Source organism: Pleurodeles waltl, chromosome 9, assembly GCF_031143425.1.
Source record: "Pleurodeles waltl isolate 20211129_DDA chromosome 9, aPleWal1.hap1.20221129, whole genome shotgun sequence".
In the NCBI taxonomy this organism is placed as follows: domain Eukaryota; kingdom Metazoa; phylum Chordata; class Amphibia; order Caudata; family Salamandridae; genus Pleurodeles; species Pleurodeles waltl.
Window position 1 is genome coordinate 618,028,870 of NC_090448.1, and position 72,089 is coordinate 618,100,958.

Consider the following 72,089-nt stretch of genomic DNA (forward strand, 5'->3'; position numbering starts at 1 on the left):
ATGTAAGCCCGAGGTAACCCATAGGGCAGGGTGCTAAGTAGGCAAATATAGGACATGTACTTATGTGTTTTACATGTGATGGTAGTGAAAAACTCATAAATTGTCCACTACTGTGAGGCCTGCTCCTCTCATAGTCTAGCATTAGAACTGCCCTCATATACTTTTGAGTGGCAGTTTCTGATCTGGAAGAAGTGGCCCTGTCATGTTTGGTATTGCCAGAATGGTAATAGAAAATCCTACTTATTGGTGAAGTTGGAATTAATATTGCTATTTTGGAAATGCCGCTTTTAGAAAGTGGGCATTTCTCTGCACTTACTACCATCTGTGCCTTACAGTCTGTCTCCAATCCACGTCTGGTCTGGGCTGGTTGACTGCCCCCCTTGTGCATTCCACCCAGACAACCATAGACACAGGACACTCAGTCACATCTGCATACTGAATGGGTTTTCCTGTGCAGGAAGGGTAGAGTGTCTCCCTCATACATTTTACAGGCCAGTGACTTGCCCTCACACAAAGGACTGATAACCCCCAACAGGGATCCTGGCAGGCAGGACTGGGCTGAAAGGGGAACTTATGCACTTCAAAACCACTCTTTGAAGTTTCCTGCACTTCAAATGCATTATTGGGTATGTAAACTGTGTTTCTGACCCCACCAAATCAGACACTTCTGGACCTACACCTGCAATCTGTCAGATGAACTGCCTTGCTGCCCAAAGGACTCTTCTGGACTGCTTTGCTGAGAAGGACTTTTACCTTTCTTGTTGTCCTGTTGCCTTGCTGTTCCTTTGACTTTGCTGGAAGGACTCTGCCTTCCTCCTGAAGTGCTCTCCAAGGGCTTGGATTGAGCTTCCCTCCTGTTTCGTAATTCTAAAGGGCCAACAATGACTTCACCTCTTCAAGAAAATCCTTGTGTGTCGAAAACCGGTGCAATGCCTGCAGAAATCAATGCAAAGCCTGAATCGTGGCTGGAAAATCGCTGCATCGCCGACCGGAACAACGCAGCACTGAATCCCCGATGGAAAAGTCAACACAGCTCCTACCTTGGAATGGAAAATTCTACACATCACCTACTGTAGCAATGCAGCACCTGCTCCTTTTACTAGCACGTGAAGGATTTTCAAGGCATTGTCCCTGGGCGTCAAAATATCCCTTCATCGCAGTGAGGAACCAAGCCTGCGTGCCTGAAAAATGACACAACCCCTTGCAGCGTAGAAAGAAATTACGTATCGTCTATGCCATGCCGGAAAAACCAACACAAAACCTTATTTTTCCACGCATCGCCTCCTCTGTGGTCTCCATGGGTTGTTATTATTGATGCCTCGCAGGTACTGTGTGTTACAAAGAAACAACTATAGATTTCTAAGGATTGAGACTCTTTTAAAACTTTTAAATGTGATATTTCAATTTGTGCTTATAGGATTTATGTCGTTTTCACCTTATTTTATTCAAATAAATATGATCTATTGCTCCAAATCTGTGGACTGTATTTTTGTGGTGTTTTCACTGTGTTATTCTATGGTTTATTGCACAAATACTTTACACATTGCCTTCTAAGTTAAGCCTGACTTCTCAGTGCCAAGTTATTAGAGGGTGGGCACAGGATAATTTGGATTGTGTTGTGACTGGCACTGACTAGGATTGTGGTCCCTACTTGGATAAGGGGGTACACTTCTGCCAACTAGAGACCCCATTTCTAACACCAACTAACACCTTAGAGGTCCCTGTCCCTGACAGCAAGTGAAGCGGAAGAGCAGCCGGTGGTTGCCAGCCCTGTCAGCCCTGTCAGGGCGGCGAATGCCCCAGGGCCCCTGCTCGGCTGATTGCGGCCTGTGGGGGGGCAATGAGATATTTTGAGCCTGCACGCAAGGCTGTGCTGTTCTGCAGGAGGAGCTGCCCAGATACACAGATGTGAACTGTTCCCTGATGGACAACTGGGGCCCTGAGGTGAGTGACTGGACCTGTCCTGCATTGCAGAGGAGTGGCCGACTGGTGCTGGTTGAACCTCTTGAGGGGGTGCTTGACTGTATTGAGGACTTTATTCCTTGGCGCACAAGGGGAAGAATAAGCAGCAGGGGACTCCTGAGTGCAATACAATGGAGCATTATGCGATTCTAGCCTCTGTATCGCAGAACACTAAGCGCCTTAGCTCTGGCCGGGGTGGCTCTCAGGAGGCACTTCGCGTTTCGTTGATATACCTGAGGATGTGTGGCAGTGGCTGGAGGCATGGGATAAAGTACCTAATGAGTGCAATTCTACATGGAAAACTGGGTCACGCAAACCATCTGCACAGGAAGGTACTGACCTGAGGACAGGAGAAGCATCGGAGACGGCCCTCCGTCAGTACACTGGGAGGCCTGAACCTGGCAGAGTGGGTATACAGGTGGATGGTGTCATGGCCCTTCCCTGCCACTTCATCGGAGGAGACTGCACTCCAGACAGAGTCCATGGCCAGAATACTTACAGACCCATAATACTTACAGTCGACTGGGCCTTTTCCTGGTGGGAGGATTTGATTGTCCCCGGATAGGTGCAGTGCTACACATGACAAGGTTTCTCTCAGATCATGCCCCTGCTTTATTGACTTTGAATTGGAGTGGGAGGGTTGCCAGAACGTGGACATGGAGCATGCCATCGGACTTACTCTTTGACGTGGCCTGTAAGGTGGACCTTGAAACTGCTATAGATAATTATATGGCCACAGATTGGGGAACCAGGGACACTAGAGCAGTGGAGTGGGAGGCATTAAAGTAATCAGGGGAGAGTGCATAGGTACAGTCTGTGGAATGCGCAGACGACTCATAGGAGACCTGAAAAAACAAGAAGACCAGTTGGCTGATCTCCCCAAGACAGGAGCTCCATACGGCTGAGGTGTATGGGGAGATGTAAGGAAATGGCTCCCTGTTGCAGTTACCCCCCACTTTTTGCCTGATACTGATGCTGACTTGACTGAGAAGTGTGCTGGGACCCTGCTAACCAGGCCCCAGCATCAGCGTTCTTTCACCTAAAATGTACTATTGTCTCCACAATTGGCACAACCCTGGCACCCAGGTAAGTCCCTTGTAACTGGTACCCCTGGTACCAAGGGCCCTGATGCCAGGGAAGGTCTCTAAGGGCTGCAGCATGTCTTAGGCCACCCTAGGGACCCCTCACTCAGCACAGACACACTGCTTGCCAGCTTGTGTGTGCTGGTGGGGAGAAAATGACTAAGTCGACATGGCACTCCCCTCAGGGTGCCATGACAACCTCACACTGCCTATGGCATAGGTAAGTCACCCCTCTAGCAGGCCTTACAGCCCTAAGGCAGGGTGCACTATACCACATGTGAGGGCATAGGTGCATGAGCACTATGCCCCTACAGTGTCTAAGCAAAACCTTAGACATTGTAAGTGCAGGGTAGCCATAAGAGTAAATGGCCTGGGAGTCTGTCAAAAACGAACTCCACAGCTCCATAATGGCTACACTGAATACTGGGAAGTTTGGTATCAAACATCTCAGAATAATAAACCCACACTGATGCCAGTGTTGGATTTATTAAAAAATGCTCACAGAGTGCATCTTAAAGATGCCCCCTGTATTTTACCCAATTGTTCAGTGCAGGACTGACTGGTCTGTTCCAGCCTGCTGTTGAGAGATGAGTTTCTGACCCCATGTGGTGAGGGCCTTTTTGCTCTCTGAGGACAGAAACAAAAGCCTGCTCTAGGTGGAGGTGCTTCACACCTCCCCCCTGCAGGAACTGTAACACCTAGCAGTGAGCTTCAAAGGCTCAGGCTTCGTGTTACAATGCCCCAGGGCACTCCAGATAGTGGAGATGCCCGCCCCCTGGACACAGCCCCCACTTTTGGCAGCAAGTCCAGGGGAGATAATGAGAAAAACAAGGAGGAGTCACCCACCAGTCAGGACAGCCCCTAAGGTGTCCTGAGCTGAGGTGACCCCTGCCTTTAGAAATCCTCCATCTTGATTTTGGAGGATTCCCCCAATAGGAATAGGGATGTGCCCCCCTCCCCTCAGGGAGGAGGCACAAAGAGGGTGTAGCCACCCTCAAGGACAGTAGCCATTGGCTACTTCCCTCCCAGACCTAAACACACCCCTAAATTCAGTATTTAGGGGTTCCGCATAACCTAGGAAACTAGATTCCTGCAACCTAAGACGAAGAAGGACTGCTGAGCTGAAAAACCTGTAGAGAAGATGGAGACACCAACTGCTTTGGCCCCAGCTCTACCGGCCTGTCTCCCCACTTCCAAAGAACTGCTACAGCGACGCGTTCCACAGGGTCCAGCGACCTCTGAAGCCTCAGAGGACTACCCTGCATCTAAAAGGACCAAGAACTCCCGAGGACAGCGGCTCTGCTCCAAAGAAGAAACATCTTTGCAACAAAGAAGCAACTTTGAAAGAACACACGTTTCCCGCCCGAAGCGTGAGACTTTGCACTCTGCATCCGACGCCCCCGGCTCGACTTGTGGAGAACCAACGCTACAGGAAGGACTCCCCGGTGACTGCGAGCCCGTGAGTAGCCAGAGTTGAACCCCCTGAGCCCCCACAGCGACACCTGCAGAGGGAATCCAGAGGCTCCCCCTGACTGCGACTGCCTACTTCTAAGAACCCGACGCCTGGTAAGGACACTGCACCCGCAGCCCCCAGGACCTGAAGGATCCGACCTCCAGTGCAGGAGCGACCCCCAGGTGGCCCTCTCCCTTGCCCAGGTGGTGGCTGCCCCGAGGAGCCCCCCCTTGCCTGCCTGCATCGCTGAAGAGACTCCCATTGGACTACATTGCAAACCTGATGCCTGTTTGCACACTGCACCCGGCCGCCCCCGTGCCGCTGAGGGTGTACTTGTTGTGCTGACTTGTGTCCCCCCCCGGTGCCCTACAAAACCCCCCTGGTCTGCCCTCCGAAGACACGGGTACTTACCTGCTGGCAGACTGGGACCGGGGCACCCCCTTCTCCATTGAAGCCTATGCGTTTTGGGCACCACTTTGACCTCTGCACCTGACCGGCCCTGAGCTGCTGGTGTGGTAACTTTGGGGTTGCTCAGAACCTCCAATGGTGGGCTACCTTGGACCCAACTTTGAACCCTGTAGGTGGTTTACATACCTGCAAAACTAACAAACACTTACCTCCCCCAGGAACTGTTGAAAATTGTACTACGTGTCTAGTTTTAAAAAAGCTTATTGCCATTTGTGTGTAAACTGTATATGCTATTTTGCTAATTCAAAGTTCCTAAAGTTCCTAAGTGAAATGCCTTTCATTTAAAGGATTGTTTGTAAATCTTGAACCTGTGGTTCTTAAAATAAACTACGAAAATATTTTTTTCTATATAAAAACCTATTGGCCTGGAATTGTCTTTGAGTGTGTGTTCCCCATTTATTGCCTGTGTGTGTACAACAAATGCTTAACACTCCCCTCTGATAAGCTTACAGCTCGACCACACTACCACAAAATAGAGCATTAGAATTATCTCTTTTTGCCACTATCTTACCTCTAAGGGCAACCCTTGGACTCTGTGCATGCTATTTCTTACATACAGAGACAACTTCCTACAGGAGACCTTAGTATCTTCTAGAGATATCTATTCCCTTTGGGATACCCTAGACAAGACTGGCCTAAAATCGTATTGCCAAATGTTGCACAGGGATGGAGATAAATCAAGCAGGCTGCTAGTGTGGCTACTTTGACGGGAGATGGAGATAACCCCCATCTTGACCATATGTAATGCGCATATTGCTCTAGGCCCAGTTACTGGGTAGGTTTCCATGGGACAATGACATGACCTGTGGGGAGGGATCAGAGGGGGAGGGTTGATACCCCTGAGATTATTGACCTGGTGAGAAAAAACTATGGTTAAAAGGAGGCCAGGGGACCCTCAGGGCAGTTATTTGAGTGGGCCAAGGTCACTCTGGAGAAAAGAAGCTAAAAGTGAGACAGGACAGCAGCTTGAGCAGTGCCAAAGGTGAGATTGGACAGACGTGTGTGAGGGGGCCAGAGGTGAGATGGGGCAGCGGGTGGAGTGGACTTGACGGGAGATGGGACAATGATGGTCCTAATATGAGATGAGTCAGTGGGGTTGGGGCCTAGAGGTAAGACAAACTAATTGGTGGCTGGGGGCAGAGGAGAAACAGGTTTGGGGGAATCGGGCCGACTATACAATGGGACTACTGGTGGAGGAGAGTGTCAGACCTCCGTTCATGGGCCACATGGCAGTCAGGGAATACTAGGCCTCAGCCACACTGGCTGGTGTCATTTGCGTCTTACATCCCAGAGCCTGTCCTACTGTGGCTCTGCAAACGGGGACAACTACATCCCTTTCCACACTTGACTCTCAGGGTGTTAAAGGTGAGGAGTCACAGGCTTCTCAGGGAGGCAGTGTGGGTGTGCTCAAGGTGAGAACTCAACAATCATTCAGCAACACCAGACTAACTTAGGACCATATGTACGAACACATTTTCCCATAGACACAGAATGGGCAAAACTGCTTGCTACATCTGGCCCTTAGTTCACATCTTTTCTAGAAAGAATGTACTTCATTTGCTCAATGGTACTCAATATTGCACTCTACTAGTAACAAAACCAAGTCAGAGTTTCACTACTCTGGAAGGTGCTGCACACTCCCTGCTCCCCTGCAGTCCCTCCACTGTCCACAGGCTCTTCTATCTCTATGGGAAAACAGGAGCAGCATGAATTTAGCGCAGTTGCAGTTTAGTCACTAACAGTTTGTGCGCTCAGTCATAGTCTCTTACCCTGTTACAGGTGAATTAGAGTCTTACTCAGGCTGCCCAGTAGCACACCCACATGCTCTGAGGAGTGGCAGTGTGCTGCCAGGCAGCTCCGGAGTACCTTTTGCCAAGGGCATTGGGCTGCTTTGGGCTATGTGCCCATTCTTATTCTTTATCACTGGTGCCTGAGTTAGCAGTCCTGAGATGGTGAAGACCTGTCTGGAAGGGCAGTGAGTGCCATCATTCAGGCCGCTTTAGTTGACAGTTGAAGCCCATGCCAGGCCAGTTGGGACACAGAGTTTTGCAACATTTGGCAGGCGCACCCACCACAGTTTGCCCTGAATAAGGCCAATGCAGTCACCAATTGGGCTAGTCACAAATTCTGTAATTACAGCACTGCATGGGCTGAACGTAACCCGTAACCCGATCCCTGGGCTATAGAAATGATATCATTATGAAGTCATGGTACCTCCCTGGAACCATCAGGAAAGTCTGGGCAGACTTTCTGAAGCATGGATTAGCAAGATCACTCTCTTGCAACTGAACCTCCTACTGTCACTGGGGATGTTCTGAACCTTACTCTTTCCTGGACTGTCTCTCCTGCAGGATGGACAGGCTCCTTTCTTCTCTCAGCAGACTGCAGGCTTCTAGACACTGTAAGGTTTTCCTTTCACATGTCATTTCCAGACTCTTCTCCCTACACAGCCCCTGTGCAGAGTGATGCTCCTCACAGCAGAACTGTCTCCATCCTGGTACACCAACAAGAGAGGCACAAATGAGATGTGAGGTTTCTTTACCTGGCTGTCATTAGCCCCATAGAATGGGTACTCTGGGAAGGAAAAAAGGGGCAGGCCACACCTAAAGGTTTAATCACCTTTGACAACATACTCTACTGTACCACCCTTGACCCTACCATTCAGAAACTGGCACTGTTCAGAGGACTATTCAACAGCTACTTGTTAACCAAAAGGTCTGATAGAATATCTAAAGGAGTCTTGTTGTCTCTATCCATGTGCCAATGTCGAGGTCATGTTAGTACAATTCATATGCAGGATGTTAGTGCAAAACTTTGGGCAAGCACATAGAAGTAGAATGTCAAAGGATTGGTTCAGTAGGCCTTCCCTCCAATGATTTAGATCTGGTCACACTATTAATTCTCAAAACAAGAATGCTGCCACCACCACTCTCTATGCAAAACCCACAACAAGGAGAGTAGCAATCTATCAGCTAATTAGGGGGTGCTTACTGAGCTCCTCCAGGTCACAAGAGACTTCCAGGGCCTACTTGTAGTCATAGAACAGGCCTGGGCATCTGCACCTATGGTAGATTAGCATGACTCCAAGGCCAAAAATCAATAGTCGGGATACCAGATACATGCAGTCAGGTACTGAGAGCTCAGGAATATACCCGTTTATCATGCAGGGATATTCCTTTCCCAAAAGAGGACCAGGATTGACATGGGGATACAAAGATGAGACCGTATAACTAGTGGAGGTCTCAGGGTATATGAGAAAGAAAGGGGAGGGTGGTCAGAATGGCTGGGTAGAGCAGGGTGCTAGAGGTGAAACAATGCTGCTGATGGGAGTGGGGCCAGCAGTGGCATGGGCAAGGAAGCCAGATGTGTGATTGGACAGCTGGGCGAGAGACCATAGATGAGATGTGAGACAGCTGGCAAGTGGTCCAAATGTTAGACAGGACAGCAGGGGAGGAACTAGAAGTTGGATGTGGCAGTGGGGCCCAAGGGAGGGTACATATGAGATAGGGCTGCAGATAAAGGGGAGATTGAGGTGGTATGCAACAGCTGGAGGAAGGTGTTAAGGGGAAACAGAGGCTTATGGAAGGAGGGGTACAGAGGTGAGAACATGCTATGGGGAGATGGCAGCAAGAGGTGACACAGGGCAGGAGGAGTAGGGGGCCTCAGGTAAGACAAGACAGAAGGGGAGAATGCTGCCAGAGGTGAGATGGGATAACACAAAGAGGAGGCAAGATGACAGATGGGACCGCAAGGGGAAGGGGGGGTAGAGGAGGAGGCAAAGGTAACATTGGACTGCAGAGTAGGGGTTCAGTAATGAGAAACGTTTATAGGGGATAGTAGGAGACTGGGTGGGCACAGAGGTGAGATGGGCTAGCAGGGGCCAGGAGGGGTCAGAGAGGAGACAGTGTGAGAGAGGACCTGCATACGTGAGATTGGACTGAAGTTTCTTAGAGATGGGCAGGAGTGGAAGGAGGCCAGAAGTGAGATGGGCCATCAGGGGGAAGAGGTGGGACAGTGCACCTGTGGGTCAAGCTGCATAGAGGTGAGTTGGGGATTGTTTTAGAAATGAAATGGGACAATACAGCAAAGTGTGCCAGAGGTGACATTGACCAACGGGCACAGGAGGACTGTGGTGATAAGAGTTTACAGAGGAAGGGAGTTCAGAGTAGTTACAGTTCTAAAGAGGGTAAAGGGTGCAGAGATGAGAGTTGTCAGAGGTGTTCCTTGGTGTACAACGAATAGCTCAGGATGGTGGCCTGAGATGAGACATGGCAGCAAGGAAAAGACCAGACAATACAATGGACTTGGAGAGGATTGTGTCCTGTGGTGATCCAAGACAGTGGGGGCAGTGGTGAGATATGACAGCAGAGGCTCTGTAGGTAATACTGTACTGTTAGAGAGGGTGGCCAGATATTACTCAGGGGAGGGGATGCAGATGTGAGATGAAAATCCTGGGGAGGGGTGCAACAGGGGAGATGTGATAGTATGGGGATGAGGACCAAAATAGGTCAGGAAAGCAGTAGTAGTAGTTTGTTCCTGAAAGCCCAGGGGTGATAGCCACCTTCCTGGAACTCACGCCTTGTTAGCTGAGGTGGTATACATACCTTGCCTTACACTTTTTGGGCCAAGCAAGGGAGCAAGTTTCGTTAACTATCAAGCCCCCACAACGTGGATCCATGGATCCAGGGGGACCAACAAGTGGCATTTAGCTGTGACTTCTGGCCCTCCAGTCACCTGGCCCTCTACCCACTGACCAGATGGTTCGGGCCTGCCACCGACCATATAGACAAGTCCAACCAATGACCAGTTGGCCCATTCCAACAACTAATTTGGGGGCCCATGCAGCCTCTGATCAGAGTGCCCAGGGACATGGGCTTTACCAACCAGAGTTGAAATACACATTCCAGACAGTAATAGGAATCCCCCACCCGTTCAGGACCTTCTTCAAGCCAACAACTTGCTTCATGACCGTCATAACCCCTGCCAGAGGGCCATGGGGGCTTGCAGGGGTTTCTGGGCCCAACTGTGGTGGTTGAGGTCTTTTAGTCCTCATGTCCCAATGCCAAGCCTGCTATAGATCCTAAGCTGCGAGGCCAAGTATCTTTCTGCACTTGACTCTCAGTGATAGCTGTGGACAAGCAGTCAAAGGCTCCGTTGGGAAGGGGAGGAAGTGTAGATACAGATTAGTGAATAGGGCTCATAACTCAAAAAGAGCATAGGAGTATCAATAAAGCAATGTCCATTCAAATACTTATTTTTGTAATAAAAAATAAGTATTTTGTTTCTAACTCTGTGCGTTCAAAGAAAAATATGACATTCATAAGCAATAACACAAGTCCCCTTGAGGTTGGGGGTTATAGTGTTCCACTACAAATCCCTGTCCCATTGCTACTCTTTGTAATGTGGTTTGGGTTATTCCCGACTCACAGATGTCTGCATGGAGCGAGTGCTCACTAGCAGGCCTTTACTCAAGAGTCCACTCCAAAAGTGTCTTTGGCGCAGCAGCAATCTTAGCAGCAAGTTGCACCCCCTTCCACCCAGCCATCAGGGTCTGAAAGCCGGTAACTAGTCTGACGCACTCCAGAAGCAAGTATGTTTGCAGTGTCCCAGAGGGTGCCCTTTCCACAAGCACTCGCAAAGCTCCAGGCCAGCTTGGCCTGTATTAAGAAGAAACAGCAACACCTGGCAAATGCAGGCACTCCTTGAGCTTACGCAGCTGGCTCCAGCTGTGAATGGAGGTGCTCTGGTGCTTCTCCTACATGGTATGTTTTGTGTTCCCCATTGGGAGAGGATAGTAGATTCCAATACTCCCAGTGATATGAGGATGCACCTACACATTCCTCCTCAGTTCAAAGGGGCAGGCCGGGTGCAATCGGTGATGCCTCCTTTTACACATGGAAACAAACACAAATGATGGACGGAATGCGGAACTAATCAAACATTCACCCCCAGTCACAGATCTGGGTTTAATCCGTCAATTCTTTTGCTCACCATGCCACCCTAGTTTGGACCCAGCCATATGCAAATCAGTCTTGACCCTGTTCCCCATGGGAATAGTCCAGTGTGAACTGCCAAGCCAGGTCATCCCTGAACCAGAAACAAGCATTCTGGGACCAGTTTCAGGGTATCACCCTTCATCAGCCAGGCTAGCTTGAATCCAGTGTTACAGTGAGCCCGGGACCCACGTCTGGGCGTACCCGGCGCACTTATGGCAACAAAAACAAACAAACATAAATGAAGGGTCACAGCTTTACAGTTCTCTGGAGACAGTCTGATTCCCACAGCACATTAAATAGTGGCAACTCCTCCTGCCATTTGGGGTTGCTGCAGTATTTCCAAATGAGGCACGCGCCTTTACCGCATGGGAGGCAGGGTCGCTGAAATGGTGCTTCACAGGCTTCACTCTCCCTGCATGGCAATTAGTTCATGGCTATCTTTAGGATGCCCTCTCCTGGCATATGGGGCTTGCTGACTTGGATTTGCCCTTGTCCATTTACCAAATTGATTCAGCAGGCATCTACTCACACCTCACACCAGGAGAACTCTTAATAGGGCTCCCCACTGGACCTTGCTCCCTCCCACACTCTCCTCTTCCTCGCAGGGCACACTAGTGTTGGAAAATAGACACTGGTGCTCCAGAGCAGGTGGTCTTGGTTTCCCAGAGTGGTGTCCACTCACCTACCAGGAATACTAGCAGGCCTTGGCCCCTTAGTCCTGGTATCAGGCAGAAGTCTTGCAGAGCTATCCCTCCTGACACAGCCCCTTTGGCTGCTTGGCAGATGGCCAATTCTTGGGGTCTCAACCTCCTGTTCTTATAGCCATTTCCAGACAATGTATTTTAGAGTCTGGGTCTATATAGGTTTATGTTGGGGTTCTGCTTCCTTTGAAGTGTACACGTCTCCTCTCCCTCTTAAAATGCCTTCTGCCACAGCAGGAGAGATTCTGAAGCTGATGGTCTCACAACACAGTCCATGGAAGTGACTAGAATTCACATCTGGATGTCAGCCACAGTGATATGTGCATCAAAAGGTTAATCCCGGGCTCCCAGCCCTACTCTTTACGATTCCCATATTACGCCAATCTTCTTCCTGAGATGTGTGCATGCAGCTTTCCTCAGTGAAGCAAAGAGCACCCTTTGAAGTGAAGGGACGTCTCTCTCTCCCTTCTCCAGTGTGCCCCACCGAGCTCACAAGAATCCAGCTATACACACACCTGTCTGGGGGATTCCTCTGCCTCCTCATGTTTTCATCAGGCAGGCTTGGGCTTCTCAAAATTTATCCCAGGGTCCTCCCTGTAATATACTATTACACGCACAATTGCAGTCTGTGTATGCACAAGGCATTCACAAAGTCCAGCACTGTTACCTTAATGTATTGTGCCACCTCATGCACATATAAATTTTACATACACACTCACTCTGCACACACTGCTCAGTACTGTAACCTTTCTGCATTGTGTCACTTGCAGGCACACATACAGTCAGCATGCACATTCCCCTTGAAGGCGCTGCACAACACTACACTCATCATGTATTTACTCCTCGCAAGTATACGTACACCTTTTACTAGCGCTCACCATGCATGCACCGCCTAGCTTTACATCTCATATGTCATGCACTTCTTGCAGGTTCACATACACCCAGTGCATGTCCTCACCATGCATGCACTGCACAGCAATATATCTCTCATGTATTGTACTTACCGCTGGTACACATACACCCAGAATGAGCACTCACTGCAAGGGACTGCTATAACTCTCTACTGTACAATACCTGGGCACACATACAACCACTGCAGAGCCACCTCTCCTGCACTGCAAAGCACTTCACATCTAACCAATGTAGACCTAGGGTGAGTTAAATACACAGCAGCAAAACTTTAAAAAGTTGAGTGAGCCCTTAGGCGGCACTTTAGTGACACAGGTTAAAAAGGACCTATTCACTTTACACTGTATGCTGCGTATGCTGCCACCGTTGCTCTTGTGCTGCTTAACTCCTGGTGAAGGTAGTGTCCTTCCACCACTTTTAGGGTAGAGCTTTGGGTGCCACTTGTGGTCCATTAAGACCACAATCCGTGAGACGAGCATATGTTATGGCTCACACGCACAATCCGTGTTAGCCAATGAAAACAAAAATCAGCATAAGGGATGCAGACAATAGTACACTGGGGCACTCAGGAAGGGTGAACAGGTCCAAAACCATGCAGAGGACTTTTCCATCCCAACACCTGGACCTCTGCTGTCCCTTGCTCAGGCTATGTGGTCAACCCACTGACCTGAAAAGAGGGGTGCCCCAACACTGTACCGGGCAATGCAGGGTGGGAGGAGAGGTGACACACCATAGATCACATGAAGGAATCCCTATCTTTGGGGCCATGTGTCCTCACCAGCAGCAACAAAGGGACTCCTGAACACAGATGCCCACTGATAGAGACAAAAGCTTGGCTCAGTTTGGTCGCCATGCCTGAACTGAGATCTTAATCAGATGCAAAAGCATGGGGAGCCAGGCTGATCCTCTGGACACAGGTGCTCCTGCGTGGCAGGCGGCAAAACCTTTTGCAGGTTAGAGGCCAAGGACCATGCCTGGCCCGAGCAGAAGCAGACACCTAAGACCTGTGCATTCAGGCAGTCCTGAGAAACTACATGTAGGAAGTTGGCTCTGTATGTACTATTTCAAAGTAAGAAATATCATGCACAGAGTCCGAGGGTTCCCCTTAGAGGTAAGATAGTGGCAAAAAGATATCATTCTAATGCTCTATTTTGTGGTAGTGTGGTTGAGAAGTAGGCTTATCAGAGGGTAGTGTTAAGCATTTGTTGTACACACACAGGCAATAAATGAGGAACACACAGTCAAAGACAATTCCAGGCCAATAGGTTTTCATACAGAAAAATATATTTTCTTAGTTTATTTTATGAACCACAGGTTCAAGATTTACAATCAATACTTCAAATGAAAGGTACTTCACTTAGGTATCATAGGAACTTTGAATCAACAAAATAGCATGTACAGTTTTGGCAAAAATGACAATAAGCTATTTTAAAACTAGACAGTACAAATTTCAACAGTTCCTTGGGGAGGTAAGTATTTGTTAGATTTGCAGGTAAGTAAACCACCTACAGGGTTCAAAGTTGGGTCCAAAGTAGCCCACCATTGGGGGTTCAGGGCAACCCCAAAGTTACGACACCAGCAGCACAGGGCCGGTCAGGTGCAGAGGTCAAAGTGGTGCCCAAAACGCATAGGCTTCAATAGAGAAGGGGGTGCCCCGGTTCCAGTTTGCCAGCAGGTAAGTACCCGCGACTTCGGAAGGCAGACCAGGGGGGTTTTGTAGAGCACCGGGGGGTACACAAGTCAGCACAAAAAGTACACCCTCAGCGGCACAGGGCGGCCGGGTGCAGAGTGCAAACAGGCGTCGGGTTTGCAATTGGTTTCAATGGGAGACCCAGGGGTCTCTTCAGCGAAGCAGGCAGGCAAGGGGGGGGGGGGGCTCCTCGGGGTAGCCACCACCTGGGCAAGGGAGAGTTCCACCTGGGGGACGCTCCTGCACTGGAGGTCGGATCCTTCAGGTCCTGGGGGCTGCGGGTGCAGTGTCTTTACCAGGCGTCGGGTTCTTGGAAGCAGGCAGTCGCGGACAGGGGGAGCCTCTGGATTCCCTCTGCAGGCGTCGCTGGGGGGGTTCGGGGGGTCAACTCTGGCTACTCACAGGGTCGAGGTCGCCGGGGAGTCCTCCCTGTAGTGTTGTTCTCCGCAGGTCGAGCCGGGGGTGTCGGGTGCAGAGTGGAAAGTCTCACGCTTCCGGCGGGAAACGTGCAGTCCTTTAAAAGTTGTTTCTTTGTTGCAAGTTGTAGTTTCTTTGGAACAGGGCCGCTGTCCTCTGGAGTTCTTGGTCCTTTTAGATGCAGGGTAGTCCTCTGAGGCTTCAGAGGTCGCTGGACCCTGGGGAGCGCGTTGCTGTTGCAGATTCTCTCGAAGTGGGGAGACAGGCCGGTAGGGCTGGGGCCAAAGCAGTTGATGTTTCCGTCTTCTCTGCAGGGCTTCAGGTCAGCAGTCCTTCTTCGTCTTAGGTTGCCGGAATCTATCTTCCTCGGTTCTGGGAGGCCCTAAATACTCAATTTAGGGGGGTGTTTAGGTCTGGGGGGTTAGTAGCCAATGGCTACTAGCCCTGAGGGTGGCTACACCCTCTTTGTGCCTCCTCCCTGAAGGGAGGGGGGCACATCCCTAATCCTATTGGGGGAATCCTCTATCTGCAAGATGGAGGATTTCTAAAAGTCAGAGTCACCTCAGCTCAGGACACCTTAGGTCTTGTCCTGACTGGCCAGTGACTCCTCCTTGTTTTTCTCATTATCTCCTCCGGCCTTGCCGCCAAAAGTGGGGCCGTGGCCGGAGGGGGCGGGCATCTCCACTAGCTGGGATGCCCTGTGGCGCTGCACAAAGGGGGTGAGCCTTTGAGTCTCACCGCCAGGTGTTACAGTTCCTGCAGGGGGAGGTGAGAAACACCTCCACCCAGTACAGGCTTTGTTCGTGGCTACAGAGTGACAAAGGCACTCTCCCCATGTGGCCAGCAACATGTCTGGTGTGTGGCAGGTTGGTAAAACTAGTCAGCCCACACTGGAAGTCGGGTATGTTTTCAGGGGGCATCTCTAAGATGCCCTCTGGGTGTATTTCACAATAAAATGTACACTGGCATCAGTGTGCATTTATTGTGCTGAGAAGTCTAATACCAAACTTCCCAGTTTTTAGTGTAGCCATTATGGAGCTATGGAGTTCGTGTTTGACAGACTCCCAGACCATATACTCTTATGGCTACCCTGCACTTACAATGTCTAAGGTTTTGCTTAGACACTGTAGGGGCATAGTGCTCATGCACTTATGCCATCACCTATGGTATAGTGCACCCTGCCTTAGGGCGGTAAGGTCTGCTAGAGGGGTGACTTATCTATGCCATGGGCAGTGTGAGGTTGGCATGGCACCCTGAGAGGAGTGCCATGTCGACTTAGTAATTTTCTCCTCACCAGCACACACAAGCTGGTAAGCAGTGTGTCTGCGCTGAGTGAGGGGTCCCCAGGGTGGCATAAGACATGCTGCAGCCCTTAGAGTCCTTCCCTGGCGTCAGGGCCCTTGGTACCAGGGGTACCAGTTACAAGGGACTTACCTGGATGCCAGGGTGTGCTAATTGTGGAAACAAAGGTACAGTTTTAGGGAAAGAACATTGGTGGTGGGGCCTGGTTAGCAGGCCTCAGCACACTTTCAAATCATAACTTGGCATCACCAAAGGCAAAAAGTCAGGGGGTAACCATGCCAAGGAGGCATTTCCTTACACTACAGAAGTATGCTACTGATCCAGGCATACTTCTTTCAGACAGTGAAGCTTGAGCATCTGCTTGGTGCTCTGCAAGGTCCTCTGCGGACCCCTATTTGGGCTGATCTGAGGACCTCACTAAACTATCCAATTATTAGTAGCTATGGGAGGTGCATACAAACTGCAGTGACTTCATCAATGAGAGCTTATAACCCCCACACACTGGGAATTCTTTAGTCACAAGAAATAATTGTAATCCTCAAGCCCCTATCATGAATGGGGGTCAACAGGATACCCACACCTGTCTGTTAAGGGTAGACTTGTGTTAATCCATTCAATTAAGCCATTGCAGAGCCCTAACATGTAAGAGCATCATAAACCTATTATTGCGTGATTACATATGGCTAAATGCCTCTTGTCCCTCTAAGACTTTCAACGTCAACCACTTTGGGGTCGCATAACTTGTTAGCTAGAGGTTTCTCACTTGTTATCGGAACTAACCGGACACATTTTTCCACCAACTATGAACAGCCATGCACACCTCCCACAGAACTGAGAAAGAAACACCAATCTGCCAACACTTCTATGTGCAAGCTCCAGGAAGCTGATTGATGGGTCATAAAAATAAGACCACTGGATTGCTTTGTTGTAGGAGGATGGCCTGGTTTATAGTGGGTACCTGATGGTACTTACACCTTGTGCCATGTCCAGTAATCCCTTATTAGTAGATTAGTAGTGTTCTAGCAGCTTAGGCTCATAGAGGTAGCTGTAGCAGAGCAGCTTAGGCTGGACTAGGAGACATGCAAAGCTCCTACTATACCACTTATATTATATAGGTACTATAGCATAAGAAACATAATACGCAGGGTTACTAAAAATAAAGGTACTTTATTTTGGTGACAATGTGCCAAAAATATCTCAGAGGATATACTCCCTTAGGAGGTAAGTAAAATACACAAAATATGCACACAAACCAAAATCAGGTAAGTAAACAGTTAGAAAATAGTGCAAACACTGTAGAATATACTAGGATGCAACAGGCCTAGGGGCAACACAAACCATATATTCTGAAAGTGGAATGCGAACTACAAATGGACCCCTAGGCTAGTGTAGTGTGTAGAGGGTCGCTGGGAGTGTAAGAAAACACTAAGGGTGTCCAAGATACCCCACTCCAATACCATGAAAAGTAGGAATAAAGTTACCCTACTTACCCAGAAAACCACTAAAGTCGTGATAGGAAGTTCTGCAAAGACAACAACTGACTACAAAGCACTGAAGATGGATTCCTGGACCTGAGGACCTGCAAAGTAAGGGTACCAAGTTCAAGAGTCGTAAAGGTGTCTGGGGGGGGGGCAGGAGCCCACTAAACCCCAGATGAAGGTGCAAAATGGCTGCCTCTAGATGGAAGAAGCTGAAGATTCTGCAACAATAAAAGGTGCTAGGAACTTCTCCTTCATGCACAAGATGTCCCATGGAGTGCTTGAGGATGCAGAGTTGTTTCTTTGGCAAAAGACTGCAAATAAGCCTTGCTTGCTGCAAGATTTGCAGTTGAAGAAAAAGGATGCTTCCCACGCCCAGGAATTACCAGGATGTCGCCACTTGGGAGAGGAGACAGAGGGGGCCCTCAGCAACATAGAGAGTCCACGCACAAGAAGGTAGCCCCCAAGGAAGCACTTGAACACAGGTTCAAGAAGTCTGAACATGGTGGTCACCTCAACGCTGCAAAAGAGGGTCCCACGAAGCCGGAGATCAACTCAGGGAGCTGACCATTGCAGGACAGAGTGCTGGGGACCTGGGCTTAGCTGTGCACAGAGGATTTCATGGAACTGTGCACAGAAGCCCTAGTAGCTGCAGTTCACATGGTGCACGGGATTACTGTCTGGAGAGGGAAGGCAAGGACTTACCTCCTCCAAATTTGGACAGTTGGACCACTGGACAGTCTGGGTCACTTGGGTCCACCACCTGTGTTCCAGGGGCCACGCTCATCAGGACAAGAGGGGTCCCAGATTACCGGTGACGCTGAAGTTTGGTGCCTGCTGGAGCAGGGGGAAGATTCCGTCAACCCACGTGAGGGTTTCCAGTGCAGGATGAAGGCAGGCAGCCCCCAAAGCATGCACCACCAGGAAACAGTCGAGAAAGCCGGCAGGATTAGGCGCTACAATGTCACTGGTAGTTATCTTGCTACTTTTTTGCAGTTTTGCAGGCATCCTGGAGCAGTCAGCGGTCGATCCTTGGCAGAAGTCGAAAAGAGAGGTACAGAAGAACTCTGATGAATTCTTGAATGTCGTTATCTGAGGAAAAGCCCACGGGAGAGACCCTAAATAGCCCTCAGAGGAGGATTGGCCACCTAGTCAGGTAAGCACCTCTCAGGAGAGTTCTCTGACGTCACCAGCTGGCACTGGCCAATCAGAGGCCTCCATAGTGCCCTCACACCTCTGGATCCAAGATGGCAGAGGTCTGGGACACACTGGAGGAGCTCTGGGAACCACCCCTGTAGTGGTGATGGACAGGGAAGTGGTCACTCCCCTTTCCTTTGTCCAGTTTCGCGCCAGAGCAGGGACTAGGGATTCTCTGAACAAATGTAGACTGGCTTATGCAAGGAGGGCACCATCTGTGCCCTTCAAAGCATTTCCAGAGGCTGGGGGAGGCTACTCCTCCCCAGCCCTTAACACCTATGTCCAAAGGGAGAGGGTGTAACACCCTCTCTCAGAGGAACTTCTTTGTTCTGCCTTCCTGGGACTGGGCTGCCCAGATCCCAGGAGGGCAGAACCCTGTCTGTGGGGTGGCAGCAGCGATAGCTGCAGAGAAAACCCCAATGGACTGGTTTGGCAGTATTGGGGGTCCATAGTGGAGCCCCAGGGATGCATGGGATTGGCACCCCAATACCAGATTTGGCATGGGGGGACAATTCCATGATCTTAGCCATGTTACATGGCCATATTCGGAATTACCATTGTGAAGCTACAATGTAATGGTAAGCGTGTAATGGTGTCCCCGCACTCTAAAATACCGGGGAAATGGCCCTAAACTATGTGGGGGCATCTTTGGTAGTGCAAGGGTGCCCTCACACTTAGTAACTTTGCACCTAACCTTCAGCAAGTGAAGGCTAGACATATGGGTGACTTATAAGTTACTTAGGTGAAGTGAAAATGGCTGTGAAATAACATGCACGTTATTTCACTCAGGCTGCAGTGGCAGTCCTGTGTAAGGTTTGTCTGAGCTCCCTATGGGTGGCAAAAGAAATGCTGCAGCCCATAGGGATCTCCTGAAATCCCAATACAGTGGGTACCTAGGATCCATACACTAGGGAATTATAAGGGTGGTCCAGTGTGCCAATTAGAATTGGTAAAAATGGTCACTAGCCTATAGTGACAATTTTAAAGGCAGAAAGAGCATAAGCACTGAGGTTCTGGTTAGCAGAGCCTCAGTGACACAGTTAGTCACTACACAGATACACACATTCAGGCCACTAACTATGAGCACCGGGTCCTGGCTAGCAGGATCCCAGTGAGACAGGCAAAAAAAAACTTACATACATGTAAAAATGGGGGTAACATGCCAGGCAAGATGGCACGTTCCTACACAACCACCCCCCAAACAAGGGACAATAAGGCTAACCTTGCCCAGATGAGTCTACACTGTTTAAGTGGAAATATCTGGAGAGTCCATCTGCATTGGAGTGGGTACTCCCATGTGCATGTTCCATGTGTAGTCCATTCCCTGTAGGGAGATGAACCACCTCAACAATTTAGGGTTTTCACCTTTTATTTGTTTAAGCCATAATAGAGGTTTGTGATCTGTCTGAACAATAAAGTGAGTACCAAACAGGTATGGTCTCAACTTTTTCAGGGCCCAGACCATGGCAAAGGCCTCCCTCTCTATGGCAGACCAACGCTTTTCTCTAGGGGTCAACCTCCTGCTGATAAAAGCAACATGTTGATCCTGGCCCTCAGTGTTAAGCTGTGATAGAACTGCCCCTACCCCTAACTCAGAAGCATCAGTCTGGACTATTAATTTCTTGGAGTAACAAGGGCTTTTTAGGACAGGTGCGGAGCACATGGCCTGTTTAAGCTCATCAAAAGCCTTTTGACAGCTAGCTGTCCATAATACCTTTTTAGGCATCTTTTTGGATGTGAGGTCATTAAAAGGGGCAGCAATGGTGCCATAGTTCTTAATGAACCTCCTATAGTACCATGTGAGGCCTAAGAAGGCTCTCACCTGGTTTTGAGTTGTAAAGGGAGTCCATTCCATAATGGTCTGGATCTTCCCCTGCAGTGGTGCCCAGATAAACCACTTTCCCCTGCCCCATCTGGCACTTTGAAGCCTTGATAGTGAGGCCTATCTTTTGCAGGGCCTCCAAAACTTTCCATAGGTGGACCAGGTGATCATCCCAGGTGGAGTTAAAGACAGCTATATCATCTAGATATGCTGCACTAAAAGCTTCAAATCCTTGGAGGACTGTATTCGCCAACTTCTGAAAAGTGGCAGGTGCATTTTCCAATCCAAAGGGCATAACAGTGAACTGATAGTGCCCTCCAATGGTTGAAAATGCTGTTTTGGGTTTAGCATCTTCTGCCAACTTAATCTGCCAATACACTGCAGTTAAGTCAAAAGTGCTTAGATACTTGGCAGAAGCCAGTGTATCCATCAGCTCATCTGCCCTGGATAGGGTGAGCATCAGTTTTGGTTACTTGATTGAGACCTCTATAGTCCACACAAAACCTCATTTCTTTTTTACCATCTTTACTGTGAGGTTGGGGGACAAGCACCACTGGGCTAACCCAGGGACTTTCAGAAGGTTCAATCACTCCTAAATCTAACATTTTCTGAACCTATTGTTTAATGCAGCCCCTGACATGGTCAGGTTGCCTATAAATCTTACTTTTGACAGGTAGACTGTCACCAGTGTCGATTATGTGCTCACACCAGGTAGTTGTACCTGGAATTAGTGAGAAGAGGTCAGAGAAGTGATCTAAGATATTTATACAATTGTCCTTCTGCTCAGCATTGAGGCAATCTGCAAGCATGACTCCCTCCGCTAAGCAATCAGTTTCAGTGGTGGAGAAGAGGTCAGGGAGAGGGTCACTCTCTTATTCCTGCCACTCATCAGTGGCCATGAGCAGGGTTAAGGCTGCCCTGTCATAATAAGGTTTCAGGCGGTTGACTTGAAGTACCCTAAGGGGTACCCAGGTCTACCAAATAGGTGATCTCAACTTTTTTCTCCACTATGAGATGGGGTCCACTCCATTTGTCCTGGAGTGCTCTTGGGGCTACAGGCTCCAATACCCACACCTTCTGTCCTGGGTGGTACTGAGTCGGGACAGCCTTCTGGTCATGCCATTGCTTTTGGAGCTCTTGGCTGGCCTGAAGATTTTTCCTGGCCTTTTTCATGTACTCAGCCATTCTAGATCTTAGGCCACGTATATAATCCACAATGTCTTGCTTGGGAGCTTTTAAAGGTTGTTCCCAACCCTCCTTTACAAGAACAAGGGGACCTCTTAAAGGGTGCCCAAAAAGGAGTTCAAAGGGGCTAATGCCCACTCCTTTTTGGGGGTACTTCCCTATAAGCAAAAAGGAGGCATGTCAACAGGACATCCCATCTCCTTCTGAGCTTTTCAGGGAGTCCCATGATCATGCCTTTGAGAGTTTTATTAAACCTCTCAACCAGACCATATGTCTGTGGATGATAAGGAGTAGTGAACTTGTAAGTTACACCACACTCCTTCCACACAGCTTTGAGGTAGGCAGACATGAAGTTACTACCTCTGTCTGACACCACTTCCTTAGGGAAACCACTCTGGAAAATATTCCCAGGAGGGCTTTTGCCAAGGCAGGAGCTGTAGTGGTCCTTAAAGGTATAGCTTCAGGATACCTGGTGGCATGGTCCACTACCACAGGGATAAACCTATTGCCTGAAGCTGTTGGAGGGTCAAGGGGGCCGACAACGTCACTCCTACCCTCTCAAAGGGCACCCCAACCACTGGGAGTGGAATTATTGGCAGGACACACAGGAGCGACAAAACTCCTTAGTGTCCTCTGACATATGAGGCCAGTGAAACAATGGAACAAGTCTGTCTCAAGTTTTACTCTGGCCCAAATGCCCAGCCAAAGGAATATCATGAGCCAAAGTCAGAAGAAACTCCCTATACTGCAAAGGGGTGACCAATCTCCTGGCAGCTCCAGGTTTAGGGTCCTTTGACTCAGTGTAGAGGAGGTTATCTTCCCAATCGACTTTATGGCTATCAGTGATATCCCCATTCTGCTGTTTGACAGCTTGCTGTCTTAAACTCTCTTGTGTGGGACAGGTCTGCTTTGCCACACTCAGCTCTTCCCTAGCAGGCCCCCCTGCACCCAAAAGCTCAGCAGTGTCTGCTGCCAGCTCATCTGGTATAGGTTCTGCACAGGGAGAGGATTCCTCTACCTCAAAAGGGGAATCTTCTGGCGAGGGAGGGATAGTGGGCAAGGATTTACCCTTTCTACCCCTATTTTTTGGGAGCACTTGGTCCATTTTTCCAGGATCCAAGTTTCCCTGTCCTCCTTGCTTCTGGGCCTGAGCCCTTGTGAGAGCAAAGATATGCCCTGGAATGCCCAGCAGCGCTGCATGAGCCTCCAACTCCACTTCAGCCCAAGCTAATGTCTCCAAATCATTGCTTAGTAAGCAGTCTACAGGTAAATCAGTGGCTACCACAACTTTCTTTTGACCACCCAGTTGAGATTCACAACAGCCATGGGGTGGCTAAGAGTGTTGTTATGAGCATCAGTCACTTGGTACTGCTGACCAAGTAGGTGTTGTTCAGGGTGAACCAGTTTCTCAATCACCATAGTGACAATGGCTCCTGTGTCCCTGTAGGCCTCAACCTCAATACCATTTATTAGGGGTAGTTGCTTGTACTTACCCATATTAAGGGGACAAGCAACCAAGGTGGCAAAGTCAATACTACCATCAGGGACTAAAACAGCCTCTGTGGTCTCCCTAACAAGACCAACCCCAAATACATTACCAATGGTGAGCCCAGCTACACCCTTTGATTGGCTATTTGTAGTATTCTTCCCACCACCACTGCTATTACTAGGGGCACTAGAGGGCGCAGTTGGGGTTGTGGTGGTGGGAGCCTTGATGTTTTTCTTTGGACAAGTGGAATCACTTGCGCAATGGCCCGATACTTTTACATAAATAACACCATGGCTTCTTTTGATTGTTTGAAGAGGATTTGGACCCACCTCCTCCAGAGGATTTTTGTGAGCCTGATGAAGACTCAGAATTATTTTTATCTTTGTCCCCAACCTTGTCAGAAAACTTACCATCCTTATTCTTGCCATCCTTGTCACCACCTGTATGAGCTTTTCTGCTCACTCTTGTTCTGACCCATTTGTCTGCCTTCTTTCCCAATTCTTGGGGAGAGGTCAGATCTGAGTCTACCAAGTACTGATGTAACAAGTCCGACACACAATTATTCAAAATATGCTCTCTCAAAATAAGATTATATAGGCTTTCATAGTCAGTCACCTTACTGCCGTCTAACCATCCCTCCAAGGCCTTCACTGAACAGTCTACAAAGTCTGTCCAGTCTTGAGAGGAAGGACTCTTTTCTGGTATCTCTGAACTTTATCCTTTATTGTTCAGTGGTTAAGCCAAATCCATCTAAGAGTGCATCTTTCAAAACTTTGTAGTTGTTGGCATCACTTTCCCTGACAGTAAGGAGTCTGTCCCTACCTTTGCCAGTGAAAGATAGCCACAAGATAGCAACCCACTATCTTTGAGGGACCAACTGTACCATAGACTCCCTCTCAAGTGCTGAAAACCACTTGTTTATGTCATCCACCTCCTTGTAAGGAGTGACAATCTTATGAAGGTTCCTTGAATCTGTTTCTCTAACAGGATGACTATCAATAATACTGCTGCTGCCACCATGGGAAACTAACCCCAACTTTTGTCTTTCCCTCTCTACAACTAGAGACTCCCTGTTTAAGGCCAACTGCTGCTGTCTCAGCTTCAGTCTGGCCTCTTCCAACCTCAGCTTTCTGAGTTCCCTGTCTAGGGTGTTATCCTCAGGGTGGGAGGCTTGGGAATTATCTGACACAGAGGTGATGTGGGAATGGGCAGAAGTAGACCTATCTCTAACTACCCGAACTCTAGTTACCTGGCCCTTTAGAGTGAAAGGTGCCCTACTAGTGTGTGGCCCCCTCCCACTACCAGCTTCACTAGATGGCCTGTTAGTAGAAAGGTCTTTGGAAGTACCTTCCCTAGAATCCTCAGGGCCCTCCCGTGATTCTACTTGGGTACCCTCCTCCTCCACCTCCTGATCTTGGGTGGGACCAGACTGGTTCTGGTCACTTTCAACAAAAGTCTAAGGAGAAGATCTTTGTTATGGTTCTTACCAATCCCTAAACTTCTTTCTATGCAGAGACCCCTCAAACTTTTAAGGTTTAAAATATCATATGTTGTCTGCACAACTTTGGGAGTGGCCTCTACTACAGACATAGTTGCAAGAAAGAGTTTAGGAGAGAGATAAAAATTTAGCAAACTTTTAAAGAAAAGAGAAAAACTTTTTAAACTTTTCGGAAGCTTTTTAGAAAGATTTTAGAGAGAAAATAAAACTGTTTAGGTTAACTGTGTATATTTCTAAGTATTTAGAATATGTTTTTCTTATGAAAAGCACCAATGACAAAGTGGTAAAGCAGTTACAAGTACTTATCCCACCGATGCACCAACAATATAAAAGGCTGGCCTGGCTTATAGAGGGTACCCGATGGTGCTTACACCTTGTGCCAGGTCCAGTTATCCCTTATTAGTAGATTAGTAGTGTTCTAGCAGTTTAGGCTCATAGTGGTAGCTATAGCAGAGCAGCTTAGGCTGAACTAAGAGACATGCAAAGCTCCTACTATACCACTTAAATCATATAGGTACTATATCATAAGAAACACAATACTCAGGGTTACTAAAAATAAAGGTACTTTATTTTAGTGACAATGTGCCAAAAATATCTCAGAGGATTTACTCCCTTAGGAGGTAAGTAAAATACCCAAAATATACACACAAACCAAAATCAAGTAAGTAAACAGTTAGAAAAATAGTGCAAACACTGTAGAATACAATAGGATGCAATAGGCCTAGGGGCAACACAAACCATATACCCTGAAAGTAGAATGCAAACAACGAATGGACCCCTAGGCTAGCGTAGTGTGTAGAGGGTCACTTGGAGTGTAATAAAACACTAAGGGTGCCCAAGATACATGTAGGAAAGTACCATCTTGCCTGGCATGTTACCCCCATATTTCACTGTATATATGTTGTTTTAGATGTATGTGTCACTGGGAACCTGCCAGCCAGGGCCCCAGTGCTCATAAGTGTGCCCTGTATGTGTTCCCTGTGTGATGACTAACTGTCTCACTGAGGCTCTGCTAACCAGAACCTCAGTGGTTATGCTCTCTCTTTGCTTTCCAAATTGTCACTAACAGGCTAGTGACCAATTTCACCAATTCACATTGGCATACTGGAACACCCTTATCATTCCCTAGTATATGGTACTGAGGTACCCAGGGTATTGGGGTTCCAGGAGATCCCTATGGGCTGCAGCATTTCTTTTGCCACCCATAGGGAGCTCTGACAATTCTTACACAGGCCTGCCACTGCAGCCTGAGTGAAATAACGTCCACGTTATTTCACAGCCATTTACCACTGCACTTCAGTAACTCATAAGTCACCTATATGTCTAACCTTTACCTGGTAAAGGTTGGGTGCTAAGTTACTTAGTGTGGGCACCCTGGCACTAGCCAAGGTGCCCCCACATCGTTCAGGGCAAATTCCCCGGACTTTGTGAGTGCGGGGACACCATTACACGCGTGCACTATACATAGGTCACTACCTATGTATAGCGTCACAATGGTAACTCCGAACATGGCCATGTAACATGTCTAAGATCATGGAATTGTCACCCCAATGCCATTCTGGCATTGGGGAGACAATTCCATGATCCCCCGAGTCTCTAGCAGAGACCCGGGTACTGCCAAACTACCTTTCCCGGGGTTTCACTGCAGCTGCTGCTGCTGCCAACCCCTCAGACAGGTTTCTGCCCTCCTGGGGTCCAGCCAGGCTTGGCCCAGGAAGGCAGAACAAAGGACTTCCTCAGAGAGAGGGTGTTACACCCTCTCCCTTTGGAAAAAGGTGTCAGGGCTGGGGAGGAGTAGCCTCCCCCAGCCTCTGGAATTGCTTTGATGGGCACAGATGGTGCCCATCTCTGCATAAGCCAGTCTACACCGGTTCAGGGATCTCCCAGCCCTTCTCTGGCGCTGGACAAAGGAAAGGGGAGTGACCACTCCCCTGACCTGCACCTCCCAGGGGAGTTGCCCAGAGCTCCTCCAGTGTGCTCCAGACCTCTGCCATCTTGGAAACAGAGGTGCTGCTGGCACACTGGACTGCTCTGAGTGGCCAGTGCCAGCAGGTGACATCAGAGACTCCTTCTGATAGGCTCTTACCTGTGTTGCTAGCCTATCCTCCTTCCTAGGTAGCCAAACCTCCTTTTCTGGCTATTTAGGGTCTCTGCTTTGGGGAATTCTTTAGATAACGAATGCAAGAGCTCATCAGAGTTCCTCTGCATCTCTCTCTTCACCTTCTGCCAAGGAATCGGCCGCTGACTGCTCAGGACGCCTGCAAAACTGCAACAAAGTAGCAAAGACGACTACTGCAACCTTGTATCGCTGATCCTGCCGCCTTCTCGACTGTTTTCCTGGTGGTGCATGCTGTGGGGGTAGTCTGCCTCCTCTCTGCACTAGAAGCTCAGAAGAAATCTCCCATGGGACGACGGAATCCTCCCCCTGCAACCGCAGGCACCAAAAGAACTGCATCACCGGTCCTCTGGGTCCCCTCTCATCACAACGAGCATGGTCCCTGGAACTCAGCAACTCTGTCCAAGTGACTCCCACAGTCCAGTGACTCCTCAGTCCAAGTTTGGTGGAGGTAAGTCCTTGCCTCCCCACGCTAGACTGCATTGCTGGGTAGCGCATGATTTGCAGCTGCTCCGGCTCCTGTGCACTCTTCCAGGATTTCCTTTGTGCACAGCCAAGCCTGGGTCCCCGACACTCTAACCTGCAGTGCACAACCTCCTGAGTTGTCCTCCGGCGTTGTGGGATCTCCTTTTGTGACTTCGGGTGAGCTCCGGTTCACTCCTCTTTGTAGTACCTGTTCCAGCACTTCTGCGGGTGCTGCCTGCTTCTGTGAGGGCTCCCTGTCTTGCTGGGAGCCCCCTCTGTCTCCTCACGCAATTGGCGACATCCTAGTCCCTCCTGGGCCACAGCAGCATCCAAAAACCCTAACCGCGACCCTTGCAGCTAGCAAGGCTTGTTTGTGGTCTTTCTGCGTGGGAACCCTTCTGCAAGCTTCTTCACGATGTGGGACATCCATCCTCCAAAGGGGAAGTTCCTAGTCCTCTTCGTTCTTGCAGAATCCACAGCTTCTACCATCCGGTGGCAGCTTCTTTGCACCCTCAGCTGGCATTTCCTGGGCATCTGCCCAATCTCTACTTTGTTGCGACTCTTGGACTTGGTCCCCTTGTTCTACAGGTACTCTCGTCCGGAAATCCACTTTGGTTGCATTGCTGGTGTTGGTCTTCCTTGCAGATTTCCCCTATCACAACTTCTGTGCTCTCTGCGGAATATAGGTGCACTTTACACCTACTTTTCAGGGTCTTGGGGTGGGCTATTTTTCTAACCCTCACTGTTTTCTTACAGTCCCAGCAACCCTCTACAAGCTCACATAGGTTTGGGGTCCATACGTTATTCGCATTCCACTTTTGGAGTACATGGTTTGTGTTGCCCCTATACCTATGTGCTCCTATTGCAATCTATTGTAACTATACACTGCTTGCATTACTTCCTTTTGCTATTACTGCATATTTTTGGTATTGTGTACATATATCTTATGTATATTTGCTATCCTCATACTGAGGGTACTCACTGAGATACTTTTGGCATATTGTCCTAAAAACAAAGTACCTTTATTTTTAGTATGTCTGTGTATTGTGTTTTCTTATGATATTGTGCATATGACACCAGTGGTATAGTAGGAGCTTTGCATGTCTCCTAGTTCAGCCTAAGCTGCTCAGCTATAGCTACCTTCTATCAGCCTAAGCTGCTAGAAACACCTCTTCTACTCTAATAAGGGATAACTGGACCTGGTGCAGACTGTAAGTACCCCTTGGTACCCACTACTAACCAGGCCAGCCTCCTACAATACCCCACCCCAAGACCCTGGAAAGTAGGAGTAAAGTACTACTATTTCCACAGAAACACACTAAACTCGTGATAGAGGATTCTGCAAAGATCACAACAGTCTGCAATGCACTGAAGATGGATTCCTGGACCCGAGGACCAGCAAAGGAAGGAGACTAAGTCCAAGAGTCAGAAAAGTGTCGGGGGGGGCAGGAGCCCACTAAACCCCGGATGAAGGTTAAAAATGGCTGCCTCCGGATGAAAGAAGCTGAAGATTTTGCAACAACAAAAGGTGCTAGGAACTTTTACTTCATGCTCAAGATGTCCCACAGAGTGCTGGGGGATGCAAGATTGTTTCTTTGGCAAAAGACCACAAACAAGCCTTGCTAGGTGCAAGAGTTGTGGTTGAAGTAAAAGGGTGCTGCCCGGTCCCAGGAAGGACCAGTATATTGCCACTTGAGAGAGGAGACAGAAGAAGCTCTCAGCAATGTAGAGAGCCCATGCACAAGAAGATAGCACCCACAGAAGCACTTAAACACAGGTTCAAGAAGTCTGAACATGGCGGTTGTCTCAACACTGCAAAAGAGGGTCCCACGAAGCCGGAGATCAGCTCAGGGAGCTGAGCATTGCAGAACAGAGTGCTGGGGACCGGGGCTTGGCTGTGTACAAAGAGTTTCTTGAAAATGTGTACAGAAGCCCTAGTAGCTGCAGTTCGCGCAGTGCACAGGATTACTGTCTGGAGAGGGGGGGGCAAGGACTTACCTCCTCCAAATTTGGACAGTTGGACCACTGGACAGTCTGGGTCACTTGGGTCTACCACCTGTGTTCCAGGGGCCACGCTCAACAGGATGAGAGGGGTCCCAGAGTACTGGTGACACTGAAGTTTGGTGCCTGCTGGAGCAGGGGGAAGATTCCGTCAACCCACTGGAGATGTCTTAGTGGCTTCCAGTGCAGGATGAAGGCAGGCAGACCTCAAAGCATGCACCACCAGGAAACAGTTGAGAAAGCTGGCAGGATTAGATGCTACAATGTCTTCTTGCTACTTTGTTGCAGTTTTGCAGGCGTCCTGGAGCAGTCAGCGGTCAATCCTTGGCAGAAATCGAAGAGAGAGGTACAGAGGAATTCTGAGGAATTCTTGCATGTCGTTATCTGAGGAAAAGCCCACTGGAGAGACCCTAAATAGCCCTCAGAGGAGGATTGGCCACCTAGTCAGGTAAGCACCTATCAAGAGGGGTCTCTGACGTCACCTGCTGCTACTGTCCACTCAGAGGCCTCCAGAGTGCCCTCACACCTCTGGATCCAAGATGGCAGAGGTCTGGGAAACACTGGAGGAACTCTGGGCACCACCCCTGTGGTGGTGATGGACAGGGGAGTGGTCACTCCCCTTTCCTTTGTCCAGTTTTGCCACAGAGTAGCGACTGGGGGTTCCCTGAACCTGTGTAAACGGGCTTATGCAAGGAGGGCACCATATGTGCCCTTCAAAGTATTTCCAGAGGCTGGGAGAGGCTACTCCTCCCCAGCCCTTAACATCGATTTCCAAAGGGAGAGGGTGTAACACCCTCTCTCAGAGGAAATTCTTTGTTCTGTCTTCCTGGGACTAGGCTGCCCACACTCCAGGAGGGCAGACCCCTGTCTGTGGGGTGGCAGAAGTGGTAGCTGCAGAGAAAACCACAGAGAGCTGGTTTGGCAGTACCCAGGGTACATAGTGGAGTCCCAGGGATGCATGGGATTGGCACCCCAATACCATATTTGGCATGGGGGGACAATTCCATGATCTTAGCCATGTTACATGGCCATATTCGGAATTACCATTTTGAAGCTACAATGTTATAGTAAGCGTATAATGGTGTCCCTGCACTCACAAAGTCCGGGGAAATGGCCCTGAACTATGTGGGGGCACCTTTGCTAGTGCAAGGGTGCCCTCACACTTAGTAGCTTTGCACCTAACCTTCAGCAAGTGAAGGCTAGACACATAGGTGACTTATAAGTTACTTAAGTGCAGTGAAAATGGCTGTGAAATAACATGCACGTTATTTCACTCAGGCTGCAGTGGCAGTCCTGTGTAAGGTTTATCTGAGCTCCCCATGGGTGGCAATTGAAATGCTGCAGCCCATAGGGATCTCCTGGAACCCCAATACTGTGGGTACCTAGGTACCATATACTAGGGAATTATAAGGGTGGTCCACTGTGCCAATAAGAATTGGTGAAAATGATCACTAGCCTATAGTGACAATTTTCAAGGCAGAGAGAGCCTAAGCACTGAGGTTCTGGTTAGCAGAGCCTCAGTGACACAGTTAATCACTACACAGATACACACATTCAGGCCACAAACTATGAGCACTGGGGTCCTGGCTAGCAGGATCCCAGCGAGACAGGCAAAACCAAACTTACATACATGTAAAAATGGGGGTAACATGCCAGGCAAGACGGTACTTTCTTACATTTGTTTATTGTTGAAACTGTGAAGGTATCTAATCATCTTCAAACCTTCAACTGTAATTCTTGATTTATGAACACATTCTAGGCACATGCTTTTGCTTTGGTCCATTTTGTGCCAATCGAAGAACTTCAATTTTAGCAGCACAATACTAGAGGACTGAAAAACGTATATAGTTTGCTATAGCGTATTTTTCAAAATTACCACAAAATTATGCAAAATTACACATAATTAGCAGAAATTCATCTTGTACTCAAGAACTGACCTGGATAGTTATTTTGGGTAAAAATTCTACTAAAAAATTTAATTTCAAATTTATTTCCAATCTCTTGTGTTTAAAACGCTGTATTCATATTTAGATTTGTAGTTTTGCTCTCAAGAATAACCCGAACAGTGCACTCAGTTAAAAAAATGCCTCAAGTTTGTTGACCAACCAGAACTGCTCCTGATCAAAATATAGCAGCTCACATTCAGATTTGTAGTTTCACCCTCAGCATATCTTAGTTGTAGAATTAATATAGTTATGTATATAAAAGTTAGAGCCATCAAAAGAATTATATCTGATTTATTGAGCCATTTGGGGGCTCACTGTACTAGCTGTGCAAACTTACATGAGCACATGGATGTCATTTGGGGGTCTTCTAGAGTTGCAACTGTGTCACCTGGTACTACCTTTGTGACCCCTGTCTTAAAAGGGGACAAAGGTAGCATCAGTAACAAAGGAACAGAAACCTAGAGGCTCTGTGGCAGCGTTCCTTGAGGTTATAATACTTACAGTTTGCAAGTGTTATAATCGAGCCTGCTAAGCAGAAGTGTAGTTGAACAATGCCCCAGAAGACCTAAGCAGGCCTGGTGGCTTTCAGTTTTGCTTTGTTATGTTATACTAAACTGTACCGAAGACATTGGACTCGATTCACAAACTGCACTTTCTAGTACTTTTTGCAGCACTGCAAAGCAATTTACAAACTATGTGTGAAGTTTTACAACTCCTTCTCACAGGAGAAGCATTATGTTGATAAAAGGTTTTTGTTTTAAGCTGCAGTAAACCGCTCTGTAATCTGTAATGGGCAATCACTAACATGTTTAGTTATTTATATCCAAGCTGGGGTATGTGTCAAAAGTGAAGGGATTCTAAAGGTTCCCCAAAACACCTAACCCACCGCAATCCTAATAATCACACTGTGGATACTTTTAGACGGTAGTAGGGCCTGCCTGACCAGAATAGTAGGTTTGGCATCATGTATTTGATTGCATTTTTAAAACAGTAACAGAACTTAATTGCAATGTGTTAGAAATTGGGTCTTTGGTTGGCAGTCAGGTTACCCCCTTTCTAAGCAAGGACCCTCACTCTAGTCAGGGTAAAAGAGAATCACCCTCAGCTAACCCCTGCTTTCCCCCTTGGCAGCTTGGCACGAGCAGTAGGATTAACTTCAGAGTGGTAGGTGTAAAGTATGTGTACCAACACAAACAGTAACTTAATGAAAACACTACAAAATGACACAACACAGGTTTAGGAAATTAGGAAATATTTATCTAAGCAAAACAAGACCAAAATGACAAAAATCCACAATACACAAGTCAAGTTATCAATTAAAAAGCAAAAATAGTCTTTATGTAGTTTAAAACACACACTAACACCGTTATCGTGAAAATGTACCTTGGGTGCGTCAAAAATAACCCAGCACGGGCGAGTGTACGTCAAAAAGGGCTTGCAATGCGCCGATTTCGCTCACGAGTGAGACCTTGCATCGTTTCTCTTTTCGTCGGGTCGGGTGCTTTGTTTCTTCTCTCCGCAGGAAAGCGATGTGTCGATCCAGTCAGCACTCTCGGGTCCGGGCAGGCCTTGTGTTGTTTTTACACACCCAGCAGTGTTTACATCGGAAATCCAGCTGCACGATGATCCAAAAACCATGCAGCGCAGGTTGCGATTTCACCAGCCTCCGTCAGAGATGCTGCGCTTTGTTTCTCCAGCTCCGTGTGGCGACTCTTTGGTTCCTTTACAGACGACCATCGATTTTTAGCCACGAGGCCGGTGGCACGTCGATTTCCCAGCCGCAGATCGGAGTCGGGTCGATCTTTTCCCCGCACGGAAATTCTGTGCGTGGATTTCTTCCTCTTAGGCTGCCAGCTTCTCCTTTCAGCAGGAACTGGATGGACACCACAGGGCAGAGGAGGAGTCTCCCCATAGACTCCAGGTGCCAGCAGAGAGAAGTCTTTGCTGTCCCTGAGACTTCAAACAACAGGAGGCAAGCTCTAAATCAAGCCCTTGGAGATCTTCACAAGATGGAAGGCACACAAAGTCCAGTCTTTGCCCTCTTACTCTGGCAGAAGCAGTAACTGCAGGATAGCTCCACAAAGCACAGTCACAGGCAGGGCAGCTCTTCTTCCTCAGCTCTTCAGCTCTTCTCCAGGCAGAGGTTCCTCTTGGTTTCCAGAAGTGTTCTAAAGTCTGTGGTTTTGGATGCCCTTCTTATACCCATTTTCTCCTTTGAAGTACGCCTACTTCAATGCAAAGTCTCTCTTGATTGTGAAATCCTGCCTTGCCCAGGCCAGGCCCCAGACACTCACCAGGGCGCTGGAGACTGCATTGTGTAAGGGCAGGCACAGCCCTTTGTTTGTGTGAGTGACCACTTCTCCCCTCCCTCCTAGCACAGATGGCTCAACAGGAAATGCAGACTACACCCCAGCTCCCTTTGTGTCACTGTCTAGAGAGAGGTGCAACCAGCCCAACTGTCAAACTGACCCAGACAGGGAATCCACAAACAGGCAGAGTCACAGAAATGGTATAAGCAAGAAAATGCTCACTTTCTAAAAGTGGCATTTTCAAACACACAATCTTAAAATCAACTTTATTAAAATATGTATTTTCAAATTGTGAGCTCAGAGACCCCAAACTCCACATGTCCATCCGCTCCCAAAGGGAATCTATACTTTAATCAGATTTAAAGGTAGCCCCCATGTGTAAGGAAATGCCTCCTTGGCATGGTTACCCCCTGACTTTTTGCCTTTGCTGATGCCAAGTTATGATTTGAAAGTGTGCTGAGGCCTGCTAACCAGGCCCCAGCACCAGTGTTCTTTCCCTAAAACTTTACCTTTGTCTCCACAATTGGCACACCCTGGCATCCATGTAAGTCCCTTGTAACTGGTACCCCTGGTACCAAGGGTCCTGATGCCAGGGAGGTCTCTGAGGGCTGCAGCATGTCTTATGCCACCCTGGGGACCCCTCACTCAGCAACGACACACTGCTTACCAGCTTGTGTGTGCTGGTGGGGAGAAAATGACTAAGTAGACATGGCACTCCCCTCAGGGTGCCATGCTAACCTCATACTGCCCATGGCATAGATAAGTCACCCCTTTAGCAGGCCTTACAGCCCTAAGGCAGGGTACACTATACCATAGGTGAGGGCATAAGTGCATGAGCACTATGCCCCTACAGTGTCTAAGCAAAACCTTAGACATTGTAAGTGCAGGGTAGCCATAAGAGTATATGGTCTGGGAGTCTGTCATACACGAACTCCACAGCACCATAATGGCTACACTGAAAACTGGGAAGTTTGGTATCAAACTTCTCAGCACAATAAATGCACACTGATGCCAGTGTACATTTTATTGTGAAATACACCCCAGAGGGCATCTTAGAGATGCCCCCTGAAAACATACCGGACTTCCAGTGTGGGCTGACTAGTTTTGCCAGCCTGCCACACACCAGACATGTCGCTGGCTACATGGGGAGAGTGCCTTTGTCACTCTGTGGCTAGTAACAAAGCCTGTACTGGGTGGAGGTGCTTCTCACCTCCCCCTGCAGGAACTGTAACACCTGGCGGTGGGCCTCAAAGGCTCACCCCCTTTGTTACAGCGCCACAGGGCATCCCAGCTAGTGGACATGCCCGCCCCCTCCGGCCACGGCCCCACTTTTGGCAGCAAGGCCAGAGGAGATAATGAGAAAAACAAGGAGGAGTCACAGGCCAGTCAGGACAACCCCTAAGGTGTCCTGAGCTGAGGTGACTCTGACTTTTAGAAAGCCTCCATCTTGAGATGGAGGATTCCCCCAATAGGATTAGGGATGTGCCCCCCTCCCCTCAGGGAAGAGGCACAAAGAGGGTGTAGCCACCCTCAGGGCTAGTAGCCATTGGCTACTAACCCCCCAGACCTAAACACACCCCTAAATTGGAGCCCCCAGAACCTAGGAAAACAGATTCCTGCAACCTAAGATGAAGAAGGACTGCTGACCTGAAGCCCTGCAGAGAAGACGGAGACACCAACTGCTTTGGCCCCACTTTGAGAAAAACTGCAACAGTGACGCGTTCCCCAGGGTCCAGCGACCTCTGAAGCCTCAGAGGACTACCCTGCATCTAAAGGACCAAGAACTCCTGAGGACAGCAGCCCTGTTCCAAAGAAACTACAACTTGCAACAAAGAAACAACTTTTAAAGGACTCCACGTTTCCCGCCGGAAGCGCGAGACTTTCCACTCTGCACCCGACACCCCCGGCTCGACCTGCGGAGAAACAATACTACAGGGGGGACTCCCCGGTGACTGCGAGCCAGTGAGTAGCCAGAGTTGACCCCCCTGAGCCCCCACAGCGACGCCTGCAGAGGGAATCCAGAGGCTCCCACTGACCGCGACTGCCTGCTTCCTAGAACCCGATGCCTGGTAAAGACCCTGCACCCGCAGCCCCCAGGACCTGAAGGATCCGACCTCCAGTGCAGAAGTGACCCCCAGGTGGCCCTCTCCCTTGCCCAGGTAGTGGCTACCGTAGGGGCCCCCCCTTGCCTGCCTGCTTCACTGAAGAGACCCCTGGGTCTCCCTTTGAAACCTATTGCAAACCCGACGCCTGTTTGCACTCTGCACCTGGCTGCCCCTGTGCCGCTGAGGGTGTACTTTTTGTGCTGACTTGTGTCCCCCCTGGTGCCCTACAAAACCCTCCTGGTCTGCCCTCCGAAGTCGTGGGTACCTACCTGCTGGCAGACTGGAACCGGGACACCCCCTTCTACATTGAAGCCTATGCGTTTCGGCCACCACTTTGACCTCTGCACCTGACCAGCCCTGAGCTGCTGGTGTGGTAACTTTGGGGTTGCCCTGAACCCCCAACGGTGGGCTACCTTGGACTCAACTTTGAACCCTGTAGGTGTTTTACTTACCTGCAAAACTAGCCAAAACTTACCTCCCCCAGGAACTGTTGAAAATTGCACTGTCTAGTTTTAAAATAGCTCATTGCCATTTTTGCTAAAACTGTACATGATATTGTGTTGATTCAAAGTTCCTATGATACCCGAGTGAAATACCTTTCATTTGAAGTATTGTTTGTAAATCTTGAACCTGTGGTTCTTAAAATAAACTAAGAAAATATATTTTTCTATATAAAAACCTATTGGCCTGGAATTGTCTTTGAGTGTGTGTGTTCCCCATTTATTGCCTGTGTGTGTACAACAAATGCTTAAAACTACCCTCTGATAAGCCTACTGCTCGACCACACTACCACAAAATAGAGCATTAGAATTATCTCTTTTTGTCACTATCTTACCTCTAAGGGGAACCCTTGGACTATGTGCATGCTATTTCTTACTTGAAATAGTAAATACAGAGCCAACTTTCTACACCATGTTAACATATGAGAGGGACAGGCCTTGTAACAGTGAAAAACAAATTTAGCAATATTTCACTCTTAGGACATATAAAACACATTACTATATGTCCTACCTTAACCATACACTGCACCCTGCCCTTGGGGCTACCTATGGCCTACCTTAGGGGTGCCTTACATGTAAGAAAAGGGAAGGTTTAGGCCTGGCAAGTGGGTACACTTGCCAAGTCGAATTTACAGTTAATACTGCACAAACAGACACTGCAGTGGCAGGTCTGAGACATGATTACAGAGCTACTTATGTGGGTGGCACAACCAGTGCTGCAAGCCCACTAGTAGGATTTGATTTACAGGCCCTGGGCACCTCTAGTGCACCTCTAGTGCACTGTACTAGGGACTTACTAATAAATTAAATATGCCAATCATGGATAAGCCAATGACATACACATTTTGTAAAGGACCACTTGCACTTTAGCATTGGTTAGCAGTGGTAAAGTGCCCAGAGTAACAAAAACAATAAAATCAGAGTCCAGCACACCTCAGCAACCTGGGAAATAGAGGCAAAAAGTTAAGGGAGACCACGCCAAGGACGAAAAGTCTAGCACAATGTGTTAATACGTCTAGACATATTTTAACATTGACAATTTTAGAAAATAATTGGAAATATTTTCACATGGGAGGCGCAACATTAAAAAGTTTTCAAGACGACTGCCCTACACTTATGTCTGTGGAGTTTTCCGCCCCAGCTGCAGAGTCTCCGTCATGCGGCATAAAGAGAGGGTGTAGTTATAAAACTCCGCACATAGTTTGTGAAATCCAAAAAAAGAGGTAAACTTACAAAAAAGTGTACATTTACCTTTTTGAATCAAGCCCAGTGCGTCTAAGTTCAGACCAACTTTGCTGTTATGAAATGCAACCAACGGAGTTCTCGTCATCCATCTGCACAGGAAATTACTTCACTGGTTTCCCTCCAAAGCTCTCTTTAAAAGAAGTAGCTAAGGAATAGGACTTAGGGGCTGATTCTGAGCTTGGCGGGCGGCGGTAGCCGCCCGCCAAGCGGGAACCGCCAGAAGACCGTACCGCGGTCAAAAGACCGCGGCGGTCATTCTGGGTTTCCCACTGGGCTGGCGGGCGACCGCCGAAAGTCCGCCCGCCAGCCCAGCGGGAAACACCCTTCCCACGAGGACGCCTGCTCAGAATTGAGCCGGCGGAGTGGGAAGGTGCGACGGGTGCAGTTGCACCCGTCGCGAATTTCAGTGTCTGCTAGGCAGACACTGAAATTCTTTTTGGGGTCCTCTTACGGGGGTCCCTGCAGTGCCCATGCCATTGGCATGGGCACTGCAGGGGCCCCCAGGGGCCCCGCGGCACCCCCTACCGCCATCCTGTTCCCGGCGGGAGAACCGCCAGGAACAGGATGGCGGTAGGGGGTGTCAGAATCCCCATGGCGGCGGAGCGCGCTCCGCCGCCATGGAGGATTCTCAAGGGCAGCGGAAAGTCGGCGGGACACCGCCGACTTTCCGTTTCTGGCCGCGGCTGAACCGCCGCGGTCAGAATGCCGAGCGGTGCACCGCCAGCCTGTTGGCGGTGCTACCGCGGTCGTTCGCCCTGGTGGTTTTTACCGCCAGGGTTAGAATGACCCCCTTAATTTCCCATCATCTATCTGCACAGGAAGTGACATCACTGCACTTCCCGTCATCCATCTGCAGAGAAAGTCACATCTCTGAACCTCCCACTGTCTACTTGCACAGGAAGTAACATCAACGGTTTCCCGCTGAAACTCTCTTCAAAAGAAGAAACTAAGCAAGAGCATTTTATTTCCCATCATTCATCTGCACTGGAACTAATATCACTGCATTTCACACATGATACTCTGGGGTCTGCCCTGCTCCCAGAACCTACTAAATGAAGGCTGCAGTGTGGATGCTCAGCTGTTGCACACAGTGGGTGCACTGCTGGTGTGCCAAAGGTAAGCCAGTCTGCACCTGTCTGGGCCTGGACTGCACCCACCATCAGGAACCCTGGTTCTCCCCCCTACCCACTGATGCCCTGCTGCTCTCCTCCATGCTTTTAACCCAGGCTTCTCCTCGCTGAACTACTGCCATACCGCATCACATAACACGGAAGGAGCATTTATTTGCACCACTTGCAAGTTTTCATGCTCTCTCTCACACCCAACACCCAAATTTGACTCACTCACAGCACCCAGCAACCTACTCTGCCATGCTTACACACACCGAACACCATCCAAACAAAATGCCACACTTGCATGCATGCTTCTCAAGATCCTCTCGTTCATCAAACATGCCACAGAGATATGGGTCCTACTGCATGACCACGCTACGGACCAGCTCTTTTTTACAGAAACATAGCTGAACCTAACCTCCGCACCAGACATTGCTACCAAAATCAACGCTGGCTATAAGATTAGGCAAAGCCGTCAGCACAAACCCAGAGGTGGAGTTACCATCATATTAAAAAACACCATCAGCTGCACCACCAACATGGACAACACCACCAGCTACATAGAATACCTCATGCTCGCGATCCACATCAGAGCCAACATCTCCAGGGGAAAAACCCTCATAAACAGACCACCTGGACCACGCATCGGTTTCACCAGCAGCATCATGAACGTTATCCACTACTGAATATCAAAGACAGCACCTTTGCCGTCCTGAAAATCTTAAATTTCACCTAGAAGACCACACTGACCCAAACTCTATGGCCCTTCTAGAAAACCTTGCTATCTTTGGCCTTACCAAGCATGTTACTGAACCCACGAACACCGCTGGACACATATTGGCCCCAATTTGTTCCTCAATCAGCAACATCTCACTCAACAGGCCAGCAACTATGACCTAGATAGACCACACCCTTGTGAGTTTCAGTATATCCATCCCACACCATCACAGACATTCCAACACAGGAATCGCCTGCCAGAGCTGGAAAAGCATCTTTGAAGAGGAGTGGATTTAACTGCCATCCAGTCCAAGCATCAGCCTGAGCACACTGGTAACTGGCTGAAAGCCCTCAAAAACCTCAATGCTTAAATCACTGAATGCACTGACAACTTTGCTCCCCTCAGGTGCAACCTAAAGGGAGGCCTGACCACAGACCAGCTGCTACACAGAAGAGCTCAGGCTGACAAAACATCACTACAAGCAACTTGAGTGCAAATGGAGAACAAGGCAAGACACTATAGATAAAGTAACCTTCAAATAAGTTCTAAGATGCCACCACCAGCGGATTCGGAACACCAGTCGCACAGCTCTAGTAGAGCTCATCAATGCCAGCACTGATAACAAGGAAATCTTCTCCATCATCAAAGATTTCACCACGCCTCCTGCCACCTCTAGCAAGATCACCCCCCATAAGACCTTTCCAACATGCTCTCAGAATTCTAATGTAACTAAATTACCTCAATATGCAATTTCGACCCTCAACTGAACCCTGTTATTGTTGCAACTTAACTTACCATCAGGACGATTAACAAATCTTGACCTCGTGGACTGCCGTCACCACTACTGAAATCACTGCTACCATGAAGACCATTCGCTTGTGGGGCTCCATCTGACCCTTGCCCCACCACGTCTTCACCAAAGGACCTCCAGCAATCAGTGAAGCACTAACAGTTACATTCATAAACCCTGGAAACATGCCATCACCATACTTCTGCTGAAAAAAACATCTGCTTACCTAGACATGCTTTCCAACTACAGACTTTCTCTACCCAACCGCACCCAGCAAATGTCTGAGAGAAATGAATGAACCAACGCTCACCGGACCACATTGATGCTATGCATTCTGGATTCAGGCCCAACCACAGTACAGAAACAGCACTCACTGCTGCCATAGATAGCATCTGCATGATCCTTGACAGAGGAGACATGGCAACCCTCATTTTCATTACTGCTGCATTTGACATGGTCTCACTCCCCATTGTCATCAGGGACCTGCACAAGATTGGCATCAGAGAACTCCCTCTCAACAGGATCTGCTTGTTCCTTCTTAACGGTTACAACACAAACTGTCAGCCTAACACCTTATTGCCCAGAGGCCTTCAACCCACCTATTAGCTGTTCTGCCCCAGCCTCTTCATTGCCTATATGATCCCTCTGGTCAGTGTCATCTGTGCACACAACATCAACATCCTCTCCTATACAGACAAGACGCAACTCCTACTCTACCTTCTGGACATGACCCATGTTCACTGCCAGCATGACCAAAGTCGCTAAATGGAAGAATGCCACTTGTCTCACCCTCAACACTGACAAGGCAGAAGTAGTGATCTTCGTCAAGGACACCTCACCATGGGACTTCAAATGGTGGGCGGCTGAACTCGAACTCACAACACAACCCACACCAGGAACCTTGGAATAACCCTCAATAGAAAACTGGGCACAATTGCACAATTCAATGCTGCCACTGCATCCTGTTTCCACACCCTGAACTTGCTGAGGAAGATCTTCAAATGGCTCCCAGGCAACAAAAGAAAAACTGTCACATATGCCCTAGTCACCAGCAAGTTGGACTATGGATACACCCTCTATGCCGGGATCACCAAGCAACTCACTAGAAGACTACAGACCATCCAGATCTCAGCAGGCAGAATCATTCTCAACCTCCCACATAGAACCCATATTACACCACACCTCACAGATCTACACTGGCTTCCAATCAATAAGCACGCTCAATTTAAACTCCTCACATACACATTCAAGACAGTCCATAACTCAGGCCCCACCTACCTGAACAGTTGCATCTCCTTTAACAGACGATCCATAGAGCTCTGCTATGCAGAATTCCTACTCCGCAACATCCCACACATACACAGAACCAGATCAGGAGGATGAGTGTTCAAACCCCCACCCACTCTGGTCAGTCCCCTGTGGGAAAACTGACAGGCAGCTTGGCCTCTGCTTTGCTGGGTGGAGATGACTTCTCCAGGAGGCACATTCTCCAGTCAGATAATCCCAGGCAGAGTTGAAGCTGCTTACTTGAAACAAAGGCTAAGCAGTCTTTCCCCAGATGGACCAAACATGCCTAGTTATTTATATAATAGTACTGACTAGACCATAAATAAGAGGGCCTCCTTCTCTTGGATGTTTATTTCAAGTCAGTGCTTACTGTCCAGGAAGGCTGACTCCTGGGTAGGATCCAGATGAAGCCCATTTGTTTTTCTAGTGATACCTGCACCCAGGGTGACAATGGGGGTACTTTCAAGCAATGTATCCAATCTCCAGCTTGACACTTGAAATTAGGCTTTATGAGGACTTCCATGCATCACCAAGCAGGCTGCTTCAGCCTGGGAGATGTATTTTTCAAAACTCTGAGAAGCCTGGCCCTCATAGGTTCCCCAGGCAGGGTTAGAAGGCAGTTGGAGACTCAAGCCCTGATGGCCTGGGGCAGGCTGGTCAGTGTCATCATATCACTCATGGCCAGACAACTGAAGGGTCCAAAAAACCTTGTCCCTACTGATGTGGAGGAAGGTCACTAGTCTTTCTTGTAGTCCTTGCACACCGGGTAACAGAGGGAGACATATGAGCAAATATGTCCAACCTCCTTGAGCCCTAGATTATCTTCAAATGCAGCTTCAAATGAACCCTCATTGTTACTTCTGGAAAATAACGGTCATCGCGTTGCACTGTGCCTTCTATAAAGCATTTCTGCTTAAACTGGGGCAGGGGTATAGAGACTCAGCATCATTTTACTTGTGCGATGGGCCTGTCCTGAGGCCCTACCAGTCACAGAGCCCCTATGAAGCCCCCACCCATGTCCACTCAGTGCTTTTCACCCCAGCAAAGCAGGGGAGCTCCACCAGAACACTGATCTGAGGCCACGTCAGGGCTTTTCACACCAGTGAAGCACAACACCCATACCAGGACCCACAGACAGCAGTCCTACGCACTCTGCAGCACAATGCCCTGGTTCATGTACCCTAGTTCCTGGGGGTCTTTTAACAGTATCTGTTAGAGCTATGACCTGCACCCTTTAAGGGCTTTTCAACCTTGTGAACGTCCTGTGGGACAAGATGGTCTGGTGCAAAACCTAAGTTCCTTGGGTCTTCTCTTGATGCCCTCCTAAGCACTGACCTAGTCAGAACCTCTTAACCCAGCAAAGTAGTCGGGCCATCTCCGGGCCTACAGTAGCCCTTTCAGGGCAATTTGTGAATCCGAGGGCTGATAAATGCAGCCCATGGCCAGGGGCTTGCACTCTGGGGCCACGGGGTTCTGAACTGGGGCCAGTCAGAGCTTTTTATCTTGGTGAAGCAGGGGAAAACCCCCTCGGGCTCCAGGACCCTATCCCGATCACTATGTAACAGAATGGGCTGGAAAATGGAACCAAGAACTTCAAGCTTGCACCTTTGGCCAGCTGAAGCTCTGACCCTGGGCCCGGTCAGAGCTTCTTATTCCAACAAAGCTTGGGGGCCCTCTCTGGGCCTGCAGGACCCTGTCCTGGGCACTTTGTGAAATAGTGGGCTAGAGAATAGAGTCCAGGCCTGGAGCCTTTCATCCCATGGGTTAGCTGGAGCTCTGAAAGGGGGCCTGGTCAAAGCTATTAAGCCAAGTGCCAGGACCCTCCTTGGGCCTGTGGAACCCCATATTGGGCACTCTTTGACATAGCAAGTTGCAGATTGAAGCCTGGGGCTTGCATCCCCTGGTCATTTGGAGCTCTGACAGACCCCTTCTGCACTTCACTAGCTGGACATCCAGAGGAGTCCTTTCCAGGTCTACAGATGCCCATCCTAGGCACTCTGAAACATTGTCGGCTGGTGCAGGTAACCCAGGTCTCAGGCCGTCAAGTCAGGTCAGTCCGTGGACTGACCTGGGACCTAGTCAGAGTTTGGTAGGTCAGGAAAGCAGGGGAGCCCTTCCTGAGCCTGCGGGACCTGATCCAGGCAAGTTGTGGCACTGAAGGCTAGAGAGTGGAGCCCTGGGCTTTCGTCTTGCACCATCACGGGCCTCTGACCCAAGGCCTGCTAAGAGCTTCTCATCCCAGCAGAGCATTGAGCTCTCTGCAGGTCTGTGGAAGACCGGTTTGGGCACTGTAAGACAGTGCATGCCAGCACCCATACTCTAGGTCCTAGAGGCCCTCATACGGGGCCCTTCAGAGCAGAGCTCTGACCATGTTCTTTTTACCCCAACGAAGCCTGGGGGCAGAACCCAGGCCTGTGGAAGCCATCCTGCGCACCCTTATAATGCTCGCCTAGCTCATGTTCCCCATAGCCCTCTCCCAGACTTCGCTAGAGCCCTGACCTTGGGCCCTGTCAGGTCTTTTCATCTCCGCTGTTTACCCTGGCAAATGGGAGATCCCGTCTTCAGGCCAAAAGAAGCTAATCTTGAATGTTCTGAGACATGGTGTGTCAAATGCAATGACCCCAGGTCAGAGATTCCCAAACAGGCAAACTAGGGAAGCCCTCCCCAGGTCCTGCAGGACCCAATCCCAGGGAAGTTGCAACACAGAGAGCCAGAGAATGGGGCCCAGTGCTGGAAGCTTGCACCCTTGGGCCAACTGGAGCTCCTCTGACCTGGGACCCGATCAGAGCTTCTTGTTCCTGTGAAGCAGGGGAGTCAACCACAGGCCCTTGGAAGTCCATCCTAGGCATTCCGAGAAATGGTGGGCAGGTGCACCAACCAAAGTCCCTGGGGCGCTCACCCCCAGGTTCAGTAAAACGATGGTCCAGTACAGAGACCGCAGGCACACCAACTGGTGCTCTGGCCTAGGGCCTTGGCAGAGCTTTCCCATTCATTTATAATAGTGCTGGCTGAGAGAAAAGTCTGGCTATCTTATCATTTGCACCATCTCAGGAGAGCAACAAGAGAGACAGCAGGTCACCTACACCCTTGTGTGAGAAAGTAGCCTCTTTCTAGCATGGTTACCCCCATTTTGGGCATGTTTGTGAGTGTTTGTCAGTGTGTTTTTTTACTTTCTCTCTGGGGTCTTGCTAGTCAGGACCCCAGTGCTCATAATTAAAACCCTATTTGTCTGTGTGCTTTGCCTGTCTCACTGGGATCCTGCTCGCCAGGACCCCAGTGCTCATAGTTTGTGGCCTATGTGTGTTGTCAGTATGCTTAACTGTGTCTCTGAAGTTCTGCTAACCAGAACTCCAGTGCTTATGCTCTCTCTACTTACCAAATTTGTCACTACACTTTAGTGACTCCATATTCCAATTCTGATTGGCACACTGGATCCCCCTTATAAGTGTCTAGTGTATGGTACCTAGGTACCCAGGGCATTGGAGTTCCAGGAAATCCTTATGGGCTGCAGCATTTCTTTTGCCATCCATAAGGAACTCCTACAAACCTTTCATCAGGACTGCCACGGCAGCCTGAGTGAAATAGTGCACACACTGTTTCACAGCCATTTTTACTGCACTAATGTAACTTATAATTCACCTCTATGTCTAACCTTCATTTACTGAAGGCCAGGTGCAAAGTTACTGGTGTGTGAGGGCATCTTTGCTAGTGCCCAGGGCCAATTCCCCGGATTTTGGGCGTTTGCGGATACCATTATAAGTGTGCACTACATATATGTCAATACATATCTGTAGCTTCACAATGGTAACTTCGAACATGGCCATGTGAGGTGTCTAAGATCATGGAATTGTCCCTCCAATCCAAATCTGGTTTTGGGGGGGCAATCCCATGCACCCTGGGGGCTCCACCATGGACCCCCAGTACAGCCAAACCACCTCTCTGAGGTTTCCACTGCAGCCCCAGCTGCCTCCACCTCACAGGCAGGTTTCTGCCCCCCTGGGGACTGAGCAGCTCAATCCCAGGAAGGCAGAACAATGCATTTCCTTTGGGAGGAGGGTGTTACACCCTCTCCCTTTGGAAATAGGTGTTACAGGCTTGGGAGGGGTAGCTTCCCAGAGCATCTGGAAATGCTTTGAAGGGCACAAACAGTGCCCTCCTTGCATAATCCAGTCTACACCAATTCAGGGACCCCCAGTCCCTGCTCTGATGTGAAACTCAACAAAGAAAAGGGGAGTGACCACTCCCCTGTCCATCACCACCCCAGGGGTGGTGCCTAGAGCTCCTTCAGAGTGTCCCTGGTGCTAGCTATCTTGGATTCCAAGGTGTGGGGACCCTCTGGAGACCTCTGAGTGGCCAGTGCCAGCAAGTTTCGTCAGAGACCCCTACTGAAAGGTGCATAGCTGGGCAGGTAGCCAATCCCTCTCTCAGGGCTATTTAGGGTCTCTTCTCTGGGTGTTTCCTCAGATTCGGTTTGCAAGATTCCTCCAGGACTCCTCTGCATCCTGTGCTTCAGCTTCTGACCATCAGATCAAATGCAGACTGCTCCAGGAACTGCTGTAACTGCAATAAAGTATCCAGGAAGACTCCTGTCACCTGCAACTTCAGCTCCAGCCAGCTTTTGCAACATTTTCCAAGGTGTGAACACTCTGAGGACTGCTTGTCTTCACCCTGTACCAGAAGAACCAAAGGAATCACCCATGGAGTGATTGAGTCACTTCCCTGCTTCTACATGCACCCTTCTGCGATGACGACCGCCTCTCCTGACGACGAGCGTGCCCCCTGGAACACAGGTAGTGTAGCGAAGTGACCCAGACCTTCCAAAGGTCCAGATGTCCAAATTTGGTGGAGGTAAGAGCTTGCCTCCCCGTGCTGCGACAGTACCCATGAGCACCATATCTTCTGCAGCTTCTTGGGCTTCTGTGAACCTCTTCCAAGAATCCTTTGTGCACAGTGTAGCCCATGTCCCCAGCACTCCATCCTGCAACGTCCAGCTCCCAGAGTTGTTCTCCGGCGGCGTGGGACCTTCCAGTGTAGAGCTATGACTACTGCACTTTGCATCTTCTTTGTCCCCGTGTTCTGGACGTCTGTGGGTGATGCCTGGTCTTCTGAAGGCTCTCTAAAGTGCTGAGACCCCCCTCTGTCTCCTCAGTCAGAGCTGAGACCCCCAGGTCCCTCCTGGGTCCAGGCAGCTCTTTTTTGACACAAGCCACGTACTTGCGTGAGCCAAGGGATGTTGGCGGAATCCAGCGACACAAACAGCCTGCATCCAACAACTTGATGTGGGACATCACCTGCACAAAGCAGGAACCTGCAGCAATCTTCATTGGTGCTCTTCTGTACTTTTTTCTGATGGGAGAATCCACTTTTGCACCATCTTCTCGGTTGGCAGGGGCTCCTGTCCTTCCTGGACTCTTCTTGGACTTCTGGACTTGGTCTCCTCTCTCCACAGGTCTTCAGGCCCAGGAATCCATTGTTTGTTGCTTGCAGTCTTGCTTGGTTCTTGCACAATCTCTTATCATGACTTGTAGTGTGTCCTGAGGAAACTTGCTGCACTTTACTCCTGCTTTCCTCGGCTCTGGGGTGGGGTACTTTAGTTTTGCTGGTGTTTTCCTACACTCCCAGCGCCCCTCTACACGCTACACTTGCCTATGGGGAAATTCGTTATTCGCATTCCACTACTTTAGTATATGGTTTGTGTTGCCCCAGGCCCATTGCATTCTATTGTATTTTCTACTGTTTGCACTATTCTATGACTGTTTACTTACCTAATTTTGGTTACTAGTATATATATTATGTATACTACTTACCTCCAGAAAGAATATTATCTCTAAGATATTTTTGGCCTCGTGTCACTAAAATAAAGTACCTTTATTTTCTGATGGATACAACTACCTGTGGATTCCTCACCTAATGAATACTCCCATGGCGCCAGCATTCGACGGAAATCTTCTTACTAGTCTCTGCACGTCGACGAGGACGTCACTCTAGCCCACGCGACGCCGTCTGACGTCATACAGGCAATAAGAGGTCCTCGACGACGTGCGGACGTCAGTTCCCTTTTTTCCGTGCATTCGAAACGGTTATCTTCGAGGGAGCAACTGTTACTTTTGTGGTTACAGTGTATTTTTGCTGCGTAGTCTTTCGCTGTGGTAATAATGTTGCAGAGAAAGTCTGGATTCAAGCCTTGTCGTGAGTGTGGAGGCAAGATGTCGGTGACGGATCCTCATTCTGATTGCCTTTGGTGTTTGAGCTCCGACCACGACGTCTCGACTTGTGATTCATGCCAGCACATGAATCCAAAGGCCCTCAAGGAACGTGAGGCGAAGCTGTTTATGGCTAAATCGAAGGAGAAGCATCACAAGAAGTCTTCTTCTCCAAGACATCGGCGTCATCGAGACTCCCGGCGCCGTAGAGAATCTCGGCGTCATTCGAAGGAGACTCGTTCCAGGTCTTCGGATCGGCGCCGAAGGACATGGGAGATCAGTCCCACGGTTACGCCGCATCCTTCGACGCCGTTGCCCTCTCCGGCGTCTCCAACTTCACCTGGACAGGCGTCGGTGATTGAGGTATTGGAGCCTCAGGTGTTTTCTCCGGCGTTGCAGACGTCGAGGCCGGCGTCGGGGTCGCCTCCGAGACAGGCACCCCAGTATCCGGCTTTTCCCACCCCTGGAGCCGATAGTTCCGCATTCTTGAATGCGATGTATGCCATCTTCCAACAGATGGCTCCAGGGGGTGCTCCGGCTGGGCCTTTGGCCTTTTCATTGGGTGATCCTGCGCCTCTTCGGCCGGCACCCTTTATGCCCTTTCTCCCTTTTGGGAACGTGGGCTCGGCGCCAGTGTCGGCGCCGGTGGCCGCTCCGGTGGCTTCAGAGGGATTGGCCCCGGGGATTTCCATCCCGTCGACGTCGACGTCGGGATTTCGGCCTGTGACTCCGGTGGGTCCATCTGCTTCGACTGCTCTTTCGTCGGCGCCGAAGTTACCTGTGGCGCCGGACGCGGTGTCGGTGGCTTCTGAAGATCGGCGCCGATCTTCGACTTCGGCGGAGGCATTGTCGACTCCGCGTATTGAACAACGGCTTCATTCGAGGAGACGTGCTCTCCGTGTATTAGAGGAGCAGGAGTACCAACGAGCCCTGGAGGAAGGAGATCTAGAGGACTCGGGTGATGGGCTGCGTGGTCTGGAGTCGGCCAGTGGGCTGGACACTTCCCCTGAGTGGGATCTTTCGTCCCCGGGAGAATACACTGAGAAGGCTGCTTCCTTTCATGCAGTGGTACGGAAGGCAGCTAGTTTTTTGGACCTGCCTTTGCCGGTGGTGGAGGCTAAACAAAACCTTCTAACAGAGGTGCTACATCCGGCCTCAGCTGCGGCAGAGCCTCTTTTGCCATTTAATGACGCTCTGCTGGATCCGGTGTTAGAGGTGTGGAAGAGGCCGGCATCTTCCCCAGCAGTTCACAGAGCCGTGGCCAGGAGGTATCGGGCGGCTCCGACTGACCCTGGTTTTCTGTCTAGGCACCCTACGCCGGAGAGCTTGGTGGTGCAGGCCTCCTGTTCATCCAAGTCAGCACCTGGTTCTTTCCCGACGGTGCCTGGGGACAGAGATTCAAAGAAACTAGAGGCGCAGTCCAAGAAGATTTTTTCGTCCTGCAGTCTGGCGTTGAAGGCCACAAACGCAAAATGTATCCTGGGGAGGTATATTCATGCTCTGATGGATGACATTTCCTCATCATTTACAGAGCTTCCCCAGGGTCTTTTGGATGTTGTTTCAAATGCCCAGGCTGCTGCGACCCAGATTATCCAGACGGGACTGGATACGACCGACTCGGTAGCCAGAGCAATGGGCACAACTGTGGTGGCAAGGAGACAGGCCTGGCTCCGTAACTCGGGCTTTTCTGCGGATGTACAGTCCACATTGTTGGATCTCCCGTTTGATGGGGACAAACTGTTTGGAGCCAAGGCTGATTCGGCCTTGGAACGTTTTAAGGAGAGCAGGGCCACGGCTAAGTCGTTAGGGCTCCAAGCTCCTTCTTCCACGGCCTCTTCCAGATTTTTCAGGAGGTTTCGTGGATTTGGGCGTGGCTCTTCCTCCTCTTCCTTTCGGGGAAGATATCAGCAACCTGCCTCTTCCCATCCCTATAGATCTTTTAGGGGGAGAGGTAGGGTCCGCACCAGAGGAGCCTCTCAGCAGCACTCTGCCTCTTCCTCATCCTCTGGCGGGGTGCAGCAGGGGAAGCAGCCTTAGGCTTCCACCATTTCCCACTCACTCCTCTCCTGTAGGGGAAAGATTACAGCATTTTCTCACCAAATGGAAGACTGTTACAACGGACACTTGGGTTCTCAGTATTGTGGGAAAAGGCTACACCCTTCCCTTTCGGGAGTTCCAGCCCCTCATCCCGCCCCGCCCTTCTTATTGTTCAGAAGAACACCTCCTGTTGCTAGAACAGGAGGTACAAGCCCTCCTTTCAAAGGGCGCGGTGGAGTTGGTCCCAGAGCAGGAAAGGGGTCGAGGATGTTACTCAAGGTATTTCCTGATTCCCAAGAAGGATGGTCGTTTGAGACCAATCCTGGACCTGAGGATCTTGAATTGGTTCCTCAAGCAGGAAAAGTTCAAGATGCTGACCCTAGCACAGGTGCTTTTGGCGTTGAAAAAGGAAGACTGGATGGTGTCTGTCGACTTGCAGGATGCTTACTTTCATATCCAGATACTCAAGTCACACAGGAAGTATCTCCGGTTTGTGGTGGGATCGCAGCACTATCAGTTTGCGGTCCTTCCGTTTGGTCTTACTTCAGCACCTCGAGTCTTCACGAAGGTGATGTCGGTGGTTGCGGCAGAACTCAGAAGGAAGGGGATAGCAGTATTCCCTTACTTGGACGACTGGTTGATCAAAGCCAAGTCCCCGGAGCTTGTGTCGCATCATCTGCAGTCAACAACCCAGTTGTTGTTCGACCTGGGTTTTTCGGTGAACGAGCCCAAATCTCACCTAGAGCCCTCTCAGCGCCTCCTGTTCATAGGGGCAGTACTGGATACAACATTGGGTCGGGCCTTTCCTCCGCCTCAGCGGATTCAAGATATTCAGGATTTGGTTCCAATGTTTCGAAATGGAGCGGTAGTTCCAGTCCTCAAGGTCCTTCGTCTGCTCGGTCTGTTTGCCTCCTGCATTCTGTTGGTCACGCATGCTCGCTGGCACATGAGGGCTCTTCAGTGGTGCCTCCGAAGGCAGTGGTCTCAACACAAAGGGGACCTAGAGGGTACTGTCAAGATCTCCAGAGATGCTGCTGTGGATTTGAAGTGGTGGATTGCAAGCAACAATCTTTCACAAGGAAAGACGTTCCAGCAGTCGCCACCAGTGGCCACAGTCATAACGGATGCTTCCACTCTAGGGTGGGGAGCTCATCTGGGGGATCTGGAGATCAAAGGTCTTTGGTCTCCAGAGGAACAGATGTTTCACATCAATCTGTTAGAGTTACGGGCTGTACGTCTGGCTCTCAAGGCCTTCCTCCCTTCCCTTTGTGGTCAGTCGGTACAGGTCCTAACGGACAATACTACCACGATGTGGTACATAAACAAGCAGGGAGGAGTGGGGTTGTACCTTCTCTGCAGAGAAGCTCTTCGACTATGGTCCTGGGCAAAGGACCATCAGATTTGCTTGATAGCAAACCATCTGGCCGGAGTCTTGAACGTGCGTGCGGACAGTCTCAGTTGCCAATTCTCGGCAGACCACGAGTGGCGTCTCCATCCAGATCAAGTCCGTTTAATCTTCCAGAGGTGGGGGTTTCCTCGGGTAGATCTGTTTGCCACTCGAGAGAACGCGCATTGTCCGTTATTCTGCAGCCTCCAGTATCCGATGCAGGGAGCGTTGGGGGACGCGTTTCAAATAACCTGGTGCGGCCAGTTGCTTTACGCGTTTCCTCCCATACCCTTGATTCCTCGAGTATTGAGGAAGATTCGCCAGGACCGGGCTCTAGTCATCCTAATAGCTCCGGATTGGCCAAGGACGGTATGGTACTCCGACCTTCTCCAAATCTCAATGTGCCCTCCGCTCCGTCTCCCTTTCAGGGCAGACCTCCTCTCGCAGTCGCAGGGGCAGGTTCTACACCCCAACCTCCAGAGTCTGCACCTACATGCCTGGAGATTGAACGGGGCAACCTGAGTTCCTTCTCTCTCCCGCCTGAGGTAGTGGATGTTATATTAGCGGCCAGGCGACACTCCACTAAATCTATCTACGCTAATAGATGGTCTAAATTTGTTGCGTGGTGTGGAGAGAGGCAGATTGATCCTTTGCATGCTCATCTATCGGACGTTTTGTCTTTTGCTCTGTCTCTAGCGCAGAAAGGTTGTGCAGTGGCTACCATTAAGGGTTATTTATCGGCCCTGTCAGCCTTCATATGTCTTCCAGACCAACCATCTTTATTTAAATCCCCTATTGTTATCAGATTCTTGAAAGGTCTTCTAAATAAATATCCTCCAAAGCCATTCGTTATGCCGCAATGGGATTTGTCCTTGGTCCTGACTTTCCTTATGGGGTCCCCTTTTGAACCTTTGCATTCTTGCCCCTTAAGGTATTTGGTTTTAAAAACAGTCTTCCTGATAGCTATAACATCAGCAAGGAGAGTGAGTGAGTTGCAGGCCTTATCAGTAAAGCCCCCTTATACAACTTTTTATGGGGATAAGGTGGTGTTGAGGACCAAGGCTGCTTTCCTCCCGAAGGTTGTTTCACCTTTCCATTTGGCTCAGGCAATTACTTTGTCCACGTTCTATCCTCCGCCTCATCCTTCCAAAGAGGAAGAAAGACTGCACCGTCTGGACCCAAAGAGGGCGTTGAGCTTCTTTATTGATAGAACAAAGGATTTCAGGCTGGAGGATCAGCTGTTTATTGGATACGTGGGCAAGAGGAGAGGAAAGGCAGTCCACAAGAGAACACTATCCAGGTGGGTTGTTCTTTGCATTAAAATCTGTTACTCTTTGGCAAAGAAGGATGCTCCTGAGGGCATTAGAGCTCATTCCACCAGAGCTAAGTCGGCCACTTCGGCCTTGGCCAGAGGTGTTCCTGTGGTCGACATCTGCAAGGCCGCAACTTGGTCGTCCCTTCACACTTTTGCAAAACATTACTGTTTGGATTCTGAGGTTAGAAGGGATGGCCATTTTGCACGGTCAGTGCTGCAGGATTTCTTGGTTTGACCATTTAGGCACCCACCGCCGGGCGTGGTACTGCTTTGGGACTCTATTCATTAGGTGAGGAATCCACAGGTAGTTGTATCCATCAGAAGAACGAGTTACTTACCTTCGGTTACGACTTTTCTGGTGGATACATTAGCTACCTGTGGATTCCTCACGGTCCCACCCGCCTCCCCGTTGCCTTTCTGGTCTTACCAAGTAATCCTTGAGTACGCTCCTCTTGGTCTTTGAGGGTGCAATAGATGTTGTATATATTATATTTATATATATGTATATATGTATATATCTTTGTGTATATACTTGATGTGTATATATATTTTAAAAAGAGAGAGTTATATATATATATAAAAGATTTACAGTTATTCATGCAATGTTGTGTATTTTTACAATGTAATGGGATGTTGCCTTGCTCTTTCATTGCATTGCCTGGTTGTTCTCATGCACGTAAAAAATTATTGGTACTGACGTCCGCACGTCGTCGAGGACCTCTTATTGCCTGTATGACGTCAGACGGCGTCGCGTGGGCTAGAGTGACGTCCTCGTCGACGTGCAGAGACTAGTAAGAAGATTTCCGTCGAATGCTGGCGCCATGGGAGTATTCATTAGGTGAGGAATCCACAGGTAGCTAATGTATCCACCAGAAAAGTCGTTACCGAAGGTAAGTAACTCGTTCTTTGGTAACATAGAGTATTGTCTTTTGTTGTGTATAAGTACTGTGTAACTATAGTGGTATTGCAGGAGCTTTGCATGTCTCCTTGTTCAGACTAAGCTGCTCTGCTACAGCTACCACTAGACAGCCTAAGCTGCTAGAATACTGCCTACTTTTCACTAATAAGGGATACCTAGTATGAGGTGTAAGTACTTTAGGTATCCCCTACAAACCAGGCCAGCCTTCTACACCTTGCCTTCCTAATACAGAGAAGGTCCACTATCTATTCTCGCAATGCGTGCATACCTAGTGACTGAGAGGGAAATTTAGGCTAAGGTATCTGATCTCCTAGAGCCTGAATAGGCTTAAAGCTTCAAATGAGCCCTCCTTGGGACTTCCATGGCAGCTTGTAATTGAGAAGACGGAGTCACTCCCAGAAATTTTGTGTTTTGCTTATTTATTTTAAATACAAAACTTCACTAGTGAACTTGGTATGCCACATTTTGCACTACCCATGTGGGAATGGTAAATGTCTCCCACGCATAATTTCACACACTCCTAGTTATATTTTCACAAACTCCTACAATTGGGCAAGAGGTGGCAAATGTGAGATGAGCCAGGAGTGAGAAGGGGCAGTGGGAAGAGGTGGCCCTTAGTACACAGGGAGCAGTGGTGAGAGCATGGATGTCATTTAGAGGTTGCAGGGGTTCACAGCTGCGACCCATGGTTTGCCCTTTGCTACCCCTGGCACTTTCATTGTGATCCCTGGCCGCAGAGGTGGCAAATTTGGTGGTAGGAACACAGTGGCAGCTCATCGTTATTGGGGCTTCACTCTTTTCGCTTTCTGTCAATTTTTTATTGCACCAATAGTGAATAATGATATATTATTCACTATTAGAGTAATAAAATGGAGTAGAATTAGCTGGAATATGCCCTTCCATATCTACTGAGGTATGTAAAAAATGCTTTTAAATGTATGTTGGTTGCCTGCTTGCGGGTAAGTTTGTATTTATGTGAGATAGAATGTATGTAATATGAATTTGTGTGTATGTGTAAGTAAGTGTATGTGAGTGAAAGTGGAGTTCACTTCCACTACCCCTAACATTTTGGTGAATTACATCAATGGGGGAGAGGACTCTCTAATGGATTACAGAACAGCCAGGGAACATGTGGAGACATGGTACTGAGTGTGGTAGGAGGAAGTGGCAGAGAACAATGGGGGATGGAGGGGGGGATAGTGGTGTGATGGAGTTTCAGGGAGAGGGAGCCAGATATGACACAATGCTTTGAGAAATGGGTTTTCTGTGAGAAGGTGCCAATGAGCGAATGGATTCAGTGGTTAGACAGGCCTATGGTGTGAGACCAAAGCTGAAACAGATCTACCAGTACAGGGAAGCCAGAACTGACAAGCAGGGAGAAAGAACAAATGTGAGATGAGTGTAATTATTAGCAGGAGGTTACTCCCCAGGGAGCAGCGTTGGAGTGCCATTGAGTGGAAAGCCTTTGTTGTGGTCTGGTCCCTGAAGAAGTTGAGACCATACCTTTTTGGTACTCACTTCATAGTTCAAACTGACTACAGACCTCTCAGATGGCTTAGGCAAATGAAAGGAGAAAACCCTAAACTGTTGAGGTGGTCCATATCCCTACATGGAATGGACTTTGTAGTGGAACACAGACCTGGGACTGCCCATGCCAATGCTGATGGCCTTTCCATGTTCTTCCACTTAGAAAATGAAGACTCTCTGGAGAAAAGTTAGACTCATCCTCTTTCGTTTGGGGGGGAGGTTGTGTAAGTAAATGCCTCCTTGGCATGGCTACCCCCTAACCTTTTGCTTTTGCTGATGCTAAATTTTAGTTGAAAGTGTATAGGGACCCTGCTAACCAGGCTCCAGCAGCCGTGTTCTTTCCCTAAACTGTACCTTTGTCTCCACAATTGGAACAGCCCTGGCACTCAGGTAAGTCCCTTGTAACTAGTACCCCTGGCACCAAGAACCCTGATGCCAGGGAAGGTCTCTAAAGGCTGCAGCATATCTTATACCACCTTGGGGACTGCCTCACAGCTTGTGTGTGCTGGTGGGTACAAAAAGACTAAGTCGACATGGCACTCCCCTCAGAGTGCCATTCCAACCTCACACTGCCTGTGGCATAGGTAAGTCACCCCTCTAGCAGGCCTTACAGCCCTAAGGCAGGGTGCACTATACCACAGGTGAGGGCATATGTGCATGAGCACTATGCCCCTACAGTGCCTAAGCAAAACCTTAGACATTGTAAAAGCAGGGTAGCCATAAGAGTACATGGTCTGGGAGTTTGTCAAACACGAACTCCACAGTTCCATAATGGCTACACTGAAATCTGGGAAGTTTGATATCAAACTTCTCAGCACAATAAATGCACACTGATGCCAGTGTGGAATGTATTGTAACATGCACCCAGAGGGCATCATAGAGATGCCGCCTGAATACCAATCCGACTTCTAGTGTAGGCTGACCAGTTTCTGCCAGCCTGCACACACCAGACAAGTTGCTGGCCATGTGGAGAGAGTGCCTTTGTCACTCTGTGCCCAGGAAAAAAGCCTGTACTGGGTGGAGGTGCTTCACACCTCCCCCCTGCAGGAACTGTAACACCTGGCGATGAGGCTCACCCCTTTTGTTAAAGCGCACCCAGGGCATCCCAGCTAGTGGAGATGTCCACCCCTCCGGCCACTGCCCCCACTTTTGGGGGCAAGGCTAGAGGAGATAATGAGAAAAACAAGGAGGAGTCACCCACCAGTCAGGACTGCCCCTAAGATGTCCTGAGCTGAGGTGACTCCTGCCTTTAGAAATCCTCCATCTTAGTTTTGGAGGATTCCCCCAATAGGATTAGGGATGTGTCCCCCTCCCCACAGCGAGGAGGCACAAAGAGGGTATAGCCCCCCTCCAGGACAGTAGCCATTGGCTACTGCCCTCCCAGACCTAAACACACCCCTAAATCTCGTATTTAGGGACACCCCAGAACCCATGAAATCAGATTCCTGTAACCTGAAGAAACAAGAAGGACTGCTGACCTACACACCTGCAGAGAAGACAGAAGACAACAACTGCTTTGGCCCCAGCCCTACTGGCCTGTCTCCTGTCTCGAAAACCTGCAACCAGCGACGCATCCGACAGAGACCAGCGACCTCTGAAGCCTCAGAGAACTGCCCTGGACTAAAGGACCAAGAAACTCCTATGAGCAGCGGCTCTGCTCAATAACAGCAACTTCTTTGCAACAAAGAAGCAACTTTTAAAGACTTCACGTTTCCCGCCGGAATCGTGAGACTTCACACTCTGCACCCAACACCCCCGGCTCGAGATCCAGAGAACAAACACCACAAGGAGGACTCCCCGGTGACTGCGACCCTATGAGTAGCCCGAGACGACCCCTCTGAGCCCCCAGAGCGACGCCTGCAGAGAGAATCCAGAGACTCCCCCTGACTGCGACTGCCTGTAACAAGGAACCTGACGCCTGGATCCAGCACTGCACCCGCAGCCCCCAGAACCTGAAGGAACCTAACCTCAGTGCAGGAGTGACCCCCAGGCGACCCTCTGCCTAGCTCAGGTGGTGGCTGTCCCGAGAAGCCCCCCCTGTGCCTGCCTGCACCTCTAGAGTGACCCCCGGGTCCCTCCCTTGAATCCTATCCAAAACCTGATGTCTGCTTTGCACACTGACCCTGTGCCGCTGAGGGTGTGTTTTGTGTGCCTACTTGTGTCCCCCCCAGTGCTCTACAAAACCCCCCTGGTCTGCCCCCCGAGGACGCGGGTACTTACCCTCTGGCAGACTGGAACCAGAGCACCCCTGTTCTCATAGGCACCTATGTGTTTTGGGCACCTCTTTGACCTCTGCACCTGACCGGCCCTGAGCTGCTGGTATGGTGACTTCGGGGTTGCCTTGAACCCCCAACGGTGGGCTGCCTATTCCCAGGAACTGAGACTTGTAAGTGTTTTACTTACCTGACAAACTAACCATTACTTACCTCCCCCAGGAACTGCTGATTTTTACACTGTGTCCACTTTTAAAATAGCTTATTGCCATTTTAACAAAGACTGTATATGATATTGCTTTTATTCAAAGTTCCTAACTTACCTGTGTGAAGTACCTTGCATTTTATGTGTTTACTTCAAATCTTGAACTTGTGGTTCTTAAAATAAACTAAGATAATGTATTTTTCTATATAAAATCCTATTGGCCTGGAGTAAGTCTTTGAGTGTGTGTTCCTCATTTATTGCCTGTGTGTGTACAACAAATGCTTAACACTACATCTCTGATAAGCCTAGTGCTCGACCACACTGTAGGAGGCAGGCCTGGCTTATAGTGGGTACCTTGTGGTACTTACACCCTGTGCCAGGTCCAGTTATCCCTTATTAGTAGAATAGAGGTGTTTCTAGCAGCTTAGGCTGCTAGAAGGTAGCTATGGCAAAGCAGCTTAGGCTGAACTAGGAGACATGCAAAGCTCCTACTATACCACTTATATTATATAGCACAATATCATAGGAAAACACAATATTCAGAGTTACTAAAAATAAAGGTACTTTATTTTTATGACAATATGCCAAAAGTATCTCAGAGAATACCTTTACTTAGGAGGTAAGTAATATACACAAGTTATATGTACACACACCCAAAATAGGTAATTAACAGTAAGAAAAGTAGTGCAAACAATGTCGAATCACAATAGGATGCAATAGTTAGACATAGGCCTAGGGGCAACACAAACCATATACTTCAAAAGTGGAATGCGAATCACAAATGGACCCCAGGCCTATGGGAAGTTGTAGAGGGTCGCAGGGACTGTAAGAAAACAGTAAGGGTGTCCAAAATACCCCACCCCAAGACCCTGAAAAGTAGGAGTAAACTTACCCTACTACCCCAGAAAGACAGAATAGTTGTGATAGGGGATTCTGTAAGAAGCACCAGTAAAACACTGAATATGGATTCCTGGACCTGAGGAACTGTAAAGGAAGGGGACCAAGTCCAAGAGTTGCAATAGTGTCCAGGGGGGGCAGGAGCCCAGGAAACCCCGGATGAAGGTGCAAAAGGGCTGCCTCTGGGTGGAAGAAGCCAAAGATTCTGCAATGATGAAAAGGGCTAGGAACTTCTTCTTTGGATGGAAGATGTCCCACGGCGTGCTGGATGTTGCAGAAGTGTTTCCAGGCAGAAATACCACAAACAAGCCTTTCTAGCTGCAAGAGTCGCGGTTGAGGATTTTGGGTGCTGCTGGGGACCAGGAAGGACCAGGATGTAGCCCCTTGGGGGAGGAGACAGAGGGCACACTCAGCAACTCAGAGCGCCCCCGCAGAAGCAGGAAGCACCCACAGAAGTACCGGAACAGGCACTTAGAAGATCTGTGAACTCAGAGTCACAAAAGGAGGGTCCCACAACGTCGGAGTCCAACTCAGCGGGTTGAGCACTGCAGGGCCGTGTGCTGGGGACCCAGGCTAGGCTGTGCACAAAGGAATTCTTGGATAAGTGCACAGAAGCCGGAGCAGCTGCAAATCACGCAGTACACAGGTTTGCTGTCTGGCGTGGGGAGGAAAGGGCTTACCTTCACCAAATTTGGACAGAAGGGCCACTGGACTGTGGGAGACACTTGGACCCAGCTCCTGTGTTCCAGGGACCACGCTCGTCAGGATGAGAGGGGACCCAGAAGACTGGTGATGCAGAAGTTTGGTGCCTGCGTTGGCAGGGGGAAGATTCCGTCGACCCACTGGAGATTTCTTCTTGGCTTCCAGTGCAGGGTGAAGGCAGACAGCCCTCAGAGCATGCACCACCAGGAAACAGTCGATAAAGCCGGCAGGATGAGGCGCTACAATGTTGCTGGTAGTCGTCTTGCTACTTTATTGCAGTTTTGCAGGTGTCCTGGAGCAGTCAGCGGTCGATCCTTGGCAGAAGTCAAAGAGGGAAGTGCAGAGGAACTCTGGTGAGCACTTGCATTCGGTGTCTGAGGAATAGCCCAGAGGAGAGACCCTAAAAAGCCAGAAAAGGAGGTTTGGCTACCAAGAAAGGAGGTTTGACCAGCAAGAGAGGTAAGCACCTATCAGGAGGGGTCTCTGACGTCACCTTCTGGCACTGGCCACTCAGAGCAGTCCATTGTGCCCCAGCACCTCTGAATCCAAGATGGCAGAGGTCTGGGACACACTGGAGGAGCTCTGGACACCGCCCCTGGGAGGTGCAGGTCAGGGGAGTGGTGACTCCCCTTTCCTTTGTCCAGTTCCGCGCCAGAGCAGGGCTGGGGGATCCATGAACCGGTGTAGACTGGCTTATGCAGAGATGGGCATCATCTGTGCCCATCAAAGTATTTCCAGAGGTTGGGGGAGGCTACTCCTCACCAGCCCTATACACCTATTTCCAAAGGGAGAGGGTGTAACACCCTCTCTCAGAGGAAATCCTTTGTTCTGCCTTCCTGGAACTGGGCTGCCCAGACCCCAGAGGGGCAAAATCCTGTCTTAGGGGTTGGCAGCAGCTGCAGTGGAGACCCTGGAAAGGCAGTTTGGCAGTACCCGGGTTCTGTGCTAGAGACCCGGGGATGCATGGAATTGTCCCCCCAATACCAGAATGTGGTGCCAGGGTGCCCACACACTAAGTAACTTGGCACCTAACCTTCCCCAAGTGAGGGTTAGACATATAGGTGACTTATAAGTTACTTATGTGCAGTGAAAATGGCTGTGAAATAACGTGGACGTTCTTTCACTCAGGCTGCAGTGGCAGTCCTGTGTAGGAATTGTCTGAGCTCCCTATGGGTGGCAAATGAAATGCTTCAGCCCATAGGGATCTCCTGGAACCCCAATACCCTGGGTTCCTATATACCATATACAAGGGAATTATAAGGGTGTTCCAGTGTGCCAATGAGGATTGGTGAAGATAGTCACTAGCCTGCAGTGACAATTGTGAAAAGCAGAGAGAGCATAAACACTGAGGTTCTGGTTAGCAGAGCCTCAGTGGTACAGTTAGGCACCACACAGGGAACACATACAGGCCATAAACTTATGAGCACTATCAGCTATCTATGGCTATCAGGATCCCAGTGACACATATCAAAAACACTGACAACATAGGGTTTTCACTATGAGCACTGGGCCCTGGCTAGCAGGATCCCAGTGAGACAGTAAAAACACCCTGACATATACTAACAAATAGGCCAAAAGTGAAGGTAACAAGGCTAGAAAGAGGCTACCTTCCTACAAAACCCCAACCCCAAACGAAGGACAATAAGGCTAACCTTGGCCAGTTGAGTCTTTATTGTCTAAGTGGTGATAATTGGAGAGTAGCTCTGCAATAGATTTCTTACTCCCTTTATCATCCATTATATGGTTACTTCCCTGTGGGGATGTAAACCACCCTGTTTGAAGTTTTTTAGCTAGCCAACAATGTGAAGTTATATTCTCAGAGTTCCTATAAGTATGTTTAAGTTTAGAGCAGTGGGAATTGTCCACTGGACGTATATGAAGTGATGAGAATGCCAGACAGGGATGCTGTCTCAATAAAGCCATAGCTGTGCAAAACCTTTGTCCAAATGGCTGTAAGAGAGAACAGGGATGCTGTTTCTCAAGAGTTGGAGCAGAGCAGGGATGCTGTCCTATGAGCTCCACACTAGTCAGGGCTGCTGTCCTAAGTGTTGTGAGGCAGTGCAGGGTTGCTGTATTACAGTTTCTCTGGGAGGGTCGGAGGGATGCTCCATGTTAACTAAAATGGTGCACTTTTTTTTCACCAATATTAGTTATCCCACAGAGAGGTACTTCTAACTCAGGGAGTTCAGCTGTGCTAGCTGATGGTTCCCTTGGTACAGGTGCCACCCCAGGAGAGGTTTCTCCCACCACAGGAATGGTATCCTGAATGGCAGGGTGGGTAGGGAATACTTTGATGCCCTTTTTACCTGTTTTTGGAGAAGGATCCTGAGTTTTCAGGCCTTTTTCTCTCCTTTGCTTTTTCATTTCAGCTGAAATGAGAGGAAGCAATTCCTCAGGGATACCCAGCATGGCTGCATGGGTATTAAACGCTACCTCTGCCCAACCTGAGGCCTCTATGTCATTACCTAAGAGACATTCTACATGTAAGCTAGGTGATACTACCACCTGCTTAGGGCCAGTAACTCCATCCCAACTAAACTGAATTATAGCTAATGGAAGAAACTTTATGGAGTTATGGACATCAATAATTCTGTACTGTTGTCCAATGATGTGTTGTTCAGGAGACACTAGGTTTTCAGTCACCAAAGTGATACTGGCACCTGTGTCCCTGTTGGCCTGAGCCTCAACACCATTTATTGAAACTGTCTGCCTGTACTTATCCATTGTAAGGGGACAAGCAGTCAGTCCCACCATGTGTGGCAGAAACTGTCTTGGGACTGACTACCCCAGTTTCTATGATGGACCCATAAGTGAACCCAACTACACCCTTATTTTGACTGTTGCCAGCAGTCCCACCACTATTATCACTACTGCTAGGGGCACTAGAGTTTGATGTATTAGTGGTGGTAGGCTCAGCGGGTTTACCTGGGCAGGACTTATCCCCCGGCCTATGGCCTTTATTTTCACACACATAGCACCAAGGCTTTTTAACGTGTGTGGGTCGTGAAGAAGAGGAAGAAGATGATTTATCCCCACCCCCTGAAGAGTGTTTAAGATTTGAAGAAGGTTCTTTAGTTTTACCTTTATCCCCATACTTATCCTGAGATTTCTCACCATCCTTCTTCTTGCCATCCTTGTCACCTCCTGTGTGAACGTTTCTGTTCACTCTTGTTCTGACCCATTTGTCTGCCTTCTTTCCCAATTCTTGGGAAGAGGTCAGATCTGAGTCTACCAAGTACTGGTGCAACAAATCAGACACACAATTGTTAAGAATATGCTCTCTCAGGATAATATTTTACAGGCTTTCATAGTCAGAAACTTTACTGCCATGTAATCAATCCTCCAAGGCCTTCACTGAACAGTCAACAAAGGGGGTGATTCTAACCCTGGCGGTCGGTGATAAAGCGGCGGCCAACCCGCCAACAGGCTGGCGGTCAAAAAAATGGAATTCTGACCCTGGCGGGAACCGCCAACACAGACAGCCACTTTAACACTCTGACCGCCACAGCGGTACAAACAAACAGCGCGGCGGTCACCGCCAACAGGCAGGCGGCAGACAATGTACCGCCCACACTATCACAACTCACCAATCCGCCACCTTTTCCGGGGCGGGAGCCCCGCCGATAAAAACCCGGCGGAAACAGACTACGAACGGGAAAACGCTCACCACTACGCACTCTACGAGGAAGGAGGACAGCATGGAACCCGAATTGAACATCATACCTGCTCTCGTCTACCTTCTCATCTACCACGAGTACGAACTCCGGCGCAGACGACAACGGTGAGTACTGCACCTACGACACACGGGAGGGGGAGGACGAAAGGTTACGGCCACACACATATGCGACCCCTCCACCCCCCAACTATGTACACACCAATGCAGAGCAACAAGTCACAGTGACACCACCCAAACACCCCTGAAAAATGCTATGACATAATCAAATTTGGAATAAATATTTATGTACAAAAAAGCTCCTGAAAATTATCGTACAACCATGAAAAATATTTACAGTAAAAAAAAATATATACACATCAGTGTATAACTGAAGTAACAAGTCCTGCACATCCTACGAATTTATTATGTCCGTGGGCCAAAGTTTTGCGAAACAAGGGCAAAGCCCACACAGGAGACCTGAGTCCTTTGGAGAGAACACTGCAGGGGCATCTGATGTAAAAACTACAGGCACCTCAGGGGGAAGGAAAGGGGGGGCACCAAAGCCACATGAGTCCACGACGCCAGATCCACGAGGAGCCACCATGCCCACTGTACCATCCTGGGGAGTGCAAAGCCACAGTCTCTCAATGTCTCTACAGTGGGTGGGCTGCCCACTGTACCATCCTGGGGAGTGCAAAGCCACAGTCTCTCAATGTCTCTACAGTGGGTGGGCTGCCCACTGTACCATCCTGGGGAGTGCAAAGCCACAATCTCTCAATGTCTCTACAGTGGGTGGGCTGCCCACTGCACCATCCTGGGGAGTGCAAAGCCACAGTCTCTCAATGTCTCTACAGTGGGTGGGCTGCCCACTGCACCATCCTGGGGAGTGCAAAGCCACAGTCTCTCAATGTCTCTACAGTGGGTGGGCTGCCCATTGTACCATCCTGGGGAGTGCAAAGCCACAGTCCATCAGGTGGATGACAGTCTCCACTGGTCAAGGAGGAGGCATGGTGGGCACAGTGAACCATAAACAGTGCTTGAGATGAAGGGCCCAGCGGAGCGGTGCTTGAGATGAAGGGCCCAGCGGAGCGGTGCTTGAGATGAAGGGCCCAGTTCAGCGGTGCTTGAGACGGCGGTGCCCAGTTCAGCGGTGCTTGAGATGAAGGGCCCAGCGGAGCGGTGCTTGAGATGAAGGGCCCAGCGGAGCAGTGCTTGAGATGAAGGGCCCAGTTCAGCGGTGCTTGAGACGGCGGTGCCCAGCGGAGCGGTGCTTGAGATGAAGGGCCCAGTTCAGCGGTGCTTGAGACGGCGGTGCCCAGCGGAGCGGTGCTTGAGATGAAGGGCCCAGTTCAGCGGTGCTTGAGACGGCGGTGCCCAGTTCAGCGGTGCTTGAGATGAAGGGCCCAGCGGAGCGGTGCTTGAGATGAAGGGCCCAGCGGAGCGGTGCTTGAGATGAAGGGCCCAGTTCAGCGGTGCTTGAGATGAAGGGCCCAGTTCAGCGGTGCTTGAGACGGCAGTGCCCAGCGGAGCGGTGCTTGAGATGAAGGGCCCTGTTCAGCGGTGCCTATCTTCACGGCGGGGCCCTGTTCAGCGGTGCCTATCTTCACGGCGGGGCCCTGTTCAGCGGTGCCTATCTTCACGGCGGGGCCCTGTTCAGCGGTGCTCTTCTGCACGGCGGGCCCTGTTCAGCGGTGCCTATCTTCACGGCGGGGCCCTGTTCAGCGGTGCTCTTCTGCACGGCGGGCCCTGTTCAGCGGTGCCTATCTTCACGGCGGGGCCCTGTTCAGCGGTGCTCTTCTGCACGGCGGGCCCTGTTCAGCGGTGCCTATCTTCACGGCGGGGCCCTGTTCAGCGGTGCCTATCTTCACGGCGGGGCCCTGTTCAGCGGTGCCTATCTTCACGGCGGGGCCCTGTTCAGCGGTGCTCTTCTGCACGGCGGGCCCTGTTCAGCGGTGCCTATCTTCACGGCGGGGCCCTGTTCAGCGGTGCTCTTCTGCACGGCGGGCCCTGTTCAGCGGTGCCTATCTTCACGGCGGGGCCCTGTTCAGCGGTGCTCTTCTGCACGGCGGGCCCTGTTCAGCGGTGCCTATCTTCACGGCGGGGCCCTGTTCAGCAGTGCTCTTCTGCACGGCGGGCCCTGTTCAGCGGTGCCTATCTTCACGGCGGGGCCCTGTTCAGCGGTGCTCTTCTGCACGGCGGGCCCTGTTCAGCGGTGCCTATCTTCACGGCGGGCCCTGTTCAGCGGTGCTCATCCAGTAGGTCAAGGGAGCCAGACCTGTGCTGGACTCCCTGCTCAGTCGCCCTCGGACCGTGACGTTTCTGGACCCTTCGGGGACGGACTCCTGGGCTCTTTAGTGTCCTCCTTCACAGCTGGGATGTGACATGTGGGGCCCACCTGCTCCGCGCTCCTGCTGCCCTTCCGCTCCTTTGATGGGGCTCTCGGGCCCTTGCCTCCCCTAGATGTTGTGGCTGGTGAAGTGGGCGCACATTGCTCCTTGGGGGCAGCCGTGTCAGTCCTCGCACGGCGGCCCTTGTGTTTGCGGGTCCTCTTGCCGGGGGGGGGCTGGACGTGTCCTTGCTGCTGATCGAAGTGTCACTGCTGGCAAAGGGTGGACTCCAGTACCCATGCACAACAGTGACACTCGAAGCTGGGCTGGTGGTGGCTGCGGTGCTCTTGGGACTCTTTGCAGATGGAGGGGATAGGTCATCGGAGGGAAAGAGGTTAAGTTTAGCCAGGAAAAGTTTTTTAGGTCCAAGGTAAAGGGTAGGAGAAGTGGTGATGGGAGTGGAGGAAGAGGATGTGGTTGTAGGAGAGTCAGGTGTGCTGTCATTGGGTGAAGGTGCTGGTGCTGTAGGCTGTCGTGAGGTGGATGTCTGTTGGGTGGGTGGCTGCCTGCGTTTGTGTGTCTTGGAAGAGGGGGTGACAGACACAGTGGGAGAGGACACAGGGGACGTGTAAATGGCAGTGGGGGTGGTGACTGCACGAGTGTGGACTGTACTGGAGGGTGAGGTGGTGATGGAAGCACTGGCTGATGTTGGGGTGCATGCAGGTGTGAGTGTAGATGTCACAGGGAGGGAGACGAGGAGGAGGGGGACACAGAGGTGGCAGTGACTGCTGGAATGTCTGCATCTGGGTGTTGCTTGGGTGAGTGTTTGTGGGATCTGTGGTGCTTGTGTCTGGATGAGCTGCCCTTGGGTGTTGAGGTGTGTGCAGGCTGGTCTGATGGTGTGGATGGATAGGCTGAGGAACAGGAGACAGAGACAGGCTGGAGGCAGTCAGAAGAGGGAGGCTGGAAACAGGGACAATGGCTGCCGTCAGTGCTGAGGCCAGAGCAGTGAACGCTCGTTGATGGGCAGCCTGACCCGAATGAATGCCCTCCAGGTACGCATTGCTCTGTTGCTCCTCCCTTTGCACACCCTGGATGGCATTCAAAAGGGTAGTCTGCCCAACAATGAGCGTCCTCACGAGGTCAATGAGCTCCGCACTGAGGGCAGCAGGGGTAACAGAGGCAGGGGCTGAGGTGCCTGGGGCGAAGGAGACGCGCGCCTTCCTGGGCGAACGGGCACGGAGCAAAGGCTGAGGGGCTGCTGGGAGGGCGGTGCTGGTGCGCTGGGTGGCGGCTGTACCTGTAGAGGCGGGGGGCACGGATGTTGCCGCCACCGCTAGGGAGCACCCATCCGAGGACGTGTCTGTGTCGCTTGTCTCACCACCGGTCCCCGTTGTGGTGCTCCCCTCGCCCTCCAGATCACTGGTGCCCTCGGTGTCTGTTCCTGGGCCCACCGGGGCCTTGTGACCTGCAGCTCCCTCGTGCTCCGATGCCAAATCTCCTCCGCCTGATGATGCTAATGCACACATGCACAAGAAGATGAAGAAAAAAGGGTGGGGTGAGAAAAAAGAAGACCAGGTTGAGTGCATGCAATGTCAACACCGTTGGCGGAGAGGGCAGACACAGGAGCCTCATGCACTAAGCCGCGCATTCGGGGTACACTACTCAGTACTACTGACTAGGACAACAGGTCAAGAGACGTCAAATGCGCACATGGGTGATGCTGGACCATCAATGGCTGTACTTGTCACCCTACAGAAGTGGGGGCCGGGGGCACAGGGCCATGCCTAAGGGAGAGGACTACACTACAGAAAGCGCCCTGGCCTAATATCACCCACAGCCCTCCTGTCCCACCCAGACGCCTCCACTGCGCAGAAAGATAGGAGAATGTGCTGATACTCACCCCCTTGTATCTGCTGTGATGTCTTAAAGCGCCCATCCAATTCAGGGTAGGCCACCGCCAGGATCCGGGACATCAGGGGGGTCATGGTGCGACTGGCACCCCTCCTAGGTTGGGAGGCCATCCCCAGCAGTGATTCTGCGGTCTTCCTTGTTCCGCGGCGGATGTCCTCCCACCTCTTGCGGCAGTGGGTGCCCCGTCTTTTGTGGACCCCCAAGTTCCGGACTTCCTTGGCGATGGCACGCCAAATGTCGACTTTCTGATGGGCGCTGACCTATTTGACATGTACAGGGTGGAAAGGAAACAATCATCAAAGACCTGCATGTTAGATGTGATTGCCCCTCCCCACCAACTTAGCTATATGGCACATGCTCTCATCTGTCGTGCGTTGCACTCCTCATTCGCCCCCCACCCCACCGACTTACATCCACCCCAATCCACACAGGCATAGCCCATTCCATGTGCACCCGGTGTACTCACCTGTTGGTCTGGAGGACCGTAGAGTAGCGCATACTGGGGGAGGACCCCATCCACGAGCTTCTCCAACTCTTCAGATGTGAAGGCAGGGGCCCTTTCCCCAGTCGCAGCAGCCATTGTCACTTCCAGACCGAGGTCACAGCAGCACTTGCAGTATAGGTCCTCTCCTGTGGATGATCAGGTCTCGAGTGATCAATCAGCTAGGAAATGGCGGTCACGCCCGCGGCGGTGCGTACCGCGGCGGTGCGTACCGCGACCGCCGGCGCACATCGTCATTGGCTCCTGAAACCCATAGGCTTCAATGTTGACCAATGCGGCTTCGTATAGCGGTCTTCGACCGCCTACCGCCATGGTGTGCCACGCCAGCGCATTGACCTCACATCCCATTGTCCCACTTCACAGGTCAGGCAGCCGCCATTTCAAGGGCCTACATGGCTTAATTTTGACTGCGTCACACAGGCCTAGGCCTTGCATTGCCACACATACACGCCTTTCAACCCATTGCGATTCTTTAACTGTGCAAGCTGTCTGAACGTACCTGTGGTTTGCCTGACTCTGTGCTCCATGTTGTCCTTCCTAGGCACCGTCCGCTGGGACTTGCGAGGAGAAGGACGAATCCTCGCGTGTACCGTCCGCTGGTGGACCTGTCGACAATGGAAGAACGCCATATAATACTACGCTACAGACTTGACCGTGCCACTATACATGAACTGTGTGCCCAGCTGGAGCCAGCCCTGATGTCCCCCATCCGCCAACCCACAGGGATTCCCCCTCTGGTGCTGGTTCTGTCAGTCCTCCATTTTTTGGCAAGTGGGTCATTCCAGACAACAGTGGCCATGTCATCTGGAATGTCTCAGCCTATGTTTTCAAAGATTTTGAGCAGAGTGTTGTCTGCCCTGATGAAACTCATGCGGAGCTACATCATTTTCCCAGAGGAGGGTGATTTGCCTACAGTGAAGGGTGATTTCTATGCCCTTGGACATATCCCCAACATCATTGGTGCCATTGATGGGACCCATGTGGCTTTGGTACCCCCAAAAGACGATGAGCAGGTGTACAGAAACAGGAAAAATGACCATTCGATGAATGTCCAGGTGGTCTGTTTGGCTGACCAGTACATCTCCCATGTAAATGCCAAGTTCCCTGGGTCAGTGCATGACGCGTATGTCATGCGTAATAGCAGCATCCCCTATGTGATGGAGCAGCTACAGAGACAACGTGTGTGGCTAATAGGTGACTCTGGTTACCCCAACCTGCCTTGGCTACTGACCCCAGTGAGGAATCCCCGGACCAGGGCAGAGGAACGGTACAATAAGGCCCATGGGCAAACTAGGAGGATCATAGAAAGGACATTTGGCCTCCTGAAGGCCAGGTTTAGGTGCCTGCATATGACAGGGGGATCCCTAATGTACTCACCAAAGAAGGTGTGCCATATCATCGTGGCCTGCTGTATGCTTCACAATCTGGCATTGCGACGTCAGGTTCCTTTCCTGTAGGAGGATGGTGCAGATGGTGGTGTTGAAGCAGCTGTGGAGCCTGCGGAGAGTGAAGAGGAGGAAGACTCAGAGGACGACACAGACAACAGGGACAGAGTAATAGAACAGTATTTTCAGTAGCACACAGGTAAGAATCAGCCATGCCATTTTACATTTCCTGAAAGCCTCCTGCATCTCAACTTTGTCTATTTCCCCCCAGAACTTTTAACATGATGTTTGATTTTCCCTTCCCTTTTCAGTGCTGTATGAGCCACTGCGTGACTTCTGCTTGGTTAGCCCATGGACTAATGCTAAGTTACCTCGGTATGTGTTCATCACAAAGTTAACAGAACGTAATTGATATGTAATGTGTTCTACATTTGTAAATAAGACAGGCTGAGTCCTGATTGATTTCAGTGCAATGAGTGATTTATTTTTAGTGCATAGATATTGGTACATGATAGTAAAACAGTGATGGGTGGGGGTGGAGTAATGTCCATGGCAGAGTCCAGTTCTCAGTCTGACAGGTGCATTGTCCATATGCCTGTGGCAGGATGGAGCAGGGGCAGTTCAAGGTTTGACAGGGTGGCAATGTGGAACAGTGTGAGGACTTCAGGGGGTATGTGATGCTGGCGGGGGTCTTGACATCCTACTCTGTCGATTTTTTTCCTCTCAGGCTCCTCTTGCGGGGTGGTTGTTGTTCAGCAGGAGGTGGGGTTCTGGTGGCCTGTCGTTGTGGTGGGGCCTCCTGTCCACTAGCGCCGGCGGAGGTGGTAGGCTGTTCCTGTTCCGGGCTAGTGACAGGGGCCCTGTGTGATGCCACATGGTCCCGAAACGTGTCCTCTATACGGTTCAGGGCCTGGACTATGCTCCCCATAGCGGTAGAGATGTTGGTTAGTTGGTCGCTGAACCCCATGTAGCGTTCCTCCTGCTGTGCCTGGATCTCCTGGAACCTGGCCAGTACCGTCGCCATCGTCTCTTGTGAGTGGTGGTAGGCTGCCATGATGGTGGTGAGGGCCTCTTGGAGAGTGGGTTCCCTGGGCCTCTCCTCCCCCCCCTGTCGCACAGCAGCCCTCCGAGTTGCCCGGTTTCCCTGGGCCTCTGTCCCCTGGACGGTGTGTCCACTACCACTGCCCCCAGGTCCCTGTTGTTGTTGGGGTGGTGGGTTAGCCTGGGTGCCCTGTAGTGGCAGACACACCGCTGCTTGACCTGTCCTAGAGACTGAGGCATGGGCCCGCTGGGTGGGAGCTGTGCTGTTGTTCCCAGAGGGGGTTGGGTCTGCAGTGGCCTGTGTCTGGGTGAGGGGAACCGACTGACCAGAGGTCCCCGATGGTCCGGGCTGGTCATCAGGGTCCAGGTCGACAGAGCTGCTGTCATCACTAGGGTCCTGTTCCGGGGGTGGGATGGGCATTTCTGGTCCCTCCTGACCGGTGTGTTGTCGTTCGGGTCCTGCATGGGGTAAGAGGGTATGGTTATTGTTTCTGTGTGTGCATTAGCTTGCGTTTTATGGGTGCCCTTGTCCCCCAGTGCTGGCATTCCCTTGGGGGAGGTGTTGTGAGGGTGTTTTTGGGGGGGGGGATGGGTATGTGCAGTGGTCATGCTTAGGTGATGGGTGTCCATAGTTTGGGGATGGCATGCAGGGGTTGGTGTTGGGTGGGTTGTGCTGGAGAGACATTCTCAGGGAGGTTGTGTGATGGGGGGTTGGGGGTGAGGGTGGGGGTGGGGGTTAGCATGCTGGGGGGGGGGAAGTAGTTGGGCTTGTACTTACCAGAGTCCATTCCTCCGGATACTCCAGCAAGGCCATCAGGATGCAGGATGTTTAGTACCTCTTGCTCCCATGCTGTGAATTCGGGTGGTGTGGGTGGTGGTCCCCCGCCAGTCTTCTGCACTGCGATGTTGTGTCGCGAGACCATCGATCGCACCTTCCCCTGTAGGTCGTTCCATCGTTTGCGGATGTCGTCCCTATTTCTGGGATGCAGTCCCACCGCGTTGACCCTGTCCACGATCCGCTGCCATAGCTCCGCCTTCCTGGCTATCGTGGTGTGCTGCACCTGTGAGCCGAAGAGCTGGGGTTCAACTCTTATAATTTCCTCCACCATGACCCGGAGTTCTTGGTCCGAAAAGCATGGGTGCCTTTGGGGTGCCATGGGGTGGTGTGTATGAGGTGTGGGGTGGTGTATGTGGTGATGTGTGTGTTGGTGTGTGGTGCTTTGTGCTTCTATGTGGTGTGTGTGATGGTGTAGTGTGCCTCTGTGTGTTGTAGCTCTATTTTCTCTGATGTGTCTCTCTCTCCTTTGTCTCTGATTTTTGGTAGTAGGGGTTTGTGGGTGATGTGGGTGTGTGTTTTATAGTGTAATGGGTGTGTGGGAGTGGTGTGTGTATGTGTTTCAGGTGTGTGCCTTTCAAATTGTCCAATGTGGTAGGGGTTTGTAAAGGTGTGTGTATTTTGACCGCGGCGGTGTGTACCGCCAATGGACTACCGCAGTTGAATGACCGCCGCGTGGATTTGCGGGTCATAATGGCATGGGCGTATTTCTGTTGGCGTGGCGGTGGAGGTTTGGTCATCTCCAGTTTACCACTGGCCGCTGATGTGGCGGAATGCAGTGGAGGTGGGATTTTTGGAGGTTTTGCAGTTGTGGGTCAGAATGTCCGTAGCGGCTGACCGCGGCCGCGGCGGTATTGTGGCGGCCTTCTGACCGGCGGTAAGCAGCTTTTACCGCCGAGGTCAGAATGACCCCCAAAATCTGTCCAGTCTTGAGAGGACTCTTTTCTGGTGTCTCTGAACTTAATCCTGTATTGTTCGGTGGTTAAGCCAAATCCATCCAAGAGTGCATCCTTCAAAATTTTGTAAACATTGGCATCACTTTCTCTGACAGTAAGGAGCCTATCCCCACCCTTTCCAGTGAAAGATAGACACAAGATAGCAGCCCACTGCCTTTGAGGGACCAACTGTACCATACAGGCCCTGTCAAGTGCAGTAAGCCACTTATTAATGTCATCCCCCTCCTTGTAAGGAGGGACTATCTTATGCAGGTTTCGTGGAATCTTGCTCTCTGACAGGATTACTATCTGAAACACTGCTGCTGCCACCATGGGAACAAACCCAAATTTCTGTTGTAGGAAGTTGGCTCTGTATGTACTATTTCAAAGTAAGAAATAGCATGCACAGAGTCCAAGGGTTCCCCTTAGGGGTAAGATAGTGGCAAAACAAGATAATTCTAATGCTCTATTTTGTGGTAGTGTGGTAGTGTGGTCGAGCAGTAGACTTATCAGAGGGTAGTGTTAAGCATTTGTTGTACACACACAGGCAATAAATGAGGAACACACTCAAAGACAATTCCAGGCCAATAGTTCTTACCCTGGTACCCACCTTTGTTTTGGGTTGTGTCTTGGGGCCCACCCACCTGGTCTGGTTTTTGGGGGCCTACAGAGGACTCGTTTTCTTTGTTTCTAGTGTCACCCACTTTCTCCTGGGGAGGCTTTGTAACCCCTTTCTTTTGGTCACCCCCAGTGGAAGTTTTGGTTACCCTAGTCTTGACCTAGTGGCCTGCGTTCTTTCCCAATTCTTGGGGAGAAATTGGACCTAGGTCTACCAGATACTGATGCA